Raw genomic sequence first — 72,089 nt, 5'->3', positions numbered from 1 at the left:
AACCAACTAAACCAGACGCCAACACCAACTAATCCAGATCCAACATCAACTAAACCAGACACCAACACCAACTAAACCAGATCCAACACCAACTAAACCAGATCCAACACCAACTAAACCAAACACCAAAACCAACTAAACCAGATCCAACACCAACTAAACCAAACACCAACACCAACTAAACCAGATCCAACACCAACTAAACTAGATCGAACGCCAACTAAACCAAACCCCAACACAACTAAACCAGACACGGCACCAACTAAACGGGACACAGCACCAACTAAACCAGACCCAACACCAACTAAACCAGACCCCAACACCAACAAAACCAAACCCCAACACCAACTAAACCAGACCCAAGACCAACTGAACCAGACCCAACACCAACAAAACCAAACCCCAACACCAACTAAATCAAACCCCAACACCAACTGAACCAAACACCATCCCAACTAAACCAGACCCCAACACCAAACTAACCAGACCCCAACACCAACTAAATCAGACCCCAACACCAACTAAACCACACCCAAACACCAACTAAACCAGACCCCAAAACCAACTAAACCAAACCCCAACACCAACTAAAACCAAACCACAATAACAACTAAACGAGACCCAACACCAACTAAACCAAACCCCAACACCAACTAAACCAGACCCAACACCAACTAAACCAGACCCAACACCAACAAAACCAAACCCCAACACCAACTAAATCAAACCCCAACACCAACTTAACCAGACCCCAACACCAACTAAATCAGACCCCAACACCAACTAAACCAGACCCAAACACCAACTAAACCAGACCCCAAAACCAACTAAACCAAACCCCAACACCAACTAAAACCAAACCAAAATAACAACTAAACGAGATCCAACACCAACTAAACCAAACCCCAACACCAACTAAACCAAACCCCAACACCAACTAAACCGGATCCAACACCAACTAAACCAAACCCCAACATCAACTAAACCAGACCCCAACACCAACTTAACAAAACCCCAACACCAACTAATCCAGACCCAACACCAACTAAACCAGACCCCAACACCAACTAAACTAGATCAAAGGCCAACTAAACCAAACCCCAAGACCAACTGAACCAAACCCCAACCCAACTAAACCAGACCCCCAACACCAACTTAAACAGACCCCAACACCAACTATACCAGACCCAGCACCAACTAAACCAAACCACAACACCAACGAAACCAGACCCAACACCAACTAAACAAGACCCAACACCAACTAAATCAGACCCCAACACCAACTAAACCAGAGCCCAACGACAACTAAACCAGAAGCCAACACCAACAAAACCAGAAACCAACACCAAAGAAACCAGATCCAAAACCAAATAAACGAAACCCCAACACCAACTTAACCAAACCTCAACACCAACTAAACCAAACCCCAACACCAACTAAACCAAACCTCAACACCAACTTAACCAAACCCCAACACCAATTAAACCAAACCCCAACACCAACTAAATCAAAACGCAACATCAACTAAACCAAACCCCAACACCAACTAAACGAGAGCACAACACCAACTAAACCAGAGCACAACACCAAATAAACCAGATCCAACACCAACTAAAATAAACCCCAACAACAACTAAACCAGACACCAACACCAACTAAACCAGCTCCAACACCAACTAAACCAAACCCCAACACCAACTAAAGTAGACCCCAACACCAACTAAACCAGATCCAACAACAACTAAACCAAACCCCAACACCAACTAAACCAGACCCCAACACCAACTAAACCAGAACCCAACACGAACTAAACCAGATCCAGTACCAAGTAAACCAAACCCCAACACCAACTAAACCAGATCCAACACCAACGAAGCCAGATCCAAAACCAACTAAACCAAACCCTAACACCAACTAAATCAGATCCAACACCAACTAAACCAAACCTCAACACCAACTAAACCAGATCCAAGACCAACTAAACCAGATCCAACACCAACAAAATCAAACCCCAACACCAACTAAACCAGCCCCCAACACCAACTAAACCAAAACCCAAAACCAACTAAACCAGACGCCAACACCAACTAATCCAGATCCAACATCAACTAAACCAGACACCAACACCAACCAAACCAGATCCAACACCAACTAAACCAGATCCAACACCAACTAAACCAAACCCCAACACCAACTAAACCAGATCCAACACCAACTAAGCCAGTTCCAAAACCAACTAAACCAAACCCTAACACCAACTAAATCAGATCCAACACCAACTAAACCAAACCTCAACACCAACTAAACCAGATCCAAGACCAACTAAACCAGATCCAACACCAACAAAATCAAACCCCAACACCAACTAAACCAGCCCCCAACACCAACTAAACCAAAACCCAAAACCAACTAAACCAGACGCCAACACCAACTAATCCAGATCCAACATCAACTAAACCAGACACCAACACCAACCAAACCAGATCCAACACCAACTAAACCAGATCCAACACCAACTAAACCAAACAACAAAACCAACTAAACCAGATCCAACACCAACTAAATCAAACCCCAACACCAACTTAACCAAACCCCAACACCAACGAAATGAGAGCACAACCCCCAGTAAACCAGATCCAACATGAACTAAACCAGATCCAACACCAACTAAACCAAACCCCAACACCAACTAAACCAGACCCAATACCAACTAAAGCAAACACCAACACCAACTAAACCAGACCCCAACACCAACTAATCCAGACTCCAACACCAACTAAACCAGATCCAAAACCAACTAAACCAAACACCAACACCAACTAAACCAGACCCCAACCCCAACTAAACCAGATCCAACACCAAATAAAACAAACCCCAACACCAACTAAACCAGATCCAACACCAACTAAACTAGATCGAACGCCAACTAAACCAAACCCCAACACCAACTAAACCAGACCCCAACACAACTAAACCAGACATGGCACCAACTAAACGGGACACAGCACCAACTAAACCAGACCCCAACACCAACTAATCCAGACCCAACACCAACTAAACCAGACCCCAACACCAACTAAACTAGATCCAAGGCCAACTAAACCAAACCCCAAGACCAACTGAACCAAACCCCAACCCAACTAAACCAGACCCCAACACCAACTTAAACAGACCCCAACACCAACTAAACCAGAGCCAGCACCAACTAAACCAAACCCCAACACCAACGAAACCAGACCCAACACCAACTTAACAAGACCCAACACCACCTAAATCAGACCCCAACACCAACTAAACCAGAGCCCAACGACAACTAAACCAGACCCCAACACCAACTTAAACAGACCCCAACACCAACTAAACCAGAGCCAGCACCAAGTAAACCAAACCCCAACACCAAAGAAACCAGATCCAACACCAAATAAATGAAACCCCAACACCAACTTAACCAAACCCCAACACCAACTAAACCAAACCTCAACACCAACTTAACCAACCCCAACACCAATTAAACCAAACCAAAACACCAACTAAATCAAACAGCAACATCAACTAAACCAAATCCCAACACCAACCAAACGAGAGCACAACATCAACTAAACCAGAGCACAACACCAAATAAACCAGATCCAACACCAACTAAACCAAATCCCAACACCAACCAAACGAGAGCACAACCCCCAGTAAACCAGATCCAAATGAACTAAACTAGATCCAACACCAACTAAACCAAACCCCAACACCAACTAAACCAGACCCAATACCAACTAAAGCAAACACCAACACCAACTAAACCAGACCCCAACACCAACTAATCCAGACTCCAACACCAACTAAACCAGATCCAAAACCAACTAAACCAAACACCAACACCAACTAAACCAGACCCCAACCCCAACTAAACCAGATCCAACACCAAATAAAACAAACCCAAACACCAACTAAACTAGATCGAACGCCAACTAAACCAAACCCCAACACCAACTAAACCAGACCCCAACACAACTAAACCAGACATGGCACCAACTAAACGGGACACAGCACCAACTAAACCAGACCCCAACACCAACTATTCCAGACCCAACACCAACTAAACCAGACCCCAACACCAACTAAACTAGATCCAAGGCCAACTAAACCAAACCCCAAGACCAACTGAACCAAACCCCAACCCAACTAAACCAGACCCCAACACCAACTTAAACAGACCCCAACACCAACTAAACCAGAGCCAGCACCAACTAAACCAAACCCCAACACCAACGAAACCAGACCCAACACCAACTTAACAAGACCCAACACCACCTAAATCAGACCCCAACACCAACTAAACCAGAGCCCAACGACAACTAAACCAGACCCCAACACCAACTTAAACAGACCCCAACACCAACTAAACCAGAGCCAGCACCAAGTAAACCAAACCCCAACACCAAAGAAACCAGATCCAACACCAAATAAATGAAACCCCAACACCAACTTAACCAAACCCCAACACCAACTAAACCAAACCTCAACACCAATTAAACCAAACCAAAACACCAACTAAATCAAACAGCAACATCAACTAAACCAAATCCCAACACCAACCAAACGAGAGCACAACATCAACTAAACCAGAGCACAACACCAAATAAACCAGATCCAACACCAACTAAAATAAACCCCAACAACAACTAAACCAGACACCAACACCAACTAAACCTGATCCAACACCAACTAAACCAAACCCCAACACCAACTAAAGTAGACCCGAACACCAACTAAACCAGATCCAACAGCAACTAAACCAAACCCCAACACCAACTAAACCAGACCCCAACACCAACTAAACCAGACCCCAACACCAACTAAACCAGATCCAACACCAAGTAAACCAAACCCCAACACCAACTAAACCAGATCCAACACCAACTAAACCAGATTCCAACACCAACTAAGCCAGTTCCAAAACCAACTAAACCAAACCCCAACACCAACTAAATCAGATCCAACACCAACTCAACCAAACCTCAACACCAACTAAACCAGATCCAACACCAACTAAACCAGATCCAACACCAACAAAATCAAACCCCAACACCAACTAAACCAGCCCCCAACACCAACTAAACCAAAACCCAAAACCAACTAAACCAGACGCCAACACCAACTAATCCAGATCCAACATCAACTAAACCAGACACCAACACCAACTAAACCAGATCCAACACCAACTAATCCAGATCCAACATCAACTAAACCAGACACCAACACCAACTAAACCCGATCCAACACCAACTATATCAAACCCCAACACCAACTAAACCAAACCCCAACACCAACGAAATGAGAGCACAACCCCCAGTAAACCAGATCCAACACTAACTAAACCAGATCCAACACCAAATAAACCAAACCCCAACACCAACTAAACCAGACCCAATACCAACTAAAGCAAGCACCAACACCAACTAAACCAGACCCCAACACCAACTAATCCAGACTCCAACACCAACTAAACCAGATCCAACACCAAATAAACCAAACCACAACACCAACTAAACCAGATCCAACACCAACTAAACTAGATCGAACGCCAACTAAACCAAACCCCAACACCAACTAAACCAGACCCCAACACAACTAAACCAGACACGGCACCAACTAAACGGGACACAGCACCAACTAAACCAGACCCCAACACCAACTAATCCAGACCCAACACCAACTAAACCAGACCCCAACACCAACTAAACCAGATCCAACACCAACTAAACCAAATCCCAACACCAACTAAACCAGACCCCAACACCAACTAAACCAAACCCCAACACCAAATAAACAGACCCCAACACCAACAAAACTAAACCCCAGCACCAACTAAACCAAACCCCAACAACAACTAAACCAGACCCAACACCAACTAAACCAGATCCAAAACCAACTAAACCAGATCCAACACCAACTAAACCAAACACCAAAACCAACTAAACCCGATCCAACACCAACTATATCAAACCCCAACACCAATTAAACCAAACCCCAACACCAACGAAATGAGAGCACAACCCCCAGTAAACCAGATCCAACACTAACTAAACCAGATCCAACACCAACTAAACCAAACCCCAACACCAACTAAACCAGACCCAACACCAACTAAAGCAAGCACAAACACCAACTAAACCGGACCCCAACACCAACTAATCCAGACTCCAACGCCAACTAAACCAGATGCAACACCAAATAAACCAAACCCCAACACCAACTAAACCAGATCCAACACCAACTAAACTAGATCGAACGCCAACGAAACCAAACCCAACACCAACTAAATCAGACCCCAACACCAACTAAACCAGAGCCCAACGACAACTAAACCAGAAGCCAACACCAACAAAACCAGAAACCAACACCAAAGAAACCAGATCCAACACCAAATAAACGAAACCCCAACATCAACTTAACCAAACCCCAACAACAACTAAACCAAACCCCAACACCAACTAAACCAAACCTCAACACCAACTTAACCAAACCCCAACACCAATTAAACCAAACCAAAACACCAACTAAATCAAACAGCAACATCAACTAAACCAAATCCCAACACCGACCAAACGAGAGCACAACACCAACTAAACCACAGCACAACACCAAATAAACCAGATCCAACACCAACTAAAATAAACCCCAACAACAACTAAACCAGACACCAACACCACCTAAACCAGATCCAACACCAACTAAACCAAACCCCAACACCAACAAAAGTAGACCCGAACACCAACTAAACCAGATCCAACAGCAACTAAACCAAACCCCAACACCAACTAAACCAGACCCCAACACCAACTAAACGAGACCCCAACACCAACTAAACCAGATCCAACACCAAGTAAACCAAACCCCAACACCAACTAAACCAGATCCAACACCAACTAAACCAGAACCCAACACCAACGAAGCCAGATCCAAAACCAACTAAACCAAACCCCAACACCAACTAAATCAGATCCAACACCAACTCAACCAAACCTCAACACCAACTAAACCAGATCCAACACCAACTAAACCAGATCCAACACCAACAAAATCAAACCCCAACACCAACTAAACCAGACCCCAACACCAACTAAACCAGATCCAACACCAAGTAAACCAAACCCCAACACCAACTAAACCAGATCCAACACCAACTAAACCAGATTCCAACACCAACTAAGCCAGTTCCAAAACCAACTAAACCAAACCCCAACACCAACTAAATCAGATCCAACACCAACTCAACCAAACCTCAACACCAACTAAACCAGATCCAACACCAACTAAACCAGATCCAACACCAACAAAATCAAACCCCAACACCAACTAAACCAGCCCCCAACACCAACTAAACCAAAACCCAAAACCAACTAAACCAGACGCCAACACCAACTAATCCAGATCCAACATCAACTAAACCAGACACCAACACCAACTAAACCAGATCCAACACCAACTAATCCAGATCCAACATCAACTAAACCAGACACCAACACCAACTAAACCCGATCCAACACCAACTATATCAAACCCCAACACCAACTAAACCAAACCCCAACACCAACGAAATGAGAGCACAACCCCCAGTAAACCAGATCCAACACTAACTAAACCAGATCCAACACCAAATAAACCAAACCCCAACACCAACTAAACCAGACCCAATACCAACTAAAGCAAGCACCAACACCAACTAAACCAGACCCCAACACCAACTAATCCAGACTCCAACACCAACTAAACCAGATCCAACACCAAATAAACCAAACCCCAACACCAACTAAACCAGATCCAACACCAACTAAACTAGATCGAACGCCAACTAAACCAAACCCCAACACCAACTAAACCAGACCCCAACACAACTAAACCAGACACGGCACCAACTAAACGGGACACAGCACCAACTAAACCAGACCCCAACACCAACTAATCCAGACCCAACACCAACTAAACCAGACCCCAACACCAACTAAACCAGATCCAACACCAACTAAACCAAATCCCAACACCAACTAAACCAGACCCCAACACCAACTAAACCAAACCCCAACACCAAATAAACAGACCCCAACACCAACAAAACTAAACCCCAGCACCAACTAAACCAAACCCCAACAACAACTAAACCAGACCCAACACCAACTAAACCAGATCCAAAACCAACTAAACCAGATCCAACACCAACTAAACCAAACACCAAAACCAACTAAACCCGATCCAACACCAACTATATCAAACCCCAACACCAATTAAACCAAACCCCAACACCAACGAAATGAGAGCACAACCCCCAGTAAACCAGATCCAACACTAACTAAACCAGATCCAACACCAACTAAACCAAACCCCAACACCAACTAAACCAGACCCAACACCAACTAAAGCAAGCACAAACACCAACTAAACCGGACCCCAACACCAACTAATCCAGACTCCAACGCCAACTAAACCAGATGCAACACCAAATAAACCAAACACCAACACCAACTAAACCAGATCCAACACCAACTAAACTAGATCGAACGCCAACGAAACCAAACCCAACACCAACTAAATCAGACCCCAACACCAACTAAACCAGAGCCCAACGACAACTAAACCAGAAGCCAACACCAACAAAACCAGAAACCAACACCAAAGAAACCAGATCCAACACCAAATAAACGAAACCCCAACATCAACTTAACCAAACCCCAACAACAACTAAACCAAACCCCAACACCAACTAAACCAAACCTCAACACCAACTTAACCAAACCCCAACACCAATTAAACCAAACCAAAACACCAACTAAATCAAACAGCAACATCAACTAAACCAAATCCCAACACCGACCAAACGAGAGCACAACACCAACTAAACCACAGCACAACACCAAATAAACCAGATCCAACACCAACTAAAATAAACCCCAACAACAACTAAACCAGACGCCAACACCACCTAAACCAGATCCAACACCAACTAAACCAAACCCCAACACCAACTAAAGTAGACCCGAACACCAACTAAACCAGATCCAACAGCAACTAAACCAAACCCCAACACCAACTAAACCAGACCCCAACACCAACTAAACCAGACCCCAACACCAACTAAACCAGATCCAACACCAAGTAAACCAAACCCCAACACCAACTAAACCAGATCCAACACCAACTAAACCAGAACCCAACACCAACGAAGCCAGATCCAAAACCAACTAAACCAAACCCCAACACCAACTAAATCAGATCCAACACCAACTCAACCAAACCTCAACACCAACTAAACCAGATCCAACACCAACTAAACCAGATCCAACACCAACAAAATCAAACCCCAACACCAACTAAACCAGCCCCCAACACCAACTAAACCAAAACCCAAAACCAACTAAACCAGACGCCAACACCAACTAATCCAGATCCAACATCAACTAAACCAGACACCAACACCAACTAAACCAGATCCAACACCAACTAAACCAGATCCAACACCAACTAAACCAAACACCAAAACCAACGAAACCCGATCCAACACCAACTATATCAAACCCCAACACCAACTAAACCAAACCTCTACACCAACGAAATGAGAGCACAACCCCCAGTAAACCAGATCCAACACTAACTAAACCAGATCCAACACCAACTAAACCAAACCCAAACACCAACAAATCCAGACCCCAACACCAACTAAACCAGATCCAAGGCCAACTAAACCAAACCCCAAGACCAACTGAACCAAACCCCAACTCAACTAAACCAGACCCCAACACCAACTTAACCAGACACCAACACCAACTAAACCAGACCCAGCACCAACTAAACCAAATTTCACCAACGAAACCAGACCCAACACCAACTAAACAAGACCCAACACCAACTAAATCAGACCCCAACACCAACTAAACCAGAGCCCAACGACAACTAAACCAGAAGCCGACAACAACAAAACCAGAACCCAACACCAAAGAAACCAGATCCAACACCAAATAAACGAAACCCCAACACCAACTTAAACAAACCCCAACACCAACTAAACCAAACCCCAACACCAACGCAACCAAACCTCAACACCAACTTAACCAAACCCCAACACCAATTAAACCAAACCCCAACACCAACTAAAGTAGACCCCAACACCAACTAAACCAGATCCAACAGCAACTAAACCAAACCCCAACACCAACTAAACCAGACCCCAACACCAACTAAACCAGACCCCAACACCAACTAAACCAGATCCAAAACCAAGTAAACCAAACCCCAACACCAACTAAACCAGATCCAACACCAACTAAACCAGAACCCAACACCAACTAAACCAGATCCAAAACCAACTAAACCAAACCCCAACACCAACTAAATCAGATCCAACACCAACGAAACCAAACCTCAACACCAACTAAACCAGATCCAACACCAACTAAACCAGATCCAACACCAACAAAATCAAACCCCAACACCAACTAAATCAGCCCCCAACACCAACAAAACCAAAACCCAAAACCAACTAAACCAGACGCCAACACCAACTAAACCAGACCCCAACACCAACTAAACCAGATCCAACACCAAGTAAACCAAACCCCAACACCAACTAAACCAGATCCAACACCAACTAAACCAGAACCCAACACCAACTAAACCAGATCCAAAACCAACTAAACCAAACCCCAACACCAACTAAATCCGATCCAACACCAACTAAACCAAACCTCAACACCAACTAAACCAGATTCAACACCAACTAAACCAGATCCAACACCAACAAAATCAAACCCCAACACCAACTAAACCAGCCCCCAACACCAACAAAACCAAAACCCAAAACCAACTAAACCAGACGCCAACACCAACTAAACCAGACCCCAACACCAACTAAACCAGATCCAACACCAAGTAAACCAAACCCCAACACCAACTAAACCAGATCCAACACCAACTAAACCAGAACCCAACACCAACTAAACCAGATCCAAAACCAACTAAACCAAACCCCAACACCAACTAAATCCGATCCAACACCAACTAAACCAAACCTCAACACCAACTAAACCAGATTCAACACCAACTAAACCAGATCCAACACCAACAAAATCAAACCCCAACACCAACTAAACCAGCCCCCAACACCAACAAAACCAAAACCCAAAACCAACTAAACCAGACGCCAACACCAACTAATCCAGATCCAACATCAACTAAACCAAACCCCAACACCAACTAAAGTAGACCCGAACACCAACTAAACCAGATCCAACAGCAACTAAAGCAAACCCCAACACCAACTAAACCAGACCCCAACACCAACTAAACGAGACCCCAACACCAACTAAACCAGATCCAACACCAAGTAAACCAAACCCCAACACCAACTAAACCAGATCCAACACCAACTAAACCAGAACCCAACACCAACGAAGCCAGATCCAAAACCAACTAAACCAAACCCCAACACCAACTAAATCAGATCCAACACCAACTCAACCAAACCTCAACACCAACTAAACCAGATCCAACACCAACTAAACCAGATCCAACACCAACAAAATCAAACCCCAACACCAACTAAACCAGCCCCCAACACCAACTGAACCAAAACCCAAAACCAACTAAACCAGACGCCAACACCATCTAATCCAGATCCAACATCAACTAAACCAGACACCAACACCAACTAAACCAGATCCAACACCAACTAAACCAGATCCAACACCAAGTAAACCAAACCCCAACACCAACTAAACCAGATCCAACACCAACTAAACCAGAACCCAACACCAACTAAACCAGATCCAAAACCAACTAAACCAAACCCCAACACCAACTAAATCCGATCCAACACCAACTAAACCAAACCTCAACACCAACTAAACCAGATTCAACACCAACTAAACCAGATCCAACACCAACAAAATCAAACCCCAACACCAACTAAACCAGCCCCCAACACCAACAAAACCAAAACCCAAAACCAACTAAACCAGACGCCAACACCAACTAATCCAGATCCAACATCAACTAAGGCAGACACCAACACCAACTAAACCAGATCCAACACCAACTAAACCAGATCCAACAACAACTAAATCAAACACCAAAACCAACTAAACCAGATCCAACACCAACTAAATCAAACCCCAACACCAACTAAACCAAACCCCAACACCAACGAAATGAGAGCACAACCCCCAGTAAACTAGATCCAACACGAACTAAACCAGATCCAACACCAACTAAACCAAACCCCAACACCAACTAAACCAGACCCAATACCAACTAAAGCAAACCCCAACACCAACTAAGCCAGACCCTAACACCAACTAATCCAGACTCCAACACCAACTAAACCAGATCCAACACCAACAAAATCAAACCCCAACACCAACTAAACCAGCCCCCAACACCAACAAAATCAAACCCCAACACCAACTAAACCAGCCCCCAACACCAACTAAACCAAAACCCAAAACCAACTAAACCAGACGCCAACACCAACTAATCCAGATCCAACATCAACTAAACCAGACACCAACACCAACTAAACCAGATCCAACACCAACTAAACCAGATCCAACACCAACTAAACCAAACACCAAAACCAACGAAACCCGATCCAACACCAACTATATCAAACCCCAACACCAACTAAACCAAACCTCAACACCAACGAAATGAGAGCACAACCCCCAGTAAACCAGATCCAACACTAACTAAACCAGATCCAACACCAACTAAACCAAACCCAAACACCAACAAATCCAGACCCCAACACCAACTAAACCAGATCCAAGGCCAACTAAACCAAACCCCAAGACCAACTGAACCAAACCCCAACTCAACTAAACCAGACCCCAACACCAACTTAACCAGACACCAACACCAACTAAACCAGACCCAGCACCAACTAAACCAAATTTCACCAACGAAACCAGACCCAACACCAACTAAACAAGACCCAACACCAACTAAATCAGACCCCAACACCAACTAAACCAGAGCCCAACGACAACTAAACCAGAAGCCGACAACAACAAAACCAGAACCCAACACCAAAGAAACCAGATCCAACACCAAATAAACGAAACCCCAACACCAACTTAAACAAACCCCAACACCAACTAAACCAAACCCCAACACCAACGCAACCAAACCTCAACACCAACTTAACCAAACCCCAACACCAATTAAACCAAACCCCAACACCAACTAAAGTAGACCCCAACACCAACTAAACCAGATCCAACAGCAACTAAACCAAACCCCAACACCAACTAAACCAGACCCCAACACCAACTAAACCAGACCCCAACACCAACTAAACCAGATCCAAAACCAAGTAAACCAAACCCCAACACCAACTAAACCAGATCCAACACCAACTAAACCAGAACCCAACACCAACTAAACCAGATCCAAAACCAACTAAACCAAACCCCAACACCAACTAAATCAGATCCAACACCAACGAAACCAAACCTCAACACCAACTAAACCAGATCCAACACCAACTAAACCAGATCCAACACCAACAAAATCAAACCCCAACACCAACTAAATCAGCCCCCAACACCAACAAAACCAAAACCCAAAACCAACTAAACCAGACGCCAACACCAACTAACCCAGACCCCAACACCAACTAAACCAGATCCAACACCAAGTAAATCAAACCCCAACACCAACTAAACCAGATCCAACACCAACTAAACCAGAACCCAACACCAACTAAACCAGATCCAAAACCAACTAAACCAAACCCCAACACCAACTAAATCCGATCCAACACCAACTAAACCAAACCTCAACACCAACTAAACCAGATTCAACACCAACTAAACCAGATCCAACACCAACAAAATCAAACCCCAACACCAACTAAACCAGCCCCCAACACCAACAAAACCAAAACCCAAAACCAACTAAACCAGACGCCAACACCAACTAATCCAGATCCAACATCAACTAAACCAAACCCCAACACCAACTAAAGTAGACCCGAACACCAACTAAACCAGATCCAACAGCAACTAAAGCAAACCCCAACACCAACTAAACCAGACCCCAACACCAACTAAACGAGACCCCAACACCAACTAAACCAGATCCAACACCAAGTAAACCAAACCCCAACACCAACTAAACCAGATCCAACACCAACTAAACCAGAACCCAACACCAACGAAGCCAGATCCAAAACCAACTAAACCAAACCCCAACACCAACTAAATCAGATCCAACACCAACTCAACCAAACCTCAACACCAACTAAACCAGATCCAACACCAACTAAACCAGATCCAACACCAACAAAATCAAACCCCAACACCAACTAAACCAGCCCCCAACACCAACTGAACCAAAACCCAAAACCAACTAAACCAGACGCCAACACCATCTAATCCAGATCCAACATCAACTAAACCAGACACCAACACCAACTAAACCAGATCCAACACCAACTAAACCAGATCCAACACCAAGTAAACCAAACCCCAACACCAACTAAACCAGATCCAACACCAACTAAACCAGAACCCAACACCAACTAAACCAGATCCAAAACCAACTAAACCAAACCCCAACACCAACTAAATCCGATCCAACACCAACTAAACCAAACCTCAACACCAACTAAACCAGATTCAACACCAACTAAACCAGATCCAACACCAACAAAATCAAACCCCAACACCAACTAAACCAGCCCCCAACACCAACAAAACCAAAACCCAAAACCAACTAAACCAGACGCCAACACCAACTAATCCAGATCCAACATCAACTAAGGCAGACACCAACACCAACTAAACCAGATCCAACACCAACTAAACCAGATCCAACAACAACTAAATCAAACACCAAAACCAACTAAACCAGATCCAACACCAACTAAATCAAACCCCAACACCAACTAAACCAAACCCCAACACCAACGAAATGAGAGCACAACCCCCAGTAAACTAGATCCAACACGAACTAAACCAGATCCAACACCAACTAAACCAAACCCCAACACCAACTAAACCAGACCCAATACCAACTAAAGCAAACCCCAACACCAACTAAGCCAGACCCTAACACCAACTAATCCAGACTCCAACACCAACTAAACCAGATCCAACACCAACAAAATCAAACCCCAACACCAACTAAACCAGCCCCCAACACCAACAAAATCAAACCCCAACACCAACTAAACCAGCCCCCAACACCAACTAAACCAAAACCCAAAACCAACTAAACCAGACGCCAACACCAACTAATCCAGATCCAACATCAACTAAACCAGACACCAACACCAACTAAACCAGATCCAACACCAACTAAACCAGATCCAACACCAACTAAACCAAACACCAAAACCAACGAAACCCGATCCAACACCAACTATATCAAACCCCAACACCAACTAAACCAAACCTCAACACCAACGAAATGAGAGCACAACCCCCAGTAAACCAGATCCAACACTAACTAAACCAGATCCAACACCAACTAAACCAAACCCAAACACCAACAAATCCAGACCCCAACACCAACTAAACCAGATCCAAGGCCAACTAAACCAAACCCCAAGACCAACTGAACCAAACCCCAACTCAACTAAACCAGACCCCAACACCAACTTAACCAGACACCAACACCAACTAAACCAGACCCAGCACCAACTAAACCAAATTTCACCAACGAAACCAGACCCAACACCAACTAAACAAGACCCAACACCAACTAAATCAGACCCCAACACCAACTAAACCAGAGCCCAACGACAACTAAACCAGAAGCCGACAACAACAAAACCAGAACCCAACACCAAAGAAACCAGATCCAACACCAAATAAACGAAACCCCAACACCAACTTAAACAAACCCCAACACCAACTAAACCAAACCCCAACACCAACGCAACCAAACCTCAACACCAACTTAACCAAACCCCAACACCAATTAAACCAAACCCCAACACCAACTAAAGTAGACCCCAACACCAACTAAACCAGATCCAACAGCAACTAAACCAAACCCCAACACCAACTAAACCAGACCCCAACACCAACTAAACCAGACCCCAACACCAACTAAACCAGATCCAAAACCAAGTAAACCAAACCCCAACACCAACTAAACCAGATCCAACACCAACTAAACCAGAACCCAACACCAACTAAACCAGATCCAAAACCAACTAAACCAAACCCCAACACCAACTAAATCAGATCCAACACCAACGAAACCAAACCTCAACACCAACTAAACCAGATCCAACACCAACTAAACCAGATCCAACACCAACAAAATCAAACCCCAACACCAACTAAATCAGCCCCCAACACCAACAAAACCAAAACCCAAAACCAACTAAACCAGACGCCAACACCAACTAACCCAGACCCCAACACCAACTAAACCAGATCCAACACCAAGTAAATCAAACCCCAACACCAACTAAACCAGATCCAACACCAACTAAACCAGAACCCAACACCAACTAAACCAGATCCAAAACCAACTAAACCAAACCCCAACACCAACTAAATCCGATCCAACACCAACTAAACCAAACCTCAACACCAACTAAACCAGATTCAACACCAACTAAACCAGATCCAACACCAACAAAATCAAACCCCAACACCAACTAAACCAGCCCCCAACACCAACAAAACCAAAACCCAAAACCAACTAAACCAGACGCCAACACCAACTAAACCAGACCCCAACACCAACTAAACCAGATCCAACACCAAGTAAACCAAACCCCAACACCAACTAAACCAGATCCAACACCAACTAAACCAGAACCCAACACCAACTAAACCAGATCCAAAACCAACTAAACCAAACCCCAACACCAACTAAATCCGATCCAACACCAACTAAACCAAACCTCAACACCAACTAAACCAGATTCAACACCAACTAAACCAAATCCAACACCAACAAAATCAAACCCCAACACCAACTAAACCAGCCCCCAACACCAACAAAACCAAAACCCAAAACCAACTAAACCAGACGCCAACACCAACTAATCCAGATCCAACATCAACTAAACCAAACCCCAACACCAACTAAAGTAGACCCGAACACCAACTAAACCAGATCCAACAGCAACTAAAGCAAACCCCAACACCAACTAAACCAGACCCCAACACCAACTAAACGAGACCCCAACACCAACTAAACCAGATCCAACACCAAGTAAACCAAACCCCAACACCAACTAAACCAGATCCAACACCAACTAAACCAGAACCCAACACCAACGAAGCCAGATCCAAAGCCAACTAAACCAAACCCCAACACCAACTAAATCAGATCCAACACCAACTCAACCAAACCTCAACACCAACTAAACCAGATCCAACACCAACTAAACCAGATCCAACACCAACAAAATCAAACCCCAACACCAACTAAACCAGCCCCCAACACCAACTGAACCAAAACCCAAAACCAACTAAACCAGACGCCAACACCAACTAATCCAGATCCAACATCAACTAAACCAGACACCAACACCAACTAAACCAGATCCAACACCAACTAAACCAGATCCAACACCAAGTAAACCAAACCCCAACACCAACTAAACCAGATCCAACACCAACTAAACCAGAACCCAACACCAACTAAACCAGATCCAAAACCAACTAAACCAAACCCCAACACCAACTAAATCCGATCCAACACCAACTAAACCAAACCTCAACACCAACTAAACCAGATTCAACACCAACTAAACCAGATCCAACACCAACAAAATCAAACCCCAACACCAACTAAACCAGCCCCCAACACCAACAAAACCAAAACCCAAAACCAACTAAACCAGACGCCAACACCAACTAATCCAGATCCAACATCAACTAAGGCAGACACCAACACCAACTAAACCAGATCCAACACCAACTAAACCAGATCCAACAACAACTAAATCAAACACCAAAACCAACTAAACCAGATCCAACACCAACTAAATCAAACCCCAACACCAACTAAACCAAACCCCAACACCAACGAAATGAGAGCACAACCCCCAGTAAACTAGATCCAACACGAACTAAACCAGATCCAACACCAACTAAACCAAACCCCAACACCAACTAAACCAGACCCAATACCAACTAAAGCAAACCCCAACACCAACTAAGCCAGACCCTAACACCAACTAATACAGACTCCAACACCAACTAAACCAGATCCAACACCAACTAAACCAAACCCCAACACCAACTAAACCAGACCCCAACACCAACTAAACCAGATCCAACACCAAATAAACCAAACCCCAACACCAGCTAAACCAGACCCCAACACCAACTAAACAAAACCCCAACACCAACTAATCCAGACCCCAACACCAACTAAACCAGATCCAACACCAACTAAACCAAACCCCAAAAGCAACAAATCCAGACCACAACACCATATAAACCAGATCCAACACCAACTAAACCAAACACCAACACCAACTAACCCAGACCCCAACACCAACTAAACCAAACCCCAACACCAACTAAACCAGACTGCAACACCAACAAAACTAAACCCCAACACCAACTAAACCAAACCCCAACAACTAAACCAAACCCCAACACCAACTAAACCAGACCCCAACACCAACAAAACCAAACCTCAACACTAACCAAACCAGACCCAACACCAACTAAACCAGACACCAACACCAACTTAACCAGACCCCAACACCAACTAAATCAGACCCCAACACCAACTAAACCAGACCCAAACACCAACTAAACCAGACCCCAAAACCAACTAAAACAAACCCCAACACCAACTAAAACCAAACCACAATACCAACTAAACGAGACCCAACACCAACTCAACCAAACCCCAACACCAACTAAACCAGACCCCAACACCAAATAAACCAGATCCAACACCAACTAAACCAAACCCCAACACCAACTAAACCAGATCCCAACACCAACTAAACAAAACCCCAACACCAACTAATCCAGACCAAAACACCAACTTAACCAGATCCAACACCAAATAAACCAAACCCCAACACCAACAAATCCAGACCCCAACACAAACTAAACCAAACACCAACACCAACTAAACCAAACCTCAACACCAACTTAACCAAACCCCAACACCAATTAAACCAAACCCCAACACCAACTAAACCAAAGCCCAACACCAACTAAACGAGAGCACTACACCAACTAAACCAGAGCACAACATCAAATAAACCAGATCCAACACCAACTAAAATAAACCCCAACAACAACTAAACCTGACACCAACACCAACTAAACCTGATCCAACACCAACGAAGCCAGATCCAAAGCCAACTAAACCAAACCCCAACACCAACTAAATCAGATCCAACACCAACTCAACCAAACCTCAACACCAACTAAACCAGATCCAACACCAACTAAACCAGATCCAACACCAACAAAATCAAACCCCAACACCAACTAAACCAGCCCCCAACACCAACTGAACCAAAACCCAAAACCAACTAAACCAGACGCCAACACCAACTAATCCAGATCCAACATCAACTAAACCAGACACCAACACCAACTAAACCAGATCCAACACCAACTAAACCAGATCCAACACCAAGTAAACCAAACCCCAACACCAACTAAACCAGATCCAACACCAACTAAACCAGAACCCAACACCAACTAAACCAGATCCAAAACCAACTAAACCAAACCCCAACACCAACTAAATCCGATCCAACACCAACTAAACCAAACCTCAACACCAACTAAACCAGATTCAACACCAACTAAACCAGATCCAACACCAACAAAATCAAACCCCAACACCAACTAAACCAGCCCCCAACACCAACAAAACCAAAACCCAAAACCAACTAAACCAGACGCCAACACCAACTAATCCAGATCCAACATCAACTAAGGCAGACACCAACACCAACTAAACCAGATCCAACACCAACTAAACCAGATCCAACAACAACTAAATCAAACACCAAAACCAACTAAACCAGATCCAACACCAACTAAATCAAACCCCAACACCAACTAAACCAAACCCCAACACCAACGAAATGAGAGCACAACCCCCAGTAAACTAGATCCAACACGAACTAAACCAGATCCAACACCAACTAAACCAAACCCCAACACCAACTAAACCAGACCCAATACCAACTAAAGCAAACCCCAACACCAACTAAGCCAGACCCTAACACCAACTAATACAGACTCCAACACCAACTAAACCAGATCCAACACCAACTAAACCAAACCCCAACACCAACTAAACCAGACCCCAACACCAACTAAACCAGATCCAACACCAAATAAACCAAACCCCAACACCAGCTAAACCAGACCCCAACACCAACTAAACAAAACCCCAACACCAACTAATCCAGACCCCAACACCAACTAAACCAGATCCAACACCAACTAAACCAAACCCCAAAAGCAACAAATCCAGACCACAACACCATATAAACCAGATCCAACACCAACTAAACCAAACACCAACACCAACTAACCCAGACCCCAACACCAACTAAACCAAACCCCAACACCAACTAAACCAGACTGCAACACCAACAAAACTAAACCCCAACACCAACTAAACCAAACCCCAACAACTAAACCAAACCCCAACACCAACTAAACCAGACCCCAACACCAACAAAACCAAACCTCAACACTAACCAAACCAGACCCAACACCAACTAAACCAGACACCAACACCAACTTAACCAGACCCCAACACCAACTAAATCAGACCCCAACACCAACTAAACCAGACCCAAACACCAACTAAACCAGACCCCAAAACCAACTAAAACAAACCCCAACACCAACTAAAACCAAACCACAATACCAACTAAACGAGACCCAACACCAACTCAACCAAACCCCAACACCAACTAAACCAGACCCCAACACCAAATAAACCAGATCCAACACCAACTAAACCAAACCCCAACACCAACTAAACCAGATCCCAACACCAACTAAACAAAACCCCAACACCAACTAATCCAGACCAAAACACCAACTTAACCAGATCCAACACCAAATAAACCAAACCCCAACACCAACAAATCCAGACCCCAACACAAACTAAACCAAACACCAACACCAACTAAACCAAACCTCAACACCAACTTAACCAAACCCCAACACCAATTAAACCAAACCCCAACACCAACTAAACCAAAGCCCAACACCAACTAAACGAGAGCACTACACCAACTAAACCAGAGCACAACATCAAATAAACCAGATCCAACACCAACTAAAATAAACCCCAACAACAACTAAACCTGACACCAACACCAACTAAACCTGATCCAACACCAACTAAACCAAACCCCAACACCAAATAAAGTAGACCCCAACACCAACTAAACCAGACCCAGCACCAACTAAACCAAATTTCACCAACGAAACCAGACCCAACACCAACTAAACAAGACACAACACCAACTAAATCAGACCCCAACACCAACTAAACCAGAGCCCAACGACAACTAAACCAGAAGCCGACAACAACAAAACCAGAACCCAACACCAAAGAAACCAGATCCAACACCAAATAAAAGAAACCCCAACACCAACTTCAACAAACCCCAACACCAACTAAACCAAACCCCAACACCAACGCAACCAAACCTCAACACCAACTTAACCAAACCCCAACACCAATTAAACCAAACCCCAACACCAACTAAAGTAGACCCCAACACCAACTAAACCAGATCCAACAGCAACTAAACCAAACCCCAACACCAACTAAACCAGACCCCAACACCAACTAAACCAGACCCCAACACCAACTAAACCAGATCCAAAACCAAGTAAACCAAACCCCAACACCAACTAAACCAGATCCAACACCAACTAAACCAGAACCCAACACCAACTAAAGCAGATCCAAAACCAACTAAACCAAACCCCAACACCAACTAAACCAGATCCAACACCAACTAAACCAAACCCCAACACCAACTAAACCAGACTGCAACACCAACAAAACTAAACCCCAACACCAACTAAACCAAACCCCAACAACTAAACCAAACCCCAACACCAACTAAACCAGACCCCAACACCAACAAAACCAAACCTCAACACTAACCAAACCAGACCCAACACCAACTAAACCAGACACCAACACCAACTTAACCAGACCCCAACACCAACTAAATCAGACCCCAACACCAACTAAACCAGACCCAAACACCAACTAAACCAGACCCCAAAACCAACTAAAACAAACCCCAACACCAACTAAAACCAAACCACAATACCAACTAAACGAGACCCAACACCAACTCAACCAAACCCCAACACCAACTAAACCAGACCCCAACACCAAATAAACCAGATCCAACACCAACTAAACCAAACCCCAACACCAACTAAACCAGATCCCAACACCAACTAAACAAAACCCCAACACCAACTAATCCAGACCAAAACACCAACTTAACCAGATCCAACACCAAATAAACCAAACCCCAACACCAACAAATCCAGACCCCAACACAAACTAAACCAAACACCAACACCAACTAAACCAAACCTCAACACCAACTTAACCAAACCCCAACACCAATTAAACCAAACCCCAACACCAACTAAACCAAAGCCCAACACCAACTAAACGAGAGCACTACACCAACTAAACCAGAGCACAACATCAAATAAACCAGATCCAACACCAACTAAAATAAACCCCAACAACAACTAAACCTGACACCAACACCAACTAAACCTGATCCAACACCAACTAAACCAAACCCCAACACCAAATAAAGTAGACCCCAACACCAACTAAACCAGACCCAGCACCAACTAAACCAAATTTCACCAACGAAACCAGACCCAACACCAACTAAACAAGACACAACACCAACTAAATCAGACCCCAACACCAACTAAACCAGAGCCCAACGACAACTAAACCAGAAGCCGACAACAACAAAACCAGAACCCAACACCAAAGAAACCAGATCCAACACCAAATAAAAGAAACCCCAACACCAACTTCAACAAACCCCAACACCAACTAAACCAAACCCCAACACCAACGCAACCAAACCTCAACACCAACTTAACCAAACCCCAACACCAATTAAACCAAACCCCAACACCAACTAAAGTAGACCCCAACACCAACTAAACCAGATCCAACAGCAACTAAACCAAACCCCAACACCAACTAAACCAGACCCCAACACCAACTAAACCAGACCCCAACACCAACTAAACCAGATCCAAAACCAAGTAAACCAAACCCCAACACCAACTAAACCAGATCCAACACCAACTAAACCAGAACCCAACACCAACTAAAGCAGCTCCAAAACCAACTAAACCAAACCCCAACACCAACTAAATCAGATCCAACACCAACCAAACCAAACCTCAACACCAACTAAACCAGATCCAACACCAACTAAACCAGATCCAACACCAACAAAATCAAACCCCAACACCAACTAAACCAGCCCCCAACACCAACAAAACCAAAACCCAAAACCAACTAAACCAGACGCCAACACCAACTAAACCAGACCCCAACACCAACTAAACCAGATCCAAAACCAACTAAACCAAACCCCAACACCAACTAAATCCGATCCAACACCAACTAAACCAAACCTCAACACCAACTAAACCAGATTCAACACCAACTAAACCAGATCCAACACCAACAAAATCAAACCCCAACACCAACTAAACCAGCCCCCAACACCAACAAAACCAAAACCCAAAACCAACTAAACCAGACGCCAACACCAACTAATCCAGATCCAACATCAACTAAGGCAGACACCAACACCAACTAAACCAGATCCAACACCAACTAAACCAGATCCAACAACAACTAAATCAAACACCAAAACCAACTAAACCAGATCCAACACCAACTAAATCAAACCCCAACACCAACTAAACCAAACCCCAACACCAACGAAATGAGAGCACAACCCCCAGTAAACTAGATCCAACACGAACTAAACCAGATCCAACACCAACTAAACCAAACCCCAACACCAACTAAACCAGACCCAATACCAACTAAAGCAAACCCCAACACCAACTAAGCCAGACCCTAACACCAACTAATCCAGACTCCAACACCAACTAAACCAGATCCAACACCAACTAAACCAAACCCCAACACCAACTAAACCAGACCCCAACACCAACTAAACCAGATCCAACACCAAATAAACCAAACCCCAACACCAGCTAAACCAGATCCAACACCAACTAAATTAGATCGAACGCCAACTAAACCAAACCCCAACACCAACTAAACCAGACCCCAACACAACTAAACCAGACACGGCACCAACTAAACGGGACACAGCACCAACTAAACCAGACCCCAACACCAACTAATCCAGACCCAACACCAACTAAACCAGACCCAAACACCAACTAAACTAGATCCAAGGCCAACTAAACCAAACCCCAAGACCAACTGAACCAAACCCCAACTCAACTAAACCAGACCCCAACACCAACTTAACCAGACACCAACACCAACTAAACCAGACCCAGCACCAACTAAACCAAATTTCACCAACGAAACCAGACCCAACACCAACTAAACAAGACCCAACACCACCTAAATCAGACCCCAACACCAACTAAACCAGAGCCCAACGACAACTAAACCAGAAGCCGACAACAACAAAACCAGAACCCAACACCAAAGAAACCAGATCCAACACCAAATAAACGAAACCCCAACACCAACTTAAACAAACCCCAACACCAACTAAACCAAACCCCAACACCAACGCAACCAAACCTCAACACCAACTTAACCAAACCCCAACACCAATTAAACCAAACCCCAACACCAACTAAAGTAGACCCCAACACCAACTAAACCAGATCCAACAGCAACTAAACCAAACACCAACACCAACTAAACCAGACCCCAACACCAACTAAACCAGACCCCAACACCAACTAAACCAGATCCAAAACCAAGTAAACCAAACCCCAACACCAACTAAACCAGATCCAACACCAACTAAACCAGAACCCAACACCAACTAAACCAGATCCAAAACCAACTAAACCAAACCCCAACACCAACTAAATCAGATCCAACACCAACGAAACCAAACCTCAACACCAACTAAACCAGATCCAACACCAACTAAACCAGATCCAACACCAACAAAATCAAACCCCAACACCAACTAAACCAGCCCCCAACACCAACAAAACCAAAACCCAAAACCAACTAAACCAGACGCCAACACCAACTAAACCAGACCCCAACACCAACTAAACCAGATCCAACACCAAGTAAACCAAACCCCAACACCAACTAAACCAGATCCAACACCAACTAAACCAGAACCCAACACCAACTAAACCAGATCCAAAACCAACTAAACCAAACCCCAACACCAACTAAATCCGATCCAACACCAACTAAACCAAACCTCAACACCAACTAAACCAGATTCAACACCAACTAAACCAGATCCAACACCAACAAAATCAAACCCCAACACCAACTAAACCAGCCCCCAACACCAACAAAACCAAAACCCAAAACCAACTAAACCAGACGCCAACACCAACTAAACCAGACCCCAACACCAACTAAACCAGATCCAACACCAAGTAAACCAAACCCCAACACCAACTAAACCAGATCCAACACCAACTAAACCAGAACCCAACACCAACTAAACCAGATCCAAAACCAACTAAACCAAACCCCAACACCAACTAAATCCGATCCAACACCAACTAAACCAAACCTCAACACCAACTAAACCAGATTCAACACCAACTAAACCAGATCCAACACCAACAAAATCAAACCCCAACACCAACTAAACCAGCCCCCAACACCAACAAAACCAAAACCCAAAACCAACTAAACCAGACGACAACACCAACTAATCCAGATCCAACATCAACTAAACCAAACCCCAACACCAACTAAAGTAGACCCGAACACCAACTAAACCAGATCCAACAGCAACTAAACCAAACCCCAACACCAACTAAACCAGACCCCAACACCAACTAAACGAAACCCCAACACCAACTAAACCAGATCCAACACCAAGTAAACCAAACCCCAACACCAACTAAACCAGATCCAACACCAACTAAACCAGAACCCAACACCAACGAAGCCAGATCCAAAACCAACTAAACCAAACCCCAACACCAACTAAATCAGATCCAACACCAACTCAACCAAACCTCAACACCAACTAAACCAGATCCAACACCAACTAAACCAGATCCAACACCAACAAAATCAAACCCCAACACCAACTAAACCAGCCCCCAACACCAACTGAACCAAAACCCAAAACCAACTAAACCAGACGCCAACACCAACTAATCCAGATCCAACATCAACTAAACCAGACACCAACACCAACTAAACCAGATCCAACACCAACTAAACCAGATCCAAAACCAAGTAAACCAAACCCCAACACCAACTAAACCAGATCCAACACCAACTAAACCAGAACCCAACACCAACTAAACCAGATCCAAAACCAACTAAACCAAACCCCAACACCAACTAAATCCGATCCAACACCAACTAAACCAAACCTCAACACCAACTAAACCAGATTCAACACCAACTAAACCAGATCCAACACCAACAAAATCAAACCCCAACACCAACTAAACCAGCCCCCAACACCAACAAAACCAAAACCCAAAACCAACTAAACCAGACGCCAACACCAACTAATCCAGATCCAACATCAACGAAGGCAGACACCAACACCAACTAAACCAGATCCAACACCAACTAAACCAGATCCAACAACAACTAAATCAAACACCAAAACCAACTAAACCAGATCCAACACCAACTAAATCAAACCCCAACACCAACTAAACCAAACCCCAACACCAACGAAATGAGAGCACAACCCCCAGTAAACTAGATCCAACACGAACTAAACCAGATCCAACACCAACTAAACCAAACCCAACACCAACTAAACCAGACCCAATACCAACTAAAGCAAACCCCAACACCAACTAAGCCAGACCCTAACACCAACTAATCCAGACTCCAACACCAACTAAACCAGATCCAACACCAACTAAACCAAACCCCAACACCAACTAAACCAGACCCCAACACCAACTAAACCAGATCCAACACCAAATAAACCAAACCCCAACACCAGCTAAACCAGACCCCAACACCAACTAAACAAAACCCCAACACCAACTAATCCAGACCCCAACACCAACTAAACCAGATCCAACACCAACTAAACCAAACCCCAAAAGCAACAAATCCAGACCACAACACCATATAAACCAGATCCAACACCAACTAAACCAAACACCAACACCAACTAACCCAGACCCCAACACCAACTAAACCAAACCCCAACACCAACTAAACCAGACCGCAACACCAACAAAACTAAACCCCAACACCAACTAAACCAAACCCCAACAACTAAACCAAACCCCAACACCAACTAAACCAGACCCCAACACCATCAAAACCAAACCGCAACACTAACCAAACCAGACCCAACACCAACTAAACCAGACACCAACACCAACTTAACCAGACCCCAACACCAACTAAATCAGACCCCAACACCAACTAAACCAGACCCAAACACCAACTAAACCAGATCCAACACCAACTAAACCAAACCCCAAAAGCAACAAATCCAGACCACAACACCATATAAACCAGATCCAACACCAACTAAACCAAACACCAACACCAACTAACCCAGACCCCAACACCAACTAAACCAAACCCCAACACCAACTAAACCAGACCGCAACACCAACAAAACTAAACCCCAACACCAACTAAACCAAACCCCAACAACTAAACCAAACCCCAACACCAACTAAACCAGACCCCAACACCATCAAAACCAAACCGCAACACTAACCAAACCAGACCCAAAACCAACTAAACCAGACACCAACACCAACTTAACCAGACCCCAACACCAACTAAATCAGACCCCAACACCAACTAAACCAGACCCAAACACCAACTAAACCAGACCCCAAAACCAACTAAAACAAACCCCAACACCAACTAAAACCAAACCACAATACCAACTAAACGAGACCCAACACCAACTCAACCAAACCCCAACACCAACTAAACCAGACCCCAACACCAAATAAACCAGATCCAACACCAACTAAACCAAACCCCAACACCAACTAAACCAGATCCCAACACCAACTAAACAAAACCCCAACACCAACTAATCCAGACCAAAACACCAACTAAACCAGATCCAACACCAAATAAACCAAACCCCAACACCAACAAATCCAGACCCCAACACAAACTAAACCAAACACCAACACCAACTAAACCAAACCTCAACACCAACTTAACCAAACCCCAACACCAATTAAACCAAACCCCAACACCAACTAAACCAAACCCCAACACCAACTAAACGAGAGCACTACACCAACTAAACCAGAGCACAACATCAAATAAACCAGATCCAACACCAACTAAAATAAACCCCAACAACAACTAAACCAGACACCAACACCAACTAAACCTGATCCAACACCAACTAAACCAAACCCCAACACAAAATAAAGTAGACCCCAACACCAACTAAACCAGACCCAGCACCAACTAAACCAAATTTCACCAACGAAACCAGACCCAACACCAACTAAACAAGACCCAACACCAACTAAATCAGACCCCAACACCAACTAAACCAGAGCCCAACGACAACTAAACCAGAAGCCGACAACAACAAAACCAGAACCCAACACCAAAGAAACCAGATCCAACACCAAATAAACGAAACCCCAACACCAACTTAAACAAACCCCAACACCAACTAAACCAAACCCCAACACCAACGCAACCAAACCTCAACACCAACTTAACCAAACCCCAACACCAATTAAACCAAACACCAACACCAACTAAAGTAGACCCCAACACCAACTAAACCAGATCCAACAGCAACTAAACCAAACCCCAACACCAACTAAACCAGACCCCAACACCAACTAAACCAGACCCCAACACCAACTAAACCAGATCCAAAACCAAGTAAACCAAACCCCAACACCAACTAAACCAGATCCAACACCAACAAAACCAGAACCCAACACCAACTAAACCAGATCCAAAACCAACTAAACCAAACCCCAACACCAACTAAATCAGATCCAACACCAACGAAACCAAACCTCAACACCAACTAAACCAGATCCAACACCAACTAAACCAGATCCAACACCAACAAAATCAAACCCCAACACCAACTAAACCAGCCACCAACACCAACAAAACCAAAACCCAAAACCAACTAAACCAGACGCCAACACCAACTAAACCAGACCCCAACACCAACTAAACCAGATCCAACACCAAGTAAACCAAACCCCAACACCAACTAAACCAGATCCAACACCAACTAAACCAGAACCCAACACCAACTAAACCAGATCCAAAACCAACTAAACCAAACCCCAACACCAACTAAACCAAACCTCAACACCAACTAAACCAGATTCAACACCAACTAAACCAGATCCAACACCAACAAAATCAAACCCCAACACCAACTAAACCAGCCCCCAACACCAACAAAACCAAAACCCAAAACCAACTAAACCAGACGCCAACACCAACTAATCCAGATCCAACATCAACTAAACCAAACCCCAACACCAACTAAAGTAGACCCGAACACCAACTAAACCAGATCCAACAGCAACTAAACCAAACCCCAACACCAACTAAACCAGACCCCAACACCAACTAAACGAGACCCCAACACCAACTAAACCAGATCCAACACCAAGTAAACCAAACCCCAACACCAACTAAACCAGATCCAACACCAACTAAACCAGAACCCAACACCAACGAAGCCAGATCCAAAACCAACTAAACCAAACCCCAACACCAACTAAATCAGATCCAACACCAACTCAACCAAACCTCAACACCAACTAAACCAGATCCAACACCAACTAAACCAGATCCAACACCAACTAAACCAGATCCAACACCAACAAAATCAAACCCCAACACCAACTAAACCAGCCCCCAACACCAACTGAACCAAAACCCAAAACCAACTAAACCAGACGCCAACACCAACTAATCCAGATCCAACATCAACTAAACCAGACACCAACACCAACTAAACCAGATCCAACACCAACTAAACCAGATCCAACACCAAGTAAACCAAACCCCAACACCAACTAAACCAGATCCAACACCAACTAAACCAGAACCCAACACCAACTAAACCAGATCCAAAACCAACTAAACCAAACCCCAACACCAACTAAATCCGATCCAACACCAACTAAACCAAACCTCAACACCAACTAAACCAGATTCAACACCAACTAAAACAGATCCAACACCAACAAAATCAAACCCCAACACCAACTAAACCAGCCCCCAACACCAACAAAACCAAAACCCAAAACCAACTAAACCAGACGCCAACACCAACTAATCCAGATCCAACATCAACTAAGGCAGACCCCAACACCAACTAAACCAGATCCAACACCAACTAAACCAGATCCAACAACAACTAAATCAAACACCAAAACCAACTAAACCAGATCCAACACCAACTAAATCAAACCCCAACACCAACTAAACCAAACCCCAACACCAACGAAATGAGAGCACAACCCCAGTAAACTAGATCCAACACGAACTAAACCAGATCCAACACCAACTAAACCAAACCCCAACACCAACTAAACCAGACCCAATACCAACTAAAGCAAACCCCAACACCAACTAAGCCAGACCCTAACACCAACTAATCCAGACTCCAACACCAACTAAACCAGATCCAACACCAACTAAACCAAACCCCAACACCAACTAAACCAGACCCCAACACCAACTAAACCAGATCCAACACCAAATAAACCAAACCCCAACACCAGCTAAACCAGACCCCAACACCAACTAAACAAAACCCCAACACCAACTAATCCAGACCCCAACACCAACTAAACCAGATCCAACACCAACTAAACCAAACCCCAAAAGCAACAAATCCAGACCACAACACCATATAAACCAGATCCAACACCAACTAAACCAAACACCAACACCAACTAACCCAGACCCCAACACCAACTAAACCAAACCCCAACACCAACTAAACCAGACCGCAACACCAACAAAACTAAACCCCAACACCAACTAAACCAAACCCCAACAACTAAACCAAACCCCAACACCAACTAAACCAGACCCCAACACCAACAAAACCAAACCTCAACACTAACCAAACCAGACCCAACACCAACTAAACCAGACACCAACACCAACTTAACCAGACCCCAACACCAACTAAATCAGACCCCAACACCAACTAAACCAGACCCAAACACCAACTAAACCAGACCCCAAAACCAACTAAAACAAACCCCAACACCAACTAAAACCAAACCACAATACCAACTAAACGAGACCCAACACCAACTCAACCAAACCCCAACACCAACTAAACCAGACCCCAACACCAAATAAACCAGATCCAACAGCAACTAAACCAAACCCCAACACCAACTAAACCAGATCCCAACACCAACTAAACAAAACCCCAACACCAACTAATCCAGACCAAAACACCAACTAAACCAGATCCAACACCAAATAAACCAAACCCCAACACCAACAAATCCAGACCCCAACACAAACTAAACCAAACACCAACACCAACTAAACCAAACCTCAACACCAACTTAACCAAACCCCAACACCAATTAAACCAAACCCCAACACCAACTAAACCAAACCCCAACACCAACTAAACGAGAGCACTACACCAACTAAACCAGAGCACAACATCAAATAAACCAGATCCAACACCAACTAAAATAAACCCCAACAACAACTAAACCAGACACCAACACCAACTAAACCTGATCCAACACCAACTAAACCAAACCCCAACACCAAATAAAGTAGACCCCAACACCAACTAAACCAGATCCAACAGCAACTAAACCAAACCCCAACACCAACTAAACCAGACCCCAACACCAACTAAACCAGTCCCCAACACCAACTAAACCAGATCCAAAACCAAGTAAACCAAACCCCAACACCAACTAAACCAGATCCAACACCAACTAAACCAGAACACAACACCAACTAAACCAGATCCAAAACCAACTAAACCAAACCCCAACACCAACTAAATCAGATCCAACACCAACTCAACCAAACCTCAACACCAACTAAACCAGATCCAACACCAACTAAACCAGATCCAACACCAACAAAATCAAGCCCCAACACCAACTAAACCAGCCCCCAACACCAACAAAACCAAAACCCAAAACCAACTAAACCAGACGCGAACACCAACTAATCCAGATCCAACATCAACTAAGGCAGACACCAACACCAACTAAACCAGATCCAACACCAACTAAACCAGATCCAACAACAACTAAACCAAACACCAAAACCAACTAAACCAGATCCAACACCAACAAAATCAAACCCCAACACCAACTAAACCAAACCCCAACACCAACGAAATGAGAGCACAACCACCATTAAACCAGATCCAACACTAACTAAGCCAGATCCAACACCAACTAAACCAAACCCGAACACCAACTAAACCAGACCCAATACCAACTAAAGCAAACCCCAACACCAACTAAGCCAGACCGCAACACCAACTAATCCAGACTCCAACACCAACTAAACCAGATCCAACACCAACTAAACCAAACCCCAACACCAACCAAACCAGACCCCAACACCAACTAAACCAGATCCAACACCAAATAAACCAATACCCAACACCAGCTAAACCAGACCCCAACACCAACTAAACAAAACCCCAACACCAACTAATCCAGACCCCAACACCAACTAAACCAGATCCAACACCAACTAAATATTAGCCCAACACCAACAAATCCAGACCACAACACCAAATAAACCAGATCCAACACCAACTAAACCAAACACCAACACCAACTAACCCAGACCCCAACACCAACTAAACCAAACCTGAACACCAACTAAACCAGACCCCAACACCAACAAAACTAAACCCCAACACCAACTAAACGAAACCCCAACAACAACTAAACCAGACCCAACACCAACTAAACCAGACCCCAACCCCAACAAAACCAAACCCCAACACTAACTAAACCAGACCCAACACCAACTAAACCAGACCCCAACATCAACAAAACCAAACCCCAACACCAACTAAATTAAACCCCAACACCAACTGAACCAAACCCCATCCCAACTAAACCAGACACCAACACCAAATTAACCAGACCCCAACACCAACTAAATCAGACCCCAACACCAACTAAACCAGACCCAAACACCAGCTAAACCAGACCCCAAAACCAACTAAAACAAACCCCAACACCAACTAAAACCAAACCACAATACCAACTAAACGAGACCCAACACCAACTAAACCAAACCCCAACACCAACTCAACCAAACCCCAACACCAACTAAACCAGACCCCAACACCAAATAAATCAGATCCAACACCAACTAAACCAAACCCCAACACAAACTAAACCAGATCCCAACACCAACTAAACAAAACCCCAACACCAACTAATCCAGACCAAAACACCAACTTAACCAGATCCAACACCAAATAAACCAAACCACAACACCAACAAATCCAGACCTCAACACCAACTAAACCAAACCCCAACACCAACTAAACCAAACCTCAACACCAACTTAACCAAACCCCAACACCAATTAAACCAAACCCCAACACCAACTAAATCAAACCCCAACACCAACTAAACCAAACCCCAACACCAACTAAACGAGAGCACTACACCAACTAAACCAGATCCAACACCAACTAAACCAAACCCCAACACCAACTAAACCAGACCCCAACACCAACTAAACAAAACCCCAACACCAACTAATCCAGACCAAAACACCAACAAAACCAGATCCAACACCAAATAAACCAAACCCCAACACCAACTAAACCAAACCTCAACACCAACTTAACCAAACCCCAACATCAATGAAACCAAACCCCAACACCAACTAAATCAAACCCCAACACCAACTAAACCAAACCCCAACATCAACTAAATGAGAGCACTACACCAACTAAATCAGACCACAACACCAACTAAACGAGACCCAACACCAACTAAACCAAACCCCAACACCAACTAAACCAAACCCCAACAACAACTAAACGAGACCAACACCAACTAAATCAGACCCCAACACCAACTAAACCAGTCCCCAACACAAACTAATCCAGACCCAACACCCACAAAACCAAACCCCAACACCAACTAAACCAGACCCCAACACCAAAGAAACCAGATCCAACACCAAATAAATGAAACCCCATCACCAACTTAACCAAACCACAACACCAACTAAACCAAACCCCAACACCAACTAAACCAAACCTCAACACCAACTTAACCAAACCCCAACACCAATTAAACCAAACCCCAACACCAACTAAATCAAACCGCAACATCAACTAAACCAAACCCCAACACCAACTAAACCAGAGCACAACACCAAATAAACCAGATCCAACACCAACTAAAATAAACCCCAACAACAACTAAACCAGACACCAACACCAACTAAACCAGATCCAACACCAACTAAACCAAACCCCAACACCAACTAAAGTAGACCCCAACACCAACTAAACCAGATCCAACAGCAACTAAACCAAACCACAACATCAACTACACCAGACCCCAACACCAACTAAACCAGACCCCAACACCAACTAAACCAGATCCAACACCAAGTAAACCAAACCCCAACACCAACTAAACCAGATCCAACACCAACTAAACCAGAACCCAACACCAACTAAACCAGATCCAAAACCAACTAAACCAAACCCCAACACAAACTGAATCAGATCCAACACAAACTAAACCAAACCTCAACACCAACTAAACCAGATCCAACACCAACTAAACCAGATCCAACACCAACAAAACCAGAACCCAACACCAACTGAACCAAAACCCAACATCAACTAAACCAGACCCAACACCAACTAAACCAGACCCCAACACCAAAGAAACCAGATCCAACACCAAATAAATGAAACCCCATCACCAACTTAACCAAACCACAACACCAACTAAACCAAACCCCAACACCAACTAAACCAAACCTCAACACCAACTTAACCAAACCCCAACACCAATTAAACCAAACCCCAACATCAACTAAATCAAACCGCAACATCAACTAAACCAAACCCCAACACCAACTAAACCAGAGCACAACACCAAATAAACCAGATCCAACACCAACTAAAATAAACCCCAACAACAACTAAACCAGACACCAACACCAACTAAACCAGATCCAACACCAACTAAACCAAACCCCAACATCAACTAAAGTAGACCCCAACACCAACTAAACCAGATCCAACAGCAACTAAACCAAACCACAACATCAACTACACCAGACCCCAACACCAACTAAACCAGACCCCAACACCAACTAAACCAGATCCAACACCAAGTAAACCAAACCCCAACACCAACTAAACCAGATCCAACACCAACTAAACCAGAACCCAACACCAACTAAACCAGATCCAAAACCAACTAAACCAAACCACAACACAAACTGAATCAGATCCAACACAAACTAAACCAAACCTCAACACCAACTAAACCAGATCCAACACCAACTAAACCAGATCCAACACCAACAAAACCAGAACCCAACACCAACTGAACCAAAACCCAACATCAACTAAACCAGACCCAACGCCAACTAAACCAGACCCAACACCAACTAAACCACACCTCAACAACAACTACACCAGATCCAACACCAACTTAACCAAACCCCAACAAAAACTAAACAAGACCCCAACACCAACTAAACCAGCCCCACAGCACCAACAAAACAAATCCCCAACATCAACTAAATGAGACCCCAACACCAACTAAACCAGACCCCAACACCAACTAAACTAGATCCAACACCAACTAAACCAAACCCCAACAACAACAAAACCAGACCCCAACACCAACTAAACCAAACACCAACACCAACTAAACCAGACCCAAACACCAACTAAACCAGACCCCAACACCAACTAAACCAAACCCCAACACGAACTAAACCAGACCCAACACCAACTAAACCAAACACCAACACCAACTAAACCAAACCACAACAACAACTAAACGAGACCAACACCAACTAAACCAGACCCCAACACCAACTAAACCGGAAACAACACCAAATAAACCAGACCCCAACACCAACTAATCCAGACCCCAACACCAACTAAACCAGACCCCAACACAACTAAACAAGACCCGAACACCAACTAACCCAGACCCCAACACCAACTAAACCAAACCCCAACACCAACTAAACCAGAACCAACACCAACTAAATCAAACCCCAACACCAACTAAACCAGACCCCTACACCAACTAAACCAGACCACAACACCAAATAAACCAGATCCAACACCTACTAAACGAGACCCAACACCAACTAAACCAAACCCCAACACCAACTAAACCAAATCCAACACGAACTAAACCAAACCCCAACACCAACTAAAGCAGATCCAACACCAACTAAACCAGATCCAACACCAACTAAACCAAACCCTAACACGAATTAAACCAGACCCCAACACCAACTAAACCAGTAACAACACCAACTAAACGAGACACAACACCAAATAAACCAGACCCCAACACCAGCTATTCCAGACCCCAACACCAACTAAACCAGACCCCAACACCAACTAAACAAGACCCGAACACCAACTAATCCAGACCCAACACCAACTAAACCAAACCCCAACACCAACTAAACCAGAACCAACACCAACTAAATCAAACCCCAACACCAACTAAACCAGACACCTACACCAACTAAACCAGACCCCAACACCAAAGAAACCAGATCCAACACCAAATAAATGAAACCCCATCACCAACTTAACCAAACCACAACACCAACTAAACCAAACCCCAACACCAACTAAACCAAACCTCAACACCAACTAAAACCAAACCACAACACCAATTAAACCAAACCCCAACATCAACTAAATCAAACCGCAACATCAACTAAACCAAACCCCAACACCAACTAAACCAGAGCACAACACCAAATAAACCAGATCCAACACCAACTAAAATAAACCCCAACAACAACTAAACCAGACACCAACACCAACTAAACCAGATCCAACACCAAATAAACCAAACCCCAACACCAACAAATCCAGACCTCAACACCAACTAAACCAAACCCCAACACCAACTAAACCAAACCTCAACACCAACTTAACCAAACCCCAACACCAATTAAACCAAACCCCAACACCAACTAAATCAAACCCCAACACCAACTAAACCAAACCCCAACACCAACTAAACGAGAGCACTACACCAACTAAACCAGACCACAACACCAAATAAACCAGATCCAACACCAACTGAAATAAACCCCAACACCAACTAATCCAGACCCCAACACCAACTAAACCAGATCCAACACCAACTAAATATTACCCCAACACCAACAAATCCAGACCACAACACCAAATAAACCAGATCAAACACCAACTAAACCAAACACCAACACCAACTAACCCAGACCCCAACACCAACTAAACCAAACCCCAACACCAACTAAACCAGACCCCAACACCAACAAAACTAAACCCCAACACCAACTAAACCAAACCCCAACAACAACTAAACCAGACCCAACACCAACTAAACCAGACCCCAACCCCAACAAAACCAAACCCCAACACTAACTAAACCAGACCCAACACCAACTAAACCAGACCCCAACATCAACAAAACCAAACCCCAACACCAACTAAATTAAACCCCAACACCAACTGAACCAAACCCCATCCCAACTAAACCAGACACCAACACCAAATTAACCAGACCCCAACACCAACTAAATCAGACCCCAACACCAACTAAACCAGACCCAAACACCAACTAAACCAGACCCCAAAACCAACTAAAACAAACCCCAACACCAACTAAAACCAAACCACAATACCAACTAAACGAGACCCAACACCAACTAAACCAAACCCCAACACCAACTCAACCAAACCCCAACAACAACTAAACCAGACTCCAACACCAAATAAACCAGATCCAACACCAACTAAACCAAACCCCAACACAAACTAAACCGGATCCCAACACCAACTAAACAAAACCCCAACACCAACTAATCCAGACCAAAACACCAACTAAACCAGATCCAACACCAACTAAACCAAACCCCAACACCAACTAAACCAAACCTCAACACCAACTTAACCAAACCCCAACACCAATTAAACCAAACCCCAACACCAACTAAATCAAACACCAACACCAACTAAACCAAACCCCAACACCAACTGAACGAGAGCACTACACCAACTAAACCAGACCACAACACCAAATAAACCAGATCCAACACCAACTGAAATAAACCCCAACAACAACTAAACCAGACACCAACACCAACTAAACCAGATCCAACACCAACTAAACCAAGCTCCAACACCAACTAAAGCAGACCCCAACATCAACTAAACCAGATCCAAAACCAACTAAACCAAACCACAATACCAACTAAACGAGACCCAACACCAACTAAACCAAACCCCAACACCAACTAAACCAAACCCCAACAACAACTAAACGAGCACAACACCAACTAAACCAGACACCAACACCAACTAAACCAGTCCCCAACAACAACTAAATCAGACCCAACACCCACAAAACCAAACCCCAACACCAACTAAACCAGACCCCAACACCAAAGAAACCAGATCCAACACCAAATAAATGAAACCCCATCACCAACTTAACCAAACCCCAACACCAACTAAACCAAACCCCAACACCAACTAAATCAAACCTCAACACCAACTTAACCAAACCCCAACACCAATTAAACCAAACCCCAACACCAACTAAATCAAACCGCAACATCAACTAAACCAAACCCCAACACCAACTAAACCAGCCCCAAACACCAACTAAACCAGACCCCAACACCAACTAAACCAAACCCCAACACGAACTAAACCAGACGCAACACCAACTGAACCAAACACCAACACCAACTAAACCAAACCACAACAACAACTAAACGAGACCAACACCAACTAAACCAGACCCCAACACCAACTAAACCGGAAACAACACCAACTAAACGAGACACAACACCAAATAAACCAGACCCCAACACCAACTAATCCAGACCCCAACACCAACTAAACCAGACCCCAACACCAACTAAACAAGACCCGAACACCAACTAATCCAGACCCCAACACCAACTAAACCAAACCCCAACACCAACTAAACCAGAACCAACAGCAACTAAATCAAACCCCAGCACCAACTAAATCAGACCCCTACACCAACTAAACCAGACCACAACACCAAATAAACCAGATCCAACACCAACAAAACCAGACCCCAACACCAACTAAACAAGAGCCCAACACCAACCAAACCAGATCCAACACCAACTAAACCATAACCCAACACCAATTAAACCAACCCCAACACCAACTAAACCAGATCCAACACCAACTAAACCAAACCCCAACACCAACTAAACCAGACCCCAACACCAACTAATCCAGACCACAACACCAACTAAACCAGACCGCAACACCAACTAAACCAGATCCAACACCAACTAAACCAAACCCCAACACCAACTAAACAAGATCCAACACCAACTAAACCAAACCCCAACACCAACTAAACCAGACCACAACACCAACTAATCCAGACCACAACACCAACTAATCCAGACCACAACACCAACTAAACCAGACCGCAACACCAACTAAACCCGATCCAACACCAACGAAACCAAACCCCAACACCAACTAAACAAGATCCAACACCAACTAAACCAAACCCCAACACCAACTAAACCAGACCCAACACCAACTAAACCAGAACCCAACACCAACTAAATCATATCCAGCACGAACTAAACCAAACCCCAACACCAACTAAACCAGACCCCAACACCAACTAAACCAGACGCCAACACCAACTAAACCAAACCCCAACACCAACTAAACCAGATCCAACACCAACTAAACCAAATCCCAACACCAACTAAACCAGATCCAACACCAACTAAACCAGACCCCAAAACCAACTAAACCAGATCCAAAACCAACTAAATCAAACCCCAACAACAACTAAATCAGATCAAACAACAACTAAACCAAACCCCAACACCAACTAAACCAGATCCAACACCAACTAAACCAGAACCCAACACCAACTGAACCAGATCCAACACCAACTAAACCAGATCCAACACCAACTAAACCAAACCCCAACACCAACTAAACCAAAACCCAACACCAACTAAACCAGACCCAACGCCAACTAAACAAGACCCAACACCAACTAAACCAGACCTCAACAACAACTAAACCAGATCCAACACCAACTAAACCAGATCCAACAGCAACTAAAACAAACGCCAAGACCAACTAAACCAGACCCCAACACCAACTAAACCAGATCCAACACCAACTAAACCAAATCCAACACCAACTAAACCAAACCCCAACACCAACTAAAGCAGATCCAACACCAACTAAACCAGATCCAACACCAACTAAAACAAACCCCAACACCAATTAAACCAGACCCCAACACCAACTAAACCAGACACAAAACCAACTAAAAGAGACACAACTCCAAATATAACAGACCCCAACACCAACGAAACCAGATCCAAACACCAACTAAACCAGATCCCAAAACCAACTAAACCAAACCCCAACACCAACTAAAACCAAACCACAATACCAACTAAACGAGACCCAACACCAACTAAACCAAACCCCAACACCAACTCAACCAAACCCCAACACCAACTAAACCAGACCCCAACACCAACTAAACCAGATCCAACACCAACTAAACCAAACCCCAACACCAACTAAACCAGACCCCAACACCAACTAAACAAAACCCCAACACCAACTAATCCAGACCAAAACACCAACAAAACCAGATCCAACACCAAATAAACCAAACCCCAACACCAACTAAACCAAACCTCAACACCAACTTAACCAAACCCCAACATCAATGAAACCAAACCCCAACACCAACTAAATCAAACCCCAACACCAACTAAACCAAACCCCAACATCAACTAAATGAGAGCACTACACCAACTAAATCAGACCACAACACCAACTAAACGAGACCCAACACCAACTAAACCAAACCCCAACACCAACTAAACCAAACCCCAACAACAACTAAACGAGACCAACACCAACTAAACCAGACCCCAACACCAACTAAACCAGTCCCCAACACCAACTAATCCAGACCCAACACCCACAAAACCAAACCCCAACACCAACTAAACCAGACCCCAACACCAAAGAAACCAGATCCAACACCAAATAAATGAAACCCCATCACCAACTTAACCAAACCACAACACCAACTAAACCAAACCCCAACACCAACTAAACCAAACCTCAACACCAACTTAACCAAACCCCAACACCAATTAAACCAAACCCCAACACCAACTAAATCAAACCGCAACATCAACTAAACCAAACCCCAACACCAACTAAACCAGAGCACAACACCAAATAAACCAGATCCAACACCAACTAAAATAAACCCCAACAACAACTAAACCAGACACCAACACCAACTAAACCAGATCCAACACCAACTAAACCAAACCCCAACACCAACTAAAGTAGACCCCAACACCAACTAAACCAGATCCAACAGCAACTAAACCAAACCACAACATCAACTACACCAGACCCCAACACCAACTAAACCAGACCCCAACACCAACTAAACCAGATCCAACACCAAGTAAACCAAACCCCAACACCAACTAAACCAGATCCAACACCAACTAAACCAGAACCCAACACCAACTAAACCAGATCCAAAACCAACTAAACCAAACCCCAACACAAACTGAATCAGATCCAACACAAACTAAACCAAACCTCAACACCAACTAAACCAGATCCAACACCAACTAAACCAGATCCAACACCAACAAAACCAGAACCCAACACCAACTGAACCAAAACCCAACATCAACTAAACCAGACCCAACACCAACTAAACCAGACCCCAACACCAAAGAAACCAGATCCAACACCAAATAAATGAAACCCCATCACCAACTTAACCAAACCACAACACCAACTAAACCAAACCCCAACACCAACTAAACCAAACCTCAACACCAACTTAACCAAACCCCAACACCAATTAAACCAAACCCCAACATCAACTAAATCAAACCGCAACATCAACTAAACCAAACCCCAACACCAACTAAACCAGAGCACAACACCAAATAAACCAGATCCAACACCAACTAAAATAAACCCCAACAACAACTAAACCAGACACCAACACCAACTAAACCAGATCCAACACCAACTAAACCAAACCCCAACATCAACTAAAGTAGACCCCAACACCAACTAAACCAGATCCAACAGCAACTAAACCAAACCACAACATCAACTACACCAGACCCCAACACCAACTAAACCAGACCCCAACACCAACTAAACCAGATGCAACACCAAGTAAACCAAACCCCAACACCAACTAAACCAGATCCAACACCAACTAAACCAGAACCCAACACCAACTAAACCAGATCCAAAACCAACTAAACCAAACCCCAACACAAACTGAATCAGATCCAACACAAACTAAACCAAACCTCAACACCAACTAAACCAGATCCAACACCAACTAAACCAGATCCAACACCAACAAAACCAGAACCCAACACCAACTGAACCAAAACCCAACATCAACTAAACCAGACCCAACGCCAACTAAACCAGACACAACACCAACTAAACCACACCTCAACAACAACTACACCAGATCCAACACCAACTTAACCAAACCCCAACACCAACTAAACCAAACCTCAACACCAACTTAACCAAACCCCAACACCAATTAAACCAAACCCCAACACCAACTAAATCAAACCGCAACATCAACTAAACCAAACCCCAACACCAACTAAACCAGAGCACAACACCAAATAAACCAGATCCAACACCAACTAAAATAAACCCCAACAACAACTAAACCAGACACCAACACCAACTAAACCAGATCCAACACCAACTAAACCAAACCCCAACACCAACTAAAGTAGACCCCAACACCAACTAAACCAGATCCAACAGCAACTAAACCAAACCACAACATCAACTACACCAGATCCAACACCAACTAAACCAGAACCCAACACCAACTAAACCAGATCCAAAACCAACTAAACCAAACCCCAACACAAACTGAATCAGATCCAACACCAACTAAACCAAACCTCAACACCAACTAAACCAGATCCAACACCAACTAAACCAGATCCAACACCAACAAAACCAGAACCCAACACCAACTGAACCAAAACCCAACATCAACTAAACCAGACCCAACGCCAACTAAACCAGACCCAACACCAACTAAACCACACCTCAACAACAGCTACACCAGATCCAACACCAACTTAACCAAAACCCAACACCAACTAAACCAGACCCAACGCCAACCAAACCAGACCCAACACCAACTAAACCACACCTCAACAACAACTACACCAGATCCAACACCAACTTAACCAAACCCCAACAAAAACTAAACAAGACCCCAACACCAACTAAACCAGCCCCACAGCACCAACAAAACAAAACCCCAACATCAACTAAATGAGACCCCAACACCAACTAAACCAGACCCCAACACCAACTAAACTAGATCCAACACCAACTAAACCAAACCCCAACAACAACAAAACCAGACCCCAACACCAACTAAACCAAACACCAACACCAACTAAACCAGACCCAAACACCAACTAAACCAGACCCCAACACCAACTAAACCAAACCCCAACACGAACTAAACCAGACCCAACACCAACTAAACCAAACACCAACACCAACTAAACCAAACCACAACAACAACTAAACGAGACCAACACCAACTAAACCAGACCCCAACACCAACTAAACCGGAAACAACACCAAATAAACCAGACCCCAACACCAACTAATCCAGACCCCAACACCAACTAAACCAGACCCCAACACAACTAAACAAGACCCGAACACCAACTAACCCAGACCCCAACACCAACTAAACCAAACCCCAACACCAACTAAACCAGAACCAACAGCAACTAAATCAAACCCCAACACCAACTAAACCAGACCCCTACACCAACTAAACCAGACCACAACACCAAATAAACCAGATCCAACACCAACTAAACGAGACCCCCAACACCAACTAAACAAGAGCCCAACACCAACTAAACCAGATCCAACACCAACTAAACCATAACCCAACACCAATTAAACCAGACCCCAACACCAACTAAACCAAATCCAACACGAACTAAACCAAACCCCAACACCAACTAAAGCAGATCCAACACCAACGAAACCAGATCCAACACCAACTAAACCAAACCCCAACACCAACTAAACCAAATCCAACACGAACTAAACCAAACCCCAACACCAACTAAAGCAGATCCAACACCAACTAAACCAGATCCAACACCAACTAAACCAAACCCTAACACGAATTAAACCAGACCCCAACACCAACTAAACCAGAAACAACACCAACTAAACGAGACACAACACCAAATAAACCAGACCCCAACACCAGCTATTCCAGACCCCAACACCAACTAAACCAGACCCCAACACCAACTAAACAAGTCCCGAACACCAACTAATCCAGACCCAACACCAACTAATCCAAACCCCAACACCAACTAAACCAGAACCAACACCAACTAAATCAAACCCCAACACCAACTAAACCAGACACCTACACCAACTAAACCAGACCACAACACCAAATAAACCAGATCCAACACCAACTAAACCAGACCCCTACACCAACTAAACAAGATCCCAACACCAACTAAACCAGATCCAACACCAACTAAACCATAACCCAACACCAATTAAACCAGACCCCAACACCAACTAAACCAGATCCAACACCAACTAAACCAAACCACAACACCAACTAAACCAGACCGCAACACCAACTAAACCAGATCCAACACCAACTAAACCGAACCCCAACACCAACTAAACCAGATCCAACACCAACTAAACCAAACCCCAACACCAACTAAACAAGATCCAACACCAACTAAACCAAACCCCAACACCAACTAAACCAGACCACAACACCAACTAAACCAGATGCCAACACCAACTAAACCAAACCCCAACACCAACTAAACCAGACCACAACACGAACTAAACCAGACCCCAACACCAACTAAACCAGATCCAACACCAACTAAACCAAATCCCAACACCAACTAAACCAGATCCAACACCAACTAAACCAGACCCCAAAACCAACTAAACCAGATCCAAAACCAACTAAATCAAACCCCAACAACAACTAAATCAGATCAAACACCAACTAAACCAAACCCCAAAACCAACTAAACCAGATCCAACACCAACTTAACCAAACCCCAACACCAACTGAACCAGATCGAACACCAACTAAACCAGATCCAACACCAACTAAACCAAACACCAACACCAACTAAACCAAACCCCAAAACCAACTAAACCAGATCCAACACCAACTTAACCAGACCCCAACACCAACTGAACCAGATCCAACAACAACTTAACCAAACCCCAACACCAACTAAAGTAGACCCCAACACCAACTAAACCAGATCCAACAGCAACTAAACCAAACCACAACATCAACTACACCAGATCCAACACCAACTAAACCAGAACCCAACACCAACTAAACCAGATCCAAAACCAACTAAACCAAACCCCAACACAAACTGAATCAGATCCAACACCAACTAAACCAAACCTCAACACCAACTAAACCAGATCCAACACCAACTAAACCAGATCCAACACCAACAAAACCAGAACCCAACACCAACTGAACCAAAACCCAACATCAACTAAACCAGACCCAACGCCAACTAAACCAGACCCAACACCAACTAAACCACACCTCAACAACAGCTACACCAGATCCAACACCAACTTAACCAAAACCCAACACCAACTAAACCAGACCCAACGCCAACCAAACCAGACCCAACACCAACTAAACCACACCTCAACAACAACTACACCAGATCCAACACCAACTTAACCAAACCCCAACAAAAACTAAACAAGACCCCAACACCAACTAAACCAGCCCCACAGCACCAACAAAACAAAACCCCAACATCAACTAAATGAGACCCCAACACCAACTAAACCAGACCCCAACACCAACTAAACTAGATCCAACACCAACTAAACCAAACCCCAACAACAACAAAACCAGACCCCAACACCAACTAAACCAAACACCAACACCAACTAAACCAGACCCAAACACCAACTAAACCAGACCCCAACACCAACTAAACCAAACCCCAACACGAACTAAACCAGACCCAACACCAACTAAACCAAACACCAACACCAACTAAACCAAACCACGACAACAACTAAACGAGACCAACACCAACTAAACCAGACCCCAACACCAACTAAACCGGAAACAACACCAAATAAACCAGACCCCAACACCAACTAATCCAGACCCCAACACCAACTAAACCAGACCCCAACACAACTAAACAAGACCCGAACACCAACTAACCCAGACCCCAACACCAACTAAACCAAACCCCAACACCAACTAAACCAGAACCAACAGCAACTAAATCAAACCCCAACACCAACTAAACCAGACCCCTACACCAACTAAACCAGACCACAACACCAAATAAACCAGATCCAACACCAACTAAACGAGACCCCCAACACCAACTAAACAAGAGCCCAACACCAACTAAACCAGATCCAACACCAACTAAACCATAACCCAACACCAATTAAACCAGACCCCAACACCAACTAAACCAAATCCAACACGAACTAAACCAAACCCCAACACCAACTAAAGCAGATCCAACACCAACGAAACCAGATCCAACACCAACTAAACCAAACCCCAACACCAACTAAACCAAATCCAACACGAACTAAACCAAACCCCAACACCAACTAAAGCAGATCCAACACCAACTAAACCAGATCCAACACCAACTAAACCAAACCCTAACACGAATTAAACCAGACCCCAACACCAACTAAACCAGAAACAACACCAACTAAACGAGACACAACACCAAATAAACCAGACCCCAACACCAGCTATTCCAGACCCCAACACCAACTAAACCAGACCCCAACACCAACTAAACAAGTCCCGAACACCAACTAATCCAGACCCAACACCAACTAATCCAAACCCCAACACCAACTAAACCAGAACCAACACCAACTAAATCAAACCCCAACACCAACTAAACCAGACACCTACACCAACTAAACCAGACCACAACACCAAATAAACCAGATCCAACACCAACTAAACCAGACCCCTACACCAACTAAACAAGATCCCAACACCAACTAAACCAGATCCAACACCAACTAAACCATAACCCAACACCAATTAAACCAGACCCCAACACCAACTAAACCAGATCCAACACCAACTAAACCAAACCACAACACCAACTAAACCAGACCGCAACACCAACTAAACCAGATCCAACACCAACTAAACCGAACCCCAACACCAACTAAACCAGATCCAACACCAACTAAACCAAACCCCAACACCAACTAAACAAGATCCAACACCAACTAAACCAAACCCCAACACCAACTAAACCAGACCACAACACCAACTAAACCAGATGCCAACACCAACTAAACCAAACCCCAACACCAACTAAACCAGACCACAACACGAACTAAACCAGACCCCAACACCAACTAAACCAGATCCAACACCAACTAAACCAAATCCCAACACCAACTAAACCAGATCCAACACCAACTAAACCAGACCCCAAAACCAACTAAACCAGATCCAAAACCAACTAAATCAAACCCCAACAACAACTAAATCAGATCAAACACCAACTAAACCAAACCCCAAAACCAACTAAACCAGATCCAACACCAACTTAACCAAACCCCAACACCAACTGAACCAGATCGAACACCAACTAAACCAGATCCAACACCAACTAAACCAAACACCAACACCAACTAAACCAAACCCCAAAACCAACTAAACCAGATCCAACACCAACTTAACCAGACCCCAACACCAACTGAACCAGATCCAACAACAACTTAACCAAACCCCAACACCAACTGAACCAGATCCAACACCAACTAAACCAGATCCAACACCAACTAAACCAAACCCCAACACCAACTAATCCAGACCCCAACACCAACTAAACCAGACCCCGACATCAAATAAACTAGATCCAATGCCAACTAAACCAAACCCCAACACCAACTGAACCAAACCCCAACACCAACTAAACAAGATCCAACACCAACTAAACCAAACCCCAACACCAACTAAACCAGACCACAACACCAACTAAACCAGATGCCAACACCAACTAAACCAAACCCCAACACCAACTAAACCAGACCACAACACCAACTAAACCAGACCCCAACACCAACTAAACCAGATCCAACACCAACTAAACCAAATCCCAACACCAACTAAACCAGATCCAACACCAACTAAACCAGACCCCAAAACCAACTAAACCAGATCCAAAACCAACTAAATCAAACCCCAACAACAATTAAATCAGATCAAACACCAACTAAACCAAACCCCAAAACCAACTAAACCAGATCCAACACCAACTTAACCAAACCCCAACACCAACTGAACCAGATCGAACACCAACTAAACCAGATCCAACACCAACTAAACCAAACACCAACACCAACTAAACCAAACCCCAAAACCAACTAAACCAGATCCAACACCAACTTAACCAGACCCCAACACCAACTGAACCAGATCCAACAACAACTTAACCAAACCCCAACACCAACTGAACCAGATCCAACACCAACTAAACCAGATCCAACACCAACTAAACCAAACCCCAACACCAACTAATCCAGACCCCAACACCAACTAAACCAGACCCCGACATCAAATAAACTAGATCCAATGCCAACTAAACCAAACCCCAACACCAACTGAACCAAACCCCAACCCAACTAAACCAGATCCAACACCACATAAACCAAATCCCAACACCAACTAAACTACATCCAACACCAACTAAACCAGAACCCAAAACCAACTAAACCAGATCCAAAACCAACTAAATCAAACCCCAACACCAACTAAACCAGACCCCAACAGAACTAAACCAGACACGGCACCAAATAAACGAGACCCAACACCAACTAATCCAGACCCCAACACCAACTAAACCAGACCCCAACACCAACTTAACCAGACCCCAACACGAATTAAACTAGATGCAACGCCAACTAAACCAAACCCCAATACCAACTGAACCAAACCCGAACCCAACTAAACCAGACCCCAACACCAACTTAACCAGACCCAACACCAACTGAACCAAACCCCAACACCAACGAAACCGGACACAATACCAAATAAACCAGACGCAACACCAACTAAATCAGACCCCAACACCAACTATACCAGAGGCCAACACCAGCTAAACCAGACGCCAACACCAACAAAACCAGACCCAACACCAACTAAACCAAAACCCAACACCAACTAGCCCAGACCCCAACACCAACTAAACTGGACCCCAACACCAACTAAACCAGTCTCCAACACCAACTAAACCGAACTACACTTGCTAAGCCGGACCCCAACACCAACTAAATCAGACACCAACACCAAGTCAACCAGACCCAACACCAACTAAACCAGACCCAACACCGACTAAAGCAGATCCAACGCCAACGAAACCAGACCCCAGCACCAACTAAACCAGACCCCAACACCAACTAAACCAAACCCCAGCACCAACTAAACCAGACCCCAACACCAACTAAACCAGACCCCAACAACATCTAAACCAGACCCCACCGCCAACTATACCAGACCAAACACCAACTAAACCAGACCCCAACACCAACTAAACTAGACCCAACACCAACTAAACTAGACCCCAACGCCAACTAATCCAGATCCCAACACCAACTAACCCAGACCCCAACACCAACTAAACCAGATCCAACACCAACAAAACCAAATCCCAACACCAACTAAACCAGATCCAACACCAACTAAACCAGACCCCAAAACCAACTATACCAGATCCAAAACCAACTAAAGCAAACCCAAACAACAAATAAATCAGATCAAACACCAACTAAACCAAACCCCAACAACAACTAAACCAGATCCAACACCAACTAAACCAAACCCCAACACCAACTGAACCAGATCCAACACCAACTAGACCAGATCCAACACCAACTAAACCAAACCCCAACACCAACTAAACCAGATCCAACACCAACTAAACCAGAACCCAAAACCAACTAAACCAGATCCAAAACCAACTAAATCAAACCCCAACACCAACTAAACCAGACCCCAACACAACTAAACCAGACACGGCACCAACTAAATGAGACCCAACACCAACTAATCCAGACCCCAACACCAACTAAACCAGACCCTAACACCAACTTAACCAGACCCCAACACCAATTAAACTAGATGCAACGCCAACTAAACCAAACCCCAATATCAACTGAACCAAACCCCAACCCAACTAAACCAGACCCCAACACCAACTTAACCAGACCCAACATCAACTGAACCAAACCGCAACACCAACGAAACCTGACCCAATACCAAATAAACCAGACCCAACACCAAACTATATCAGACCCCAACACCAACTAAACAGAGCCCAATGCCAGCTAAACCAGACGCCAACACCAACAAAACCAGACCCAACACCAACTAAACCAAAACCCAACACCAACTAACCCAGACACCAACACCAACTAAACTGGACCCCAACACCAACTAAACCAGTCTCCAACACCAACTAAACCAAACCCCAATGCCAACTAAATTAGACACCAACACCAAGTCAACCAGACCCAACATCAACTAAACCAGACCCAACACCGACTAAACCAGATCCAACGCCAACTAAACCAGACCCCAACACCAACTTAACCAGACCCCAACACCAACTTAACCAGACCCAACACCAACTGAACCAAACCCCATCACCAACGAAACCGGACCCAATACCAACTAAACCAGACCCAACACCAAATATATCAGACCCCAACACCAACTAAACCAGAGCCCAACGCCAACTAAACCAGACACCAACAAAACCAGACCCAACACCAACTAAACCAAAACCCAACACCAACTAACCCAGACCCCAACACCAACTAAACTGGACCCCAACACCAACTAAACCAGTCTCCAACACCAACAAAACCAAACCCCAACACCAACTAAACCGAACTACACTTGCTAAGCCGGACCCCAACACCAACTAAATCAGATACCAACACCAAGTCAACCAGACTGAACACCAACCATACCAGACCCCAGCACCAACTAAACCAGACCCCAACACCAACTAAACCAAACCCCAGCACCAACTAAACCAGACCGAAACACCAACTAAACCAGACCCAACATCAACTAAACCAGACCCCAACACCAACTAAACTAGACCCAACACCAACTAAACCAGACCCCAACGCCAACTAAACCAGACCCAACACCAACTAAACCAGACCCCAACACCAACTAAACTAGACCCAACACCAACTAAACTGGACCCCAACACCAACTAAACCAGTCTCCAACACCAACTAACCCAGACCCCAACACCAACTAAACTGGACCCCAACACCAACTAAACCAGTCTCCAACACCAAATATATCAGACCCCAACAACAACTAAACCAGAGCCCAACGCCAACTAAACCAGACACCAACAAAACCAGACCCAACACCAACTAAACCAAAACCCAACACCAACTAACCCAGACCCCAACACCAACTAAACTGGACCCCAACACCAACTAAACCAGTCTCCAACACCAACTAACCCAGACCCCAGCACCAACTAAACTGGACCCCAACACCAACTAAACCAGTCTCCAACACCAACTAAACCAAACCCCAACACCAAATAAATCGAACTACAATTGCTGAGCTGGACCCCAACACCAACTAAATCTGACACCAACACCAACTCAACCAGAACCAACACCAACTAAACCAGACCCAACAACAACTAAACCAGATCCAACACCAACTAAACGAGACACAACACCAACTAAACCAGACCCCAACACCAACTAATCCAGACCCCAACACCAACTAAACCAGACCCCGACATCAACTAAACCAGTCTCCAACACCAACTAAACCAGACCCCAACACCAACTGAACCAAACCCCAACCCAACTAAACCAGATCCAACACAACATAAACCAAATCCCAACACCAACTAAACCAGATCCAACACCAACTAAACCAAAACCCAAAACCAACTAAACCAGATCCAAAACCAACTAAATCAAACCCCAACACCAACTAAACCAGACCCCAACACAACTAAACCAGACACGGCACCAACTAAATGAGACCCAACACCAACTAATCCAGACCCCAACACCAACTAAACCAGACCCTAACACCAACTTAACCAGACCCAACATCAACTGAAAAAAACAGCAACACCAACGAAACCGGACCCAATACCAAATAAACCAGACCCAACACCAAACTAAATCAGACCCCAACACCAACTAAACCAGAGCCCAATGCCAGCTAAACCAGACGCCAACACCAACAAAACCAGACCCAACACCAACTAAACCAAAACCCAACACCAACAAACCCAGACACCAACACCAACTAAACTGGACCCCAACACCGACTAAACCAGTCTCCAACACCAACTAAACCAAACCCCAACACCAACTAAACCAGATCCAACACCAACTAAACCAGACCAAACACCAACTAAACCAGATCCAACACCAACTAAACCAGACCCAACACCAACTAAACCAGACCCAACATCAACTAAACCAGACCCAAAACCAACTAAACCAGACCCAACACCAACTAAACCAGACCCCAACGCCAACTAATCCAGACCCCAACACCAACTAACCCAGACCCCAACACCAACTAAACTGGATCCCAACATCAACTAAACCAAACCCCAACACCAACTAAACAAGACCCAACGCCAACTAAACCAAAACCTAACACCAACTAAACCAGACCCCAACATCAACTAAACCAAACCTCAACACCAACTAAACAAGACCCAACGCCAACTAAACCAGACCCCAAAGCCAACTACACCAGACACCAACACCAACTAAACCAGACCCCAACAACAACTAAACAAGACCCAACGTCAACTAAACCAGACCCCAACACCAACTAAACCAGACCCCAACATCAACTAAACAAATCCCTAACATCAACAACACCAAACCACAACACCATCTAAAACAGACCCAACGCCAACTAAACCAGACACCAACAACAACTAAACCAGAACCAACGCCAACTAAACCAAACACCAACACCAACTGAACCAAAACCCAACACCAACTAAACCAGACGCCAACACCAACTAAACCAAACCCCAACACCAACTAAACCAAAACCCAACAACAACTAAACCACACCCAATGCCAACTAAACCAGACCCCAACACCAACTAAACCAGACCCAACACCAACTAAACCAGTTCCAACACCAACTAAACCAAGCCCCAACACCAACTAAACCAGACCCCAACACCAACTGAACCAAACACCAACCCAACTAAACCAGACCCCAACACCAACTTAACCAGACCCCAACACCAACTTAACCAGACCCAACACCAACTGAACCAAACCCCATCACCAACGAAACCGGACCCAATACCAACTAAACCAGACCCAACACCAAATATATCAGACCCCAACACCAACTAAACCAGAGCCCAACGCCAACTAAACCAGACACCAACTAAACCAGACCCAACACCAACTAAACCAAAACCCAACACCAACTAACCCAGACACCAACACCAACAAAACTGGACCCCAACACCAACTAAACCAGTCTCCAACACCAACAAAACCAAACCCCAACACCAACTAAACCGAACTACACTTGCTAAGCCGGACCCCAACACCAACTAAATCAGACACCAACACCAAGTCAACCAGACTGAACACCAACTAAACCAGACCCAACACCGACTAAACCAAATCCAACGCCAACTAAACCAGACCCCGGCACCAACTAAACCAGACCCCAACACCAACTAAACCAAACCCCAGCACCAACTAAACCAGACCGAAACACCAACTAAACTAGACCCCAACGCCAACTAATCCAGACCCCAACACCAACTAACCCAGACGCCAACACCAACTAAACTGGACCCCAACACCAACTAAACCAGTCTCCAACACCAACTAATCCAGACCCCAACACCAACTAACCCAGACCCCAACACCAACTAAACTGGACCACAACACCAACTAAACCACTCTCCAACACCAACTAAACCAGTCTCCAACACCAACTAAACCGAACTACAATTGCTGAGCTGGACCCCAACACCAACTAAATCTGACACCAACACCAACTCAACCAGACCCAACACCAACAAAACCAGACCCAACACCGACTAAACCAGATCCAACGCCAACTAAACCAGATCCAACACCAACTAAACCAGACCCAACAACAACTAAACCAGATCCAACACCAACTAATCCAGACCCCAACACCAACTAAACCAGACCCCAACACCAACTAAACTGGACCCCAACATCAACTAAACCAAACCCCAACACCAACTAAACAAGACCCAACGCCAACTAAACCAAAACCCAACACCAACTAAACCAGACCCCAACATCAACTAAACCAAACCCCAACACCAACTAAACAAGACCCAACGCCAACTAAACCGGACCCCAAAGCCAACTACACCAGACACCAACACCAACTAAACCAGACCCCAACAACAAATAAACAAGACCCAACGTCAACTAAACCAGACCCCAACACCAACTAAACCAGACCCCAACATCAACTAAACAAATCCCCAACATCAACAACACCAAACCCAACACCATCTAAAACAGACCCAACGCCAACTAAACCAGACCCCAACAACAACTAAACCAGACCCAACGCCAACTAAACCAAACCCCAACACCAACTGAACCAAAACCCAACACCAACAAACCCAGACACCAACACCAACTAAACTGGACCCCAACACCAACTAAACCAGTCTCCAACACCAACTCAACCAGAGCCAACACCAAAACACCAGACCCAACACCGACTAAACCAGGTACAACGCAAACGAAACCAGACCCAACACCAACTAAACCAGATCCAACACCAACTAAACCAGACCAAACACCAACTAAACCAGATCCAACACCAACTAAACCAGACCCAACACCAACTAAACCAGACCCAACATCAACTAAACCAGACCCAAAACCAACTAAACCAGACCCAACACCAACTAAACCAGACCCCAACGCCAACTAATCCAGACCCCAACACCAACTAACCCAGACCCCAACACCAACTAAACTGGATCCCAACATCAACTAAACCAAACCCCAACACCAACTAAACAAGACCCAACGCCAACTAAACCAAAACCTAACACCAACTAAACCAGACCCCAACATCAACTAAACCAAACCTCAACACCAACTAAACAAGACCCAACGCCAACTAAACCAGACCCCAAAGCCAACTACACCAGACACCAACACCAACTAAACCAGACCCCAACAACAACTAAACAAGACCCAACGTCAACTAAACCAGACCCCAACACCAACTAAACCAGACCCCAACATCAACTAAACAAATCCCTAACATCAACAACACCAAACCACAACACCATCTAAAACAGACCCAACGCCAACTAAACCAGACACCAACAACAACTAAACCAGAACCAACGCCAACTAAACCAAACACCAACACCAACTGAACCAAAACCCAACACCAACTAAACCAGACGCCAACACCAACTAAACCAAACCCCAACACCAACTAAACCAAAACCCAACAACAACTAAACCACACCCAATGCCAACTAAACCAGACCCCAACACCAACTAAACCAGACCCAACACCAACTAAACCAGTTCCAACACCAACTAAACCAAGCCCCAACACCAACTAAACCAGACCCCAACACCAACTGAACCAAACACCAACCCAACTAAACCAGACCCCAACACCAACTTAACCAGACCCCAACACCAACTTAACCAGACCCAACACCAACTGAACCAAACCCCATCACCAACGAAACCGGACCCAATACCAACTAAACCAGACCCAACACCAAATATATCAGACCCCAACACCAACTAAACCAGAGCCCAACGCCAACTAAACCAGACACCAACTAAACCAGACCCAACACCAACTAAACCAAAACCCAACACCAACTAACCCAGACACCAACACCAACAAAACTGGACCCCAACACCAACTAAACCAGTCTCCAACACCAACAAAACCAAACCCCAACACCAACTAAACCGAACTACACTTGCTAAGCCGGACCCCAACACCAACTAAATCAGACACCAACACCAAGTCAACCAGACGGAACACCAACTAAACCAGACCCAACACCGACTAAACCAAGTCCAACGCCAACTAAACCAGACCCCAGCACCAACTAAACCAGACCCCAACACCAACTAAACCAAACCCCAGCACCAACTAAACCAGACCGAAACACCAACTAAACTAGACCCCAACGCCAACTAATCCAGACCCCAACACCAACTAACCCAGACGCCAACACCAACTAAACTGGACCCCAACACCAACTAAACCAGTCTCCAACACCAACTAATCCAGACCCCAACACCAACTAACCCAGACCCCAACACCAACTAAACTGGACCCCAACACCAACTAAACCACTCTCCAACACCAACTAAACCAGTCTCCAACACCAACTAAACCGAACTACAATTGCTGAGCTGGACCCCAACACCAACTAAATCTGACACCAACACCAACTCAACCAGACCCAACACCAACAAAACCAGACCCAACACCGACTAAACCAGATCCAACGCCAACTAAACCAGATCCAACACCAACTAAACCAGACCCAACAACAACTAAACCAGATCCAACACCAACTAATCCAGACCCCAACACCAACTAAACCAGACCCCAACACCAACTAAACTGGACCCCAACATCAACTAAACCAAACCCCAACACCAACTAAACAAGACCCAACGCCAACTAAACCAAAACCCAACACCAACTAAACCAGACCCCAACATCAACTAAACCAAACCCCAACACCAACTAAACAAGACCCAACGCCAACTAAACCGGACCCCAAAGCCAACTACACCAGACACCAACACCAACTAAACGAGACCCCAACAACAAATAAACAAGACCCAACGTCAACTAAACCAGACCCCAACACCAACTAAACCAGACCCCAACATCAACTAAACAAATCCCCAACATCAACAACACCAAACCCAACACCATCTAAAACAGACCCAACGCCAACTAAACCAGACCCCAACAACAACTAAACCAGACCCAACGACAACTAAACCAAACCCCAACACCAACTGAACCAAAACCCAACACCAACTAAACCAGACGCCAACACCAACAAAACCAAACCCCAACACCAACTAAACCAGACCCCAACACCAACTAAACAAAACACCAACATCAACTGAACCAAACCCCAACACCAACTAAACCAGACCCAACGCCAACTAAACCAGATCCCAACACCACCTAAACCAGACCCCAACACCAACTAAACAAAACCCCAACGCCAACTAAATCAGACCCAACACCAACTCAGCCAGACCCCAATAGCAACTAAACAAAACACCAACACCAACTTAACCAGACCCCAACACCAACTAAACCAAAACCCAACAACAACTAAACTGGACCCCAACACCAACTAAACTGGACCCCAACACCAACTAAACTGGACCCCAACACCAACTAAACCAGTCTCCAACACCAACAAAACCAAACCCCAACACCAACTAAACCGAACTACACTTGCTAAGCCAGACCCCAACACCAACAAAACCAGACCCAACACCGACTAAACCAGATCCAACGCCAACTAAACCAGATCCAACACCAAGTAAACCAGACCCAACAACAACTAAACCAGATCCAACACCAACTAATCCAGACCCCAACACCAACTAACCCAGACCCCAACACCAACTAAACTGGACCCCAGCATCAACGAAACCAAACCCCAACACCAACTAAACAAGACCCAACGCCAACTAAACCAAAACCCAACACCAACTAAACCAGACCCCAACATCAACTAAACCAAACCCCAACACCAACTAAAAAAGACCCAACGCCAACTAAACCGGACCCCAAAGCCAACTACACCAGACACCAACACCAACTAAACCAGACCCCAACAACAAATAAACAAGACCCAACGTCAACTAAACCAGACCCCAACACCAACTAAACCAGACCCGAACATCAACTAAACAAATCCCCAACATCAACAACACCAAACCCAACACCATCTAAAACAGACCCAACGCCAACTAAACCAGACCCCAACAACAACTAAACCAGACACAACGCCAACTAAACCAAACCCCAACACCAACTAAACAAAACACCAACATCAACTGAACCAAACCCCAACACCAACTAAACCAGACCCAACGCCAACTAAACCAGATCCCAACACCACCGAAACCAGACCCCAACACCAACTGAACAAAACCCCAACGCCAACTAAATCAGACCCAACACCAACTAAGCCAGACCCCAATACCAACTAAACAAAACACCAACACCAACTTAACCAGACCCCAACACCAACTAAACCAAAACCCAACAACAACTAAACCACACCCAATGCCAACTAAACCAGATCCCAACAAAACCAGACCCAACACCAACTAAACCAAAACCCAACACCAACTAACCGAGACCCCAACACCAACTAAACTGGACCCCAACACCAACTAAACCAGTCTCCAACACCAACAAAACCAAACCCCAACACCAACTAAACCGAACTACATTTGCTAAGCCGGACCCCAACACCAACTAAATCAGACACCAACACCAAGTCAACCAGAAAGAACACCAACTAAACCAGACCCAACACCGACTAAACCAAATCCAACGACAACTAAACCAGACGCCAGCACCAACTAAACCAGACCCCAACACCAACTAAACCAAACCCCAGCACCAACTAAACCAGACCGAAACACCAACTAAACCAGACCCCAACAACAATTAAACCAGACCACACCGCCAACTATACCAGACCCAACACCAACTAAACCAGACCCCAACACCAACTAAACTAGACCCAACACCAACTAAACTGGACCCCAACGCCAACTAATCCAGACCCCAACACCAACGAACACAGACCCCAACACCAACTAAACTGGACCCCAACACCAACTAAACCAGTCTCCAACACCAACTAATCCAGACGCCAACACCAACTAACCCAGACCCCAACACCAACTAAACTGGACCACAACACCAACTAAACCAGTCTCCAACACCAACTAAACCAAACCCCAACACCAACTAAACCGAACTACAATTGCTGAGCTGCACCCCAACACCAACTAAATCTGACACCAACACCAACTCAACCAGACCAAACACCAACAAAACCAAACCCAACACCGACTAAACCAGATCCAACGCCAACTAAACCAGATCCAACACCAACTAAACCAGACCCAACACCAACTAAACCAGACCCATCACCAACTAAACCAGTTCCAACACCAACTAAACCAAGCCCCAACACCAACTAAACCAGACCCCAAAACCAACTGAACCAAACACCAACCCAACTAAACCAGACCCCAACACCAACTTAACCAGACCCCAACACCAACTTAACCAGACCCAACACCAACTGAACCAAACCCCATCACCAACGAAACCGGACCCAATACCAACTAAACCAGACCCAACACCAAATATATCAGACCCCAACACCAACTAAACCAGAGCCCAACGCAAACTAAACCAGACACCAACTAAACCAGACCCAACACCAACTAAACCAAAACCCAACACCAACTAACCCAGACCCCAACACCAACTAAACTGGACCCCAACACCAACTAAACCAGTCTCCAACACCAACAAAACCAAACCCCAACACCAACTAAACCGAACTACACTTGCTAAGCCGGAACCAACACCAACTAAATCAGACACCAACACCAAGTCAACCAGACTGAACACCAACTAAACCAGACCCAACACCGACTAAACCAAATCCAACGCCAACTAAACCAGACCCCAGCACCAACTAAACCAGACCCCAACACCAACTAAATCAAACCCCAGCACCAACTAAACCAGACCGAAACACCAACTAAACGAGACCCCAACGCCAACTAATCCAGACCCCAACACCAACTAACCCAGACCCCAACACCATCTAAACTGGACCCCAACACCAACTAAACCAGTCTCCAACACCAACTAATCCAGACCCCAACACCAACTAACTCAGACCCCAACACCAACTAAACTGGACCCCAACACCAACTAAACCAGTCTCCAACACCAACTAAACCAGTCTCCAACACCAACTAAACCAAACCCCAACACCAACTAAACCGAACTACAATTGCTGAGCTGGACCCCAACACCAACTAAATCTGACACCAACACCAACTCAACCAGACCCAACACCAACAAAACCAGACCCAACACCGACTAAACCAGATCCAACGCCAACTAAACCAGATCCAACACCAAGTAAACCAGACCCAACAACAACTAAACCAGATCCAACACCAACTAATCCAGACCCCAACACCAACTAACCCAGACCCCAACACCAACTAAACTGGACCCCAACAGCAACTAAACCAAACCCCAACACCAACTAAACAAGACCCAACGCCTACTAAACCAAAACCCAACACCAACTAAACCAGACCCCAACATCAACTAAACCAAACCCCAACACCAACTAAACAAGACCCAACGCCAACTAAACCGGATCCCAAAGCCAACTACACCAGACACCAACACCAACTAAACCAGACCCCAACAACAAATAAACAAGACCCAACGTCAACTAAACCAGACCCCAACACCAACTAAACCAGACCCCAACATCAACTAAACAAATCCCCAACATCAACAACACCAAACCCAACACCATCTAAAACAGACCCAACGCCAACTAAACCAGACCCCAACAACAACTAAACCAGACACAACGCCAACTAAACCAAACCCCAACACCAACTGAACCAAAACCCAACACCAACTAAACCAGACGCCAACACCAACTGAACCAAACCCCAACACCAACTAAACCAGACCCCAACACCAACTAAACAAAACACCAACATCAACTGAACCAAACCCCAACACCAACTAAACCAGACCCAACGCCAACTAAACCAGATCCCAACACCACCTAAACCAGACCCCAACACCAACTAAACAAAACCCCAACGCCAACTAAATCAGACCCAACACCAACTAAGCCAGACCCCAATACCAACTAAACAAAACACCAACACCAACTTAACCAGACCCCAACACCAACTAAACCAAAACCCAACAACAACTAAACCACACCCAATGCCAACTAAACCAGATCCCAACAAAACCAGACCCAACACCAACTAAACCAAAACCCAACACCAACTAACCCAGACCCCAACACCAACTAAACTGGACCCCAACACCAACTAAACCAGTCTCCAACACCAACAAAACCAAACCCCAACACCAAATAAACCGAACTACACTTGCTAAGCCGGACCCCAACACCAACTAAATCAGACACCAACACCAAGTCAACCAGAAAGAACACCAACTAAACCAGACCCAACACCGACTAAACCAAATCCAACGACAACTAAACCAGACCCCAGCACCAACTAAACCAGACCCCAACACCAACTAAACCAAACCCCAGCACCAACTAAACCAGACCGAAACAACAACTAAACCAGACCCCAACAACAATTATAACAGACCCCACCGCCAACTATACCAGACCCAACACCAACTAAACCAGATCCCAACACCAACTAAACTAGACCCAACACCAACTAAACTAGACCCCAATGCCAACTAATCCAGACCCCAACACCAACGAACCCAGACCCCAACACCAACTAAACAGGACCCCAACACCAACTAAACCAGTCTCCAACACCAACTAATCCAGACCCCAACACCAACTAACCCAGACCCCAACACCAACTAAACTGGACCCCAACACCAACTAAACCAGTCTCCAACACCAACTAAACCAAACCCCAACACCAACTAAACCGAACTACAATTGCTGAGCTGCACCCCAACACCAACTAAATCTGACACCAACACAAACTAAACCAGACCAAACACCAACAAAACCAGACCCAACACCGACTAAACCAGATCCAACGCCAACTAAACCAGATCCAACACCAACTAAACCAGACCCAACACCAACTAAACCAGATCCAACACCAACAAAACCAGACCCAACACCAACTAAACCAGACCCAACACCAACTAAACTAGACTCCAACGCCAACTAATCCAGACCCCAACACCAACTAACCCAGACCCCAACACCAACTAAACTGGACCCCAACATCAACTAAACCAAACCCCAACACCAACTAAACAAGACCCAACGCCAACTAAACCAAAACCTGACGCCAACTAAACCAGACCCCAACATCAACTAAACCAAACCTCAACACCAACTAAACAAGACCCAACGCCAACTAAACCAGACTCCAAAGCCAACTACACCAGACACCAACACCAACTAAACCAGACCCCAACAACAACTAAACAAGACCCAACGTCAACTAAACCAGACCCCAACACCATCTAAACCAGACCCCAACATCAACTAAACAAATCCCCAACATCAACAACACCAAACCACAACACCATCTAAAACAGACCCAACGCCAACTAAACCAGACACCAACAACAACTAAACCAGAACCAACGCCAACTAAACCAAACACCAACACCAACTGAACCAAAACCCAACACCAACTAAACCAGACGCCAACACCAACTAAACCAAACCCCAACACCAACGAAACCAAAACCCAACAACAACTAAACCACACCCAATGCCAACTAAACCAGACCCCAACAACAACTAAACCAGACCCAACACCAACTAAACCAGTTCCAACACCAACTAAACCAAGCCCCAACACCAACTAAACCAGACCCCAACACCAACTGAACCAAACACCAACCCAACTAAACCAGACCCCAACACCAACTGAACCAAACCCCATCACCAACGAAACCGGACCCAATACCAACTAAACCAGACCCAACACCAAATATATCAGACCCCAACACCAACTAAACCAGAGCCCAACGCCAACTAAACCAGACACCAACAAAACCAGACCCAACACCAACTAAACCAAACCCCAACACCAACTAACCCAGACCCCAACACCAACAAAACTGGACCCCAACACCAACTAAACCAGTCTCCAACACCAATAAAACCAAACCCCAACACCAACTAAACCGAACTACACTTGCTAAGCCGGACCCCAACACCAACTAAATCAGACGCCAACACCAAGTCAACCAGACTGAACACCAACTAAACCAGACCCAACACCGACCAAACCAAATCCAACGCCAACAAAACCAGACCCCAACACCAACCAAACTGGACCCCAACATCAACTAAACCAGTCTCCAACACCAACTAATCCAGACCCCAACACCAACTAACCCAGACCCCAACACCAACTAAACTGGACCCCAACACCAACTAAACCAGTCTCCAACACCAACTAAACCAGTCTCCAACACCAACTAAACCAAACCCCAACACCAACTAAACCGAACTACAATTGCTGAGCTGGACCCCAACACCAACTAAATCTGACACCAACACCAACTCAACCAGACCCAACACCAACAAAACCAGACCCAACACCGACTAAACCAGATCCAACGCCAACTAAACCAGATCCAACACCAAGTAAACCAGACCCAACAACAACTAAACCAGATCCAACACCAACTAATCCAGACCCCAACACCAACTAACCCAGACCCCAACACCAACTAAACTGGACCCCAACATCAACTAAACCAAACCCCAACACCAACTAAACAAGACCCAACGCCTACTAAACCAAAACCCAACACCAACTAAACCAGACCCCAACATCAACTAAACCAAACCCCAACACCAACTAAACAAGACCCAACGCCAACTAAACCGGATCCCAAAGCCAACTACACCAGACACCAACACCAACTAAACCAGACCCCAACAACAAATAAACAAGACCCAACGTCAACTAAACCAGACCTCAACACCAACTAAACCAGACCCCAACATCAACTAAACAAATCCCCAACATCAACAACACCAAACCCAACACCATCTAAAACAGACACAACGCCAACTAAACCAGACCCCAACAACAACTAAACCAGACACAACGCCAACTAAACCAAACCCCAACACCAACTGAACCAAAACCCAACACCAACTAAACCAGACGCCAACACCAACTGAACCAAACCCCAACACCAACTAAACCAGACCCCAACACCAACTAAACAAAACACCAACATCAACTGAACCAAACCCCAACACCAACTAAACCAGACCCAACGCCAACTAAACCAGATCCCAACACCACCTAAACCAGACCCCAACACCAACTAAACAAAACCCCAACGCCAACTAAATCAGACCCAACACCAACTAAGCCAGACCCCAATACCAACTAAACAAAACACCAACACCAACTTAACCAGACCCCAACACCAACTAAACCAAAACCCAACAACAACTAAACCACACCCAATGCCAACTAAACCAGATCCCAACAAAACCAGACCCAACACCAACTAAACCAAAACCCAACACCAACTAACCCAGACCCCAACACCAACTAAACTGGACCCCAACACCAACTAAACCAGTCTCCAACACCAACAAAACCAAACCCCAACACCAAATAAACCGAACTACACTTGCTAAGCCGGACCCCAACACCAACTAAATCAGACACCAACACCAAGTCAACCAGAAAGAACACCAACTAAACCAGACCCAACACCGACTAAACCAAATCCAACGACAACTAAACCAGACCCCAGCACCAACTAAACCAGACCCCAACACCAACTAAACCAAACCCCAGCACCAACTAAACCAGACCGAAACAACAACTAAACCAGACCCCAACAACAATTATAACAGACCCCACCGCCAACTATACCAGACCCAACACCAACTAAACCAGATCCCAACACCAACTAAACTAGACCCAACACCAACTAAACTAGACCCCAATGCCAACTAATCCAGACCCCAACACCAACGAACCCAGACCCCAACACCAACTAAACAGGACCCCAACACCAACTAAAGCAGTCTCCAACACCAACTAATCCAGACCCCAACACCAACTAACCCAGACCCCAACACCAACTAAACTGGACCCCAACACCAACTAAACCAGTCTCCAACACCAACTAAACCAAACCCCAACACCAACTAAACCGAACTACAATTGCTGAGCTGCACCCCAACACCAACTAAATCTGACACCAACACAAACTCAACCAGACCAAACACCAACAAAACCAGACCCAACACCGACTAAACCAGATCCAACGCCAACTAAACCAGATCCAACACCAACAAAACCAGACCCAACACCAACTAAACCAGACCCAACACCAACTAAACTAGACCCCAACGCCAACTAATCCAGACCCCAACACCAACTAACCCAGACCCCAACACCAACTAAACTGGACCCCAACATCAACTAAACCAAACCCCAACACAAACTAAACAAGACCCAACGCCAACTAAACCAAAACCTGACGCCAACTAAACCAGACCCCAACATCAACTAAACCAAACCTCAACACCAACTAAACAAGACCCAACGCCAACTAAACCAGACTCCAAAGCCAACTACACCAGACACCAACACCAACTAAACCAGACCCCAACAACAACTAAACAAGACCCAACGTCAACTAAACCAGACCCCAACACCATCTAAACCAGACCCCAACATCAACTAAACAAATCCCCAACATCAACAACACCAAACCACAACACCATCTAAAACAGACCCAACGCCAACTAAACCAGACACCAACAACAACTAAACCAGAACCAACGCCAACTAAACCAAACACCAACACCAACTGAACCAAAACCCAACACCAACTAAACCAGACGCCAACACCAACTAAACCAAACCCCAACACCAACGAAACCAAAACCCAACAACAACTAAACCACACCCAATGCCAACTAAACCAGACCCCAACAACAACTAAACCAGACCCAACACCAACTAAACCAGTTCCAACACCAACTAAACCAAGCCCCAACACCAACTAAACCAGACCCCAACACCAACTGAACCAAACACCAACCCAACTAAACCAGACCCCAACACCAACTGAACCAAACCCCATCACCAACGAAACCGGACCCAATACCAACTAAACCAGACCCAAAACCAAATATATCAGACCCCAACACCAACTAAACCAGAGCCCAACGCCAACTAAACCAGACACCAACAAAACCAGACCCAACACCAACTAAACCAAAACCCAACACCAACTAACCCAGACCCCAACACCAACAAAACTGGACCCCAACACCAACTAAACCAGTCTCCAACACCAATAAAACCAAACCCCAACACCAACTAAACCGAACTACACTTGCTAAGCCGGACCCCAACACCAACTAAATCAGACGCCAACACCAAGTCAACCAGACTGAACACCAACTAAACCAGACCCAACACCGACCAAACCAAATCCAACGCCAACAAAACCAGACCCCAACACCAACCAAACTGGACCCCAACATCAACTAAACCAGTCTCCAACACCAACTAATCCAGACCCCAACACCAACTAACCCAGACCCCAACACCAACTAAACTGGACCCCAACACCAACTAAACCAGTCTCCAACACCAACTAAACCAGTCTCCAACACCAACTAAACCAAACCCCAACACCAACTAAACCGAACTACAATTGCTGAGCTGGACCCCAACACCAACTAAATCTGACACCAACACCAACTCAACCAGACCCAACACCAACAAAACCAGACCCAACACCGACTAAACCAGATCCAACGCCAACTAAACCAGATCCAACACCAAGTAAACCAGACCCAACAACAACTAAACCAGATCCAACACCAACTAATCCAGACCCCAACACCAACTAACCCAGACCCCAACACCAACTAAACTGGACCCCAACATCAACTAAACCAAACCCCAACACCAACTAAACAAGACCCAACGCCTACTAAACCAAAACCCAACACCAACTAAACCAGACCCCAACATCAACTAAACCAAACCCCAACACCAACTAAACAAGACCCAACGCCAACTAAACCGGATCCCAAAGCCTACTACACCAGACACCAACACCAACTAAACCAGACCCCAACAACAAATAAACAAGACCCAACGTCAACTAAACCAGACCCCAACACCAACTAAACCAGACCCCAACATCAACTAAACAAATCCCCAACATCAACAACACCAAACCCAACACCATCTAAAACAGACCCAACGCCAACTAAACCAGACCCCAACAACAACTAAACCAGACACAACGCCAACTAAACCAAACCCCAACACCAACTGAACCAAAACCCAACACCAACTAAACCAGACGCCAACACCAACTGAACCAAACCCCAACACCAACTAAACCAGACCCCAACACCAACTAAACAAAACACCAACATCAACTGAACCAAACCCCAACACCAACTAAACCAGACCCAACGCCAACTAAACCAGATCCCAACACCACCTAAACCAGACCCCAACACCAACTAAACAAAACCCCAACGCCAACTAAATCAGACCCAACACCAACTAAGCCAGACCGCAATACCAACTAAACAAAACACCAACACCAACTTAACCAGACCCCAACACCAACTAAACCAAAACCCAACAACAACTAAACCACACCCAATGCCAACTAAACCAGATCCCAACAAAACCAGACCCAACACCAACTAAACCAAAACCCAACACCAACTAACCCAGACCCCAACACCAACTAAACTGGACCCCAACACCAACTAAACCAGTCTCCAACACCAACAAAACCAAACCCCAACACCAAATAAACCGAACTACACTTGCTAAGCCGGACCCCAACACCAACTAAATCAGACACCAACACCAAGTCAACCAGAAAGAACACCAACTAAACCAGACCCAACACCGACTAAACCAAATCCAATGACAACTAAACCAGACCCCAGCACCAACTAAACCAGACCCCAACACCAACTAAACCCAACCCCAGCACCAACTAAACCAGACCGAAACACCAACTAAACCAGACCCCAACAACAATTATAACAGACCCCACCGCCAACTATACCAGACCCAACACCAACTAAACCAGATCCCAACACCAACTAAACTAGACCCAACACCAACTAAACTAGACCCCAATGCCAACTAATCCAGACCCCAACACCAACGAACCCAGACCCCAACACCAACTAAACAGGACCCCAACACCAACTAAACCAGTCTCCAACACCAACTAATCCAGACCCCAACACCAACTAACCCAGACCCCAACACCAACTAAACTGGACCCCAACACCAACTAAACCAGTCTCCAACACCAACTAAACCAAACCCCAACACCAACTAAACCGAACTACAATTGCTGAGCTGCACCACAACACCAACAAAATCTGACACCAACACAAACTCAACCAGACCAAACACCAACAAAACCAGACCCAACACCGACTAAACCAGATCCAACGCCAACTAAACCAGATCCAACACCAACTAAACCAGACCCAACACCAACTAAACCAGATCCAACACCAACAAAACCAGACCCAACACCAACTAAACCAGACCCAACACCAACTAAACTAGACCCCAACGCCAACTAATCCAGACCCCAACACCAACTAACCCAGACCCCAACACCAACTAAACTGGACCCCAACATCAACTAAACCAAACCCCAACACCAACTAAACAAGACCCAACGCCAACTAAACCAAAACCTGACGCCAACTAAACCAGACCCCAACATCAACTAAACCAAACCTCAACACCAACTAAACAAGACCCAACGCCAACTAAACCAGACTCCAAAGCCAACTACACCAGACACCAACACCAACTAAACCAGACCCCAACAACAACTAAACAAGACCCAACGTCAACTAAACCAGACCCCAACACCATCTAAACCAGACCCCAACATCAACTAAACAAATCCCCAACATCAACAACACCAAACCACAACACCATCTAAAACAGACCAAACGCCAACTAAACCAGACACCAACAACAACTAAACCAGAACCAACGCCAACTAAACCAAACACCAACACCAACTGAACCAAAACCCAACACCAACTAAACCAGACGCCAACACCAACTAAACCAAACCCCAACACCAACGAAACCAAAACCCAACAACAACTAAACCACACCCAATGCCAACTAAACCAGACCCCAACACCAACTAAACCAGACCCAACACCAACTAAACCAGTTCCAACACCAACTAAACCAAGCCCCAACACCAACTAAACCAGACCCCAACACCAACTGAACCAAACACCAACCCAACTAAACCAGACCCCAACACCAACTTAACCAGACCCGAACACCAACTTAACCAGACCCAACACCAACTGAACCAAACCCCATCACCAACGAAACCGGACCCAATACCAACTAAACCAGACCCAACACCAAATATATCAGACCCCAACACCAACTAAACCAGAGCCCAACGCCAACTAAACCAGACACCAACAAAACCAGACCCAACACCAACTAAACCAAAACCCAACACCAACTAACCCAGACCCCAACACCAACAAAACTGGACCCCAACACCAACTAAACCAGTCTCCAACACCAACAAAACCAAACCCCAACACCAACTAAACCGAACTACACTTGCTAAGCCGGACCCCAACACCAACTAAATCAGACACCAACACCAAGTCAACCAGACTGAACACCAACTAAACCAGACCCAACACCGACCAAACCAAATCCAACGCCAACAAAACCAGACCCCAGCACCAACTAAACCAGACCCCAACACCAACTAAACCAAACCCCAGCACCAACTGAACCAGACCGAAACACCAACTAAACCAGACCCCAACAACAACTAAACCAGACCCCACCGCCAACTATACCAGACCCAACACCAACTAAACCAGACCCCAACACCAACTAAACTATACCCAACACCAACTAAACTAGACCCCAACGCCAACTAATCCAGACCCCAACACCAACTAACCCAGACCCCAACACCAACTAAACTGGACCCCAACACCAACTAAACCAGTCTCCAACACCAACTAATCCAGACCCCAACACCAACTAACCCAGACCCCAACACCAACTAAACTGGACCCCAACACCAACTAAACCAGTCTCCAACACCAACTAAACCAGTCTCCAACACCAACTAAACCAAACCCCAACACCAACTAAACCGAACTACAATTGCTGAGCTGGACCACAACACCAACTAAATCTGACACCAACACCAACTCAACCAGACCCAACACCAACAAAACCAGACGCAACACCGACTAAACCAGATCCAACGCCAACTAAACCAGATCCAACACCAACTAAACCAGACCCAACAACAACTAAACCAGATCCAACACCAACTAATCCAGACCCCAACACCAACTAACCCAGACCCCAACACCAACTAAACTGGACCCCAACATCAACTAAACCAAACCCCAACACCAACTAAACAAGACCCAACGCCAACTAAACAAAACCCCAGCACCAACTAAACCAGACCGAAACACCAACTAAACCAGACCCCAACAACAACTAAACCAGACCCCACCGCCAACTAAACTAGACCCAACACCAACTAAACCAAACCCCAGCACCAACTAAACCAGACCGAAACACCAACTAAACCAGACCCCAACAACAACTAAACCAGACCCCAACGCCAACTATATCAGACCCAACACCAACTAAACCAGACCCCAACACCAACTAAACTAGACCCAACACCAACTAAACTAGACCCCAACGCCAACTAATCCAGACCCCAACACCAACTAAACCAGACCCCACCGCCAACTAAACTAGACCCAACACCAACTCAACCAAACCCCAGCACCAACTAAACCAGACCGAAACACCAACTAAACCAGACCCCAACAACAACTAAACCAGACCCCACCGCCAACTATATCAGACCCAACACCAACTAAACCAGACCCCAACACAAACTAAACTAGACCCAACACCAACTAAACTAGACCCCAACGCCAACTAATCCAGACCCCAACGCCAACTAATCCAGACCCCAACACCAACGAACACAGACCCCAACACCAACTAAACTGGACCCCAACACCAACTAAACCAGTCTCCAACACCAACTAATCCAGACCCCAACACCAACTAACCCAGACCCCAACACCTACTGAACTGGACCCCAACACCAACTAAACCAGTCTCCAACACCAACTAAACCAAACCCCAACACCAACTAAACCGAACTACAATTGCTGAGCTGCACCCCAACACCAACTAAATCTGACACCAACACGAACTCAACCAGACCAAACACCAACAAAACCAGACCCAACACCGACTAAACCAGATCCAACACCAACTAAACCAGACCCAACACCAACTAAACCAGTTCCAACACCAACTAAACCAAGCCCCAACACCAACTAAACCAGACCCCAACACCAACTGAACCAAACACCAACCCAACTAAACCAGACCCCAACACCAACTTAACCAGACCCCAACACCAACTTAACCAGACCCAACACCAACTGAACCAAACCCCATCACCAACGAAACCGGACCCAATACCAACTAA

Source organism: Heterodontus francisci, chromosome 40 (assembly GCF_036365525.1).
Source record: "Heterodontus francisci isolate sHetFra1 chromosome 40, sHetFra1.hap1, whole genome shotgun sequence".
NCBI classification, from domain to species: domain Eukaryota; kingdom Metazoa; phylum Chordata; class Chondrichthyes; order Heterodontiformes; family Heterodontidae; genus Heterodontus; species Heterodontus francisci.
Note: the sequence above shows the minus strand (reverse complement) of the source record.